This window comes from Scaptodrosophila lebanonensis, unplaced genomic scaffold (assembly GCF_003285725.1).
Source record: "Scaptodrosophila lebanonensis strain 11010-0011.00,11010-0021.00 unplaced genomic scaffold, SlebRS2 tig00000072-arrow-pilon, whole genome shotgun sequence".
NCBI lineage: Eukaryota > Metazoa > Arthropoda > Insecta > Diptera > Drosophilidae > Scaptodrosophila > Scaptodrosophila lebanonensis.
In genome coordinates, this window is record NW_022060558.1 from 3,110,766 (window position 1) to 3,182,854 (window position 72,089).

A 72,089-nucleotide genomic window follows, 5' to 3' on the forward strand; every position below is an offset into this window, starting at 1 on the left:
CAATCAAAACGGAACAGATAGGCAAATTATAGTAGTTAAGCCCGTAATTTGTTCATAGACTAAGTCCATTGTAATCAAATAAGTAGTAAATAGTAGTAGTAGTAAATAAATTATTTTTATATTAAAAAAAAAGAAAAAAAGTTAGTGCTTAAATATTTAAGCGAATTCAATAAAATGCAAATATTTTTCCCAAATTTCAAGTGAATTAAGATGAATACAAATTCGTTTCAGAAAGAATGAATCATCTAAAGGAACATAATATTTATATATTGCTCGTTTTAAATAAGAACTCATGGCTTACTATCGAAAACTATCAATGGTGCAGACTACCAATAACCCAATAAGCCAATAAGATGGTTGATGATGCTCTAAGTCTTTAAAGTAAAGCAAGGACCAGCAGCTGCTACACACATTAACAATTTTACAATAAATTTATTCTATAAGGCTGACGCTAAATTTTCAACTTAAATTGCATTTATAGCCCTCTTTTTGTCAAGTATTTAAATGATTCATATCCCCAATTTAATCAACGAAATAAATGTCACAATCTCACTTCAAAGATCCAATGTTGACGAGCTGGGCTGCAAATTATTCACTCATGATTAATGCCCTCCTTATACTGTCCATCCCCCTAAACTGCGAAATATATTTAATTAAATCTTGTTGATTTTGATGTAATTTCACCAAAAGAAAACAACGGCCCGAAAAAAAAATACAAAATAACAAAAATTTTAAAGAAGATGATTTTAATAAACTTGTCTCTCGTTTAAAATGATTTAATCATATAATTGATGTCCCTCCTATGGCTGAGGAGTGAGCGTTGAGCGTCGGCCCTTAATGGTGGATGATGAAAACGCTTGCGATTTAGATTGACGCAGCTTTATAATTTGATTACATAAACAAGCACACATCCACAGTCAATTTTAAGGAGCATTTGAATATGTAAATTTACTGTTGTGCATTGAAAGTTTATATTATTGCTATTTTATAAACCACAACTGATCTGAATAAGCTATTTCAACATTTAAGTAAAATATTACGAATACGCAACGTATGCCACACACAGCTGTTAACAACAAAATATGTATGTTACTATCCACTTCACTTCGCTCGAAGCGACTGAATATTCATGAATTCTAAGGTCTTGACGGCTGGCGATAAAACCATGGAAATAGTGATGTTCGAGAGATTACAAAAATTTACGACATCACAACAACAACAATAAACCCTGACAAATGTATAAATTTGACAAAATACAATGAAAGTACACAGGACTTTTTAGAAATAAGAAATCAAACAAACATGCGATAATTTTGGCAAAATCAATTTATTTTATTCAAAATAGCCTCTTTTGGACTCCACACAGAGATTTGCAAGGATTTGAAAAGCAGCAGTTACATGTGTTTACCAGATAGAACAACTTTCGGTTGTGAACTTGGAACTCGGAACAAAGCAAGAAACAGATCCAATTGTTCGCTTCATAATTAATTCTACTTAGGCTGGACATTTATATTTCATATAAGTATTATGCAGTAAAATTCTAACTCTTAGCATCATTCAAAACGACAATTACAGTAGCAGAACCAAACTGTATATTTTTTTTATTAAAAAAAAATATACAATCACCTTATTCACTTTAAAACTGTTCTTAAACAATATAATTTGAATATTTAAGCTGAGCATCACGGCGCGCCACCATGTGTGCAACCCAAAGCTCAATGCTATAAAGAACCGGTTCCGCAGCGTTGCCATGCACAACCAAAATCGAAACAGCTGTTGGCATATTAGAGCAGTACAGCTATAGGAAGCAATGCGGCGCGCGCATAATAATTTAAAAAGAAACGGTTGCTGCTTAAAAACAGAATTTTAAGAAAACCACAAAACAAAATACTAAACTGTACCAACCAACACAGTTATTTATTATTATTATTTTATTATACACGTAGATTACCCTCCGCAATGTGTTATTTAGACTTGCTTATTATTTACTTAATATAGCAATATTTATTGTTCGTAAGTAAATAGGGCAACACATTTGAAACGAAATTTATTGCATGAAAATGTACATCGAAGAAAAGATATATTTCATTGAAACTAAAGCTAAATCGAACTATGAGAGCTAATTATTAAAATTATTGAAATTGAATGGGCAATCCATTCATTTTATAACCATAACCATTGTCAGAGAATTGATGAAGATTTTAAAAACTAGGAGTATTCAATATTGGGTAGAGTAATGGCTTTTCCAAGAACTAGTCCATGAAAATTCCTGATTAAAATTAAGAAATGAAATACTAAATTGCTTTGGCTTGACAAGTGTTTCGCTATTATTTTGCATAAAACATTGCATAACATTATACAAATTATCACAAGGGGAGCATATACGCCCTTAAAACTAATGACTACTAGACAATAACAAATAAATAACAACTACATGACTACCCGAAACCCAATTTCTAAGCAGACTTTACGCCATCGCCGGCGAGGTCTTCATGCGCCACGCATTCTTAATCATATCGGCCGCCTTCTCAGCTATCATGATGACGATGGCATTGGTGTGTCCGGCGGGAACATTTGGCATGATCGAAGCATCGGCAACGCGTAAGTGCCTGATGCCATGTACTCTCAGGTTGTCATCCACCACGGCCGTGGGATCCGTTACTGGACCCATTTTACAGGTGCCCGACTGATGCTGCAGACTGGAGCCATAACGTCGCAAACAGCACTTCCAATAGTCCTGACTGGCAAATTTTAGATGTTCGCAGCCGGGGAAGGGGCGAGCGTGAAAGTGAGTTCCCATTTTTAGCATAGACTTGGAGTGCGCCAGTTTCAAGATCTATAAATAATGAAACAGACAATAAGTTAAATGAAGTATTTGCATTCCAATTGCTTACGAACGAATGACCTGAATACTAAACTAAAACACAGCAACGTTTGCTCATTTCAAAATAAAATTTCTCCCATTTTATGTGTTGATACATTTTGATAGTAAAGCTCCAAAAATAAACATATACTTATTGGCTCGCTTATTAATTCGGTTTTAGGTAAGGAAAGTTTGCTTTTGTGTTTGGCCCACGCATTCTTTCTTATCATAAAAATGTACCACAAACCATTGATGAGACCCATTAAACTGGAAATTTGACTAAATTATAAAATGCAATAAATACCCTTCAAACGATTGAGTTAAAACGAAAATAGGAACTCAGCTTCTGAGCAACAGGAATTTGAACATAAATTTTAGACTTTAAAATCTACATTTTATGGAAATCGGACAACCTCATTCTCTCATTCTCATTCGGGTTGACCAGAAGAGGCACAAACATATAAATAAATCTAATAATTCAAAATATTCTTCAGTATAATTTATATTTAGATACTCAAGAATATATTTTCTAACATAAGGTATAGGAGCAGAAAGTTACCCTAATACTTATTTCAACTTAAACAATCATTTGATTTCAATAAGACGTTAGAGTTAAATCATTGCTTGAGAACATTCCTTAATTGGGACTAAATCCCTTAATTGGGACTAAATCCCTAAGGTATATTATTATTTTTGGTAGAAAAATTGATACCACATTTACATTAAATTGAAAACTGCACATGCTAGAATAAATTGTGGGATACAAGAAGGGAGAGATTAGGACGATAATATAAAATACTAAAATTTTCAACGTCACTTTTCCATGTTACATACTATAATTTTTAGGGCAAAGAGTGCCCGATAATTCAAGATTTATGTCGGAATGTGTTAGCTGCAAAGTGCCTTACCATTTCGATGCCCTCAATCATGGCACGTACATCATCTGGATGTTGCATAAAGTTCGGTTCCATGCGGGGCCAATGGAAAGGATTGCGGCTGCGCAGCGAGATGCGACCCCGACTCTTGGGTCGGAGCAGTACAGGCACCAGACCAAAGGTTTCCTTATTGTGCAGATCCCCGAACATGGTGTCGTAGAACTCATCAGTAATGCCGAGCAGATCGCGCATGGTTCCGAAACGGTCGCCACTAAGCGAACCAGCACCCAGGACCAACTCCATGTCCGCATAGTCATCCTCTGCGGGGTAAGAGGGACACAGGTGTCTTATTTCAGGTATTAACAATCAAAGGTCGTTCGTCAGTTCATGAGCTTGGTCACACTCACCATGAGTCGAGCTAGGTGTGCGCACAAAGGCGAAGGCTTCCGCCCCTCCTGGTATCGTGTAAGGTCCTTGACCGGCAAAAATGTAACGAAAGATGTCGCTGGGGTTGAGCAGACGTGCGTCGTTCACCGTCGAGTCATTGACCACAAAGACCAGTCCGTTAAGCGTAATATGATCCTGCAAGTTGTAGCCGACTGGCAAATCCTGCAGCACAGTTATGTTGTGCTCAGCCAGATGGGCCCGGGGACCCACACCCGATAGTAACAGCAGCTGGGGACTGGCAATGGCCCCGGCTGACACGATTACCTCCTTACGAGCACGGACCACAAAGCGCTGACGCTGCTTCATAAACTCCACACCCACAGCGGTCTTCGTAGCTGGATCTATGAGGAGTTTGGTTACCCAGCTCTTCATCGAAATATGCAGATTCTTGCGCTGCAGGATGGGACGGATGAAGGCCTTGCTGGTGCTGCAGCGTCTGCCATTTCTTATGGTAGCCTGTGAACGCGAGAAGCCCAACAACTGCTCCCCATTGGGGTCAGTGATGTCATAGCCCAGCTCTCGTCCCGATTTGAGGAAGGCCTTCAGCAGCTGCGACTTATAGTCCGTATACTGCACATCCATGGGACCGTTGCGTCCATGGTAGGGTGATTTGTAGAGCTCGGGAATGCCGATGCGCTCCGACTTCTTGAAATAGGGCAGCACATCTGCATAGGACCAGCCGGTATTGTTCGCCGCCGCCCAGCTATCATAGTCCCTTCGATGCCCTCTAGTGTAGAGCATGAAGTTAATGAGACTTGTGCCGCCCACGCCACGACCCTTCGGCCAATTACACACGCCCTGTCGCAGACCCTGGCAAGCATTCGGGGTCGGCTCCGCCTTATAGCCCCAATTATAGCGGGTCATCTGAGTCAGAGCCGCCGTCAGCGGCACATCGCTGATGAAAGTCTCCTGATCCCCCGCCTCCAGCAACAGCACGCTGGCACTCGGTATTTCGCTCAATCGATTGGCCAGCACACAGCCCGCAGTGCCAGCGCCCACCACGATGAAGTCATACTCCGGCAGGAAGCGGGTGGTGTCCGGAATGCGGGTATTCAGCAGCGAGGTTTCGAAATCGCGCGCCAATTCCACCAGCAACTGCGACTGCACAGTCGTCGAGAGCAGCAGCAGAGCCAACAGCCAAGTCGCCCCTCGGTCGCTCATCTTCAGGGTCCAGCTGCAAAGTTGCGATTTCATAAGCAATTAGTGAAAAGTTCTACTCCATGCGATTCGATTTCTAGCACATTAGCAGGCAACTGTCAAGTGGAGCAGCCTTCATCGCAAAAGTGAAACCTGTTTGCATAACTCCGCCAAGGCACATCATGGTTCACTGGCCAATGTTCTTGGCCATGCACAGAATTTGCCAAATATCAGTAATACTCATAATATACGAGCTGCCATACCTGCCAGTATTTTGTTACATTCTTGGAGTATTTTTAGCTTGTGAGACCCACAACACATAAAACTCTGAATAAACAATACACCACCTTTCCCTAGTCTAGCCAGGCACAGTAGTTGAATTGTGGTTGTTGTTAATTACGGCAATTAGTTATTAAAATGGGTATATTTAAAAAAGACATCCTTCAAAAGCTTAAGCTTTGCAAGGAGGCTCTTTTTTTGCCAAGCCCGACCATTTCAGGTATCTATAAATAGGTGATATACAAGTAACTGCCATTTAAGAACCCTAATTCTTAGGGTGAGAACAAACGATGGGGAAGACCGACCAACATTGATGAACGGTGTAAGCGGAAAATTAGGCATATTGCTATTCAAAAAGACATGTCATCTAATAAGATAAGGGATCATTTGGATCTCAACAAAGACGGGTTCTCAATTTTACTTTGTTCCTGTATTATGTAGATTGAAATTCTTGGAACTCGATAAACCATGCTTTTAAAATCCTGTACCAAATACCAAATACTATAAGCAATTACATAAAAACACCAACCAAGACTTAAAAAAAAAATAAAGAGTCTACTTTAACAAAAAAGGACTAATTGAGGACTAAGCTAGCCAATCATAGCGAAGTTGTCTGCCATAGGGATATTAGTAAAGATCGGTCATGAGACCTCTACCTGCAACACGCTATATTATATTATTATTAGATAAATATAAAATAAATAAATGTGTTGAAGAACAATAGGTATAACAGAATTCGACCCACATTAAACAACGGTCTGAAAAACAATGTCCGAATACAATATTTCAATGTGTTATGCCAAAAAACTTGGGAAAATACACATGACCCGAGACAATCTAAAGAAGTCTATTATATTTAAAAGCATTTAAGAATAAAGAACAGTTAGGTAACAATGCAAAACTATAGGCATTTATTCTTTGGAACTATCTATTCTTTAAATTTTGAATTTGTATCTTAAAAGGAATACCCTGTGCTAAGGGTGTAGAATAAAATTAAATACTTAATACTATATATTTTCACTCTTCCTATTCAACTTTTATTTAAATTTGCACTCATATTAATTAATTAAAACTTTTTAACTTTTTTTATAAACATTGTTTTCTATTATTGTAAAAATAAACAAACAACAGCATTTTTTTAAAGTAATAGTAATTTAAATTTGACTGTGAGCAACAAAAAGTTAAAAAAAAACCTTTATTAAAGACAGAACAATTCTCAAAAGTTGTCTGCTTTTACTTACTTTTCTCTTTTGTTTAGTTAAGTGATTTATACAAACTTGCTCTTGCTAATAGAAGTATATTACCAGATGTTGCTAACAATGTGTCTGACTCGAGGTTGTGTTAAAAATTAAGTAGACAGTATAACAGAAAAAACCTAAATTCATAAACAAAGTGTTTAAAGCGCTAATATGTACTTATTAAAAATGTGTGGGATTCTGATTATTATAATGGTGTAATAATTAAAGCTTTAATGCCTATTTAATTTGATAATAGGTATAAAATATGGATAATAAAGGGCAAAGATGATTCAAAGGCAAAGTTCATTTCGCAAATAAATTAGCAAATACAGCAACTATTGTTGTAAGACTTATGCAAATGTGGGAAACCAAACTTTCCCAAAAATATCCGCCGATTATAATTTATTGACTCAATGGAATATTCAATGATTACTTTCGAAATGTTTTGCGGCGTTTCAATGCCGCCGATTATCAGTTTCTTCTTCAAGGTCATCCCCTGTAATATTCTTACTCTGCAATAAACATAGCTTCTTATTATCACACACATACACATACACACATGCATACATACATACATGTGTATGGAGATAATAATAAATGCAACTGCCTACCGAACATGTTTCGAGCTCAAGTTCAACAGGTTTCGACGGCTCGGCGCTTACATCGGCCGACCGTTGATTGCTCCAAAAACAGAGAAAAATGCGAACAAAATAATGAACTTGCAAAAAAAGAGAAGAAACAATAAGCACATGGATATAAAGACCGGTTCGCAATCAAAACAGAGACAAAGAGAGAGAGAGAGAGAGAGAGAGAGAGCGCAAAGAAAAAGAGGCAGCTCCACAGGCCCAACGAAAAATGAAGAAGACCCCCAAGCCATTCCAAGCCACAATGATCGCAAGTTTGTTCACCAAAATACATTTTTGCGCGTTGACCCATAAAGCGAATGTATGTGCGGATGTCAATAAACAAGCACACATAACAACAACAACAACAACAACAATAAGAAATAAATTAAATTACTTAAAATCGTGGGCGCAACGCCTTCGTCCCTCCGCCCTCAGTCAGGCTGTCAGCTTGAAAATGTTTTTATATGCAAATGAGGCGTTCAACTTTGTTTTGGGTTTTTTGTTAACACTTCGCTGTTTTGTAGCTTTTAAGTAGAAATTGCACAAAAATAACAAATAACTTCAAGTAACCCCAATATGCCACGTTAGCCCCCTGAAGATACACTTAAAGCCGGCAGCAGCATTGTGATTCAATATCAAGAAAGAAACAGGTTTCCAGTTCCATCTACTTTGTCTTGACCTTGCCCAACTGCAATTTGTTCTACTCGTACTACATACAATGCCGCTCATCTGAATAGGTTCAAAGAACGCTGCTCAAATTTCGTCCAATATTTCAGCTTGTACTGCACATACATTTTGTTTAAATTATATGTTGCGACCTTTATTTGTTTACATTTAACATAGCACAGTACGCTTTAGTTTTTAAATTACAGAACCTATTCAAATGAGCCAATATAAATAGGCAATTTATGATATGTATTTTGAAAAAATTAAAAAAAATAAATAAATTGAAAAGAATATTATCCACCCCCAAACTTTGATGTTTTATTATCAATAAACTATTCTTTCTATCAAATTTTATATGATCCCAATTGACAATTTCTTTTAAAAGCTCTAATTATTTTAGCTTTTGGGAATCGTTGAACCTATTCAGTTGAGCGGCAGTGTACATACGCGCCCGGCCTCGATCACCTGAAACCAGAAACCATCAATTCTTTTGTCCGTTAAAATCAATCATGAATGCCGTTTTAAGAACTGACCTACGCCCAAGCTGCTGCCCAAGGTTTCTTCAGCACTTAAAATATCATTTTAGGCGAAGGGCCGCCTCTTGTTAGCAAAGATTCCGACAATCTCCAGTACATTGTTTTATAACCCATTAAACCTAACTTAATGGACATATCTGATATGATTTGAATGCCTGCATTGCAGGTGGAGTAAGACAAGAAACTTTTTACACCACTGACTCGTTGAAACCAGACTAAACGTACTTTTCAGATGATATCGGGTTTTATGCCCATGCCCATATACGAATATCTGATAAGTGTGTATGTGTGTGTTGGCTCTGACTAATTAGCAAAGTTCGACGAGCGGAACCTTGCAAAACGAATAATGTTGTGGCATTAATGTTGATAATCCAACAATCCAATTATTACTTAAGCAGATATTCATGCAGATAGGAAGTGTAAAAAATCCTACTAATAGGCAGTTAACGCAGCTATGTGTTCACAAAATGCTTGCAAGAACTAAGCTAATTAATTGTTCAACTCTTCAACAATTAACAAGTAATCGGACACGGACTACTGAGCAGCAGCTCGAGCAGAAGAATACAAATACATACAAGTAGTTACATAAATAATAAACAGACTACATTTCAACTTTAAATTCTAAATATAATACTGCATCCAAGACACGTTTTAGTAAGCAGTTGGTAATATTTATTTGTATTGCAATCATCTAATTTCCGGCCACTTGAAAATTGAAAAATGAAAACCATTTCATCTGTTTTCATGGCTCAGCAATTTTCCAAGTAAACGATGTTAGAAAATTATCTTGAGGCAAGAAGTACAATGATATGCTGCCTGCTAACTTTTAATCTCTTTCAAATTATCCCAACATCTGTATGGTTACAAAGGCTTACTTTATTCGATATTTAATTGGGTGTTTAGTTTTTAGGAATAGTGACTAATTGCACACTTCACTTCACTAATGCTGTTTAAATTTACTTATCAGTCAGCAAAACTATAGCTTATTTACAAAAAAAAAAAAGAAAGAAGAGTAATGTCTTGAATGTTAGTCAGTTAATTTTTTTTTCTTGAATAAAAGCACTGCTGACATTGGTAGAATAAGAAATTAAATTATAAAATCACACTTTTAAAATTTTTCAACTGCATCACTTTCATCACAATTCCAGGCAACAAGGTGCCAGCCGACGAATTACAAGACGCGGGGAAAACCATTTGCTGTAATCGAGTCCAAAATCTTCATGCCATGAAGGTGGATGAATAACACACCCTTGATATATCTGCTTTCTGTCTCCTTACAAGTATTAAATCAAGGGATTTTGTTATAATTTAAGAATCTGTTTCGGAACATACCTAAGTCTTTAGTAATTGTCGATTTATCAGAAACTAAGTATTTGACTCTTCTACTAAACAGATCTGAACAGAAAATAAAATTACTTTGTTCCTTCCTGCTGAACTAAATCTCATCCTTTCAGCCATCGTAATGGAAATTTCTGAACAGGCTTGGCCTTAAGTAGATTAATCAATAAATCGGCTAATTAAGTTTTTCCCATAGGATTGAAAGATTTATATTTTCACTCAGTTTATTCATTCTTTTATGTAATATCGTTCATTTGATTGAATTCTTCGTAGTCCTTTTTAGTATTTAAGTTTTTCGCTCACTCACTTATTTGCACCTAATTTAATTTTAGTGTAATTAACGTAATAGTTTGAAGCGATGTATATGGAAATCAATTTCTTGCTTAACAGACAAGCAACACATTATGAATTGAATTATGAACAATACGTTTCACACTTAAGCATTTGTAACCAGGAGGCTCTTCATCATAAATGAAATAAATTATTTTCAAGTTTATTTAACCAATTTAATTGCCCACGATGGAAAGTTTCAAATAAAAACACTCTGCTAATAACAATTTTGTAACTTTTACAAAATAAAATTTCGTGCCAACTAAACCAAAAGTAGATTTTCAAAAATTTCATAAGTATTACCAAAGTCATTTTAAATATTGAAATATAAATAAAAGGTTTTTAAACACGAAAGCAAAAATAAAAACAATTTTGTTAAAGTTTCAATTATTTTTAAGGATACATCAAGTGGCATGCGTCTACTTTCAGTTTTTGTTTACGCCTTGTTAGGCGACTTTGCTACCAAAATGAAACTCGATCTGGTTACTGTTTGCAAGAATTTCACAAGCTGGCGGAGTTGGGCAATTTCTGATTTTGCGTTTGCATTTATAAGTATAGCACATGTCCAGCAGTTGACCAAATTGCTGGACCTGCTGGCCATTGGCATGCACTGCGCATGCGTCTGGCTTTACGACAGCATCGTGCTAAATAGAGATCCGGCTCTTGCCAACGAACCAAAAAGCCAAAAACGATCAGAAACAGAAACAGAAACACAAACACTCGCACGCCCAAGTTTGTGATATCACTTCTCGTGATTTACTCGGACTTGTGAAATTCTAAACACGTTTCCACTGCGCCGCCACAGCAATTTTCTTAATTTGTCGTTTCTTCTCAGAATGAATGCACTTACGAAATGGGCGTCGTGCAAAAGCTGTGTATTGCAAATAGTTGTTGTGTGGCTGTAAAAATGCTAAGCAGCCAGTATTTAACACGCGCGCGCCTTAACTTTTGATTGATCGGGCGATCTTTCGATCGATCGATCGATCTTTCGTTCGGTTGTCGTTGGCTCGATTGAATATCACTTTGGCAGTTCGTTGCGGGTCGCGCATGCGCGCGCGCTGCTGTACGTTTGTTAAATGAATCGCCGCTGCCGGCGCTTGCAACGACGAAGCCTAGCAGTCCAAAACTAGCAAACACAGGTAGCTGTCAGTCCACACTGGCCAGATGCGATGATTTGCTACGTTTAGGCGATCACGCCAGCAATCAATGGCGAACGCTCTCTGGCCAGTAGCCGAAATGTTTTTCGAGCTAAATGGCACACAAATACCCTCAGCAACTGGCCCTTACCCACTCTATGGGCTTGTAAGTGTGTATTTGCATAGCTATTTTGTATATTTGTGGTTCAAGTGGTCTCCGGCTGTCTATTTCAAGTTCAACGGGTGAATTGCAAATTTCGAATGCCCCTCTATGCCTGTATCTACTTGTATTTGCATTTTATGGTTTATTTTTGATCACATTTTGCAGCTCTTCACCGTCCGCCAGTCAACAGTGCAAACAAATATCACTTTATTAGTCACTATCAGGTTTTCCGCACGCACGCTAGACTTATATGCTCTATCCGAAAGGGATACTGTAAATGTATATTTTATATGACGCTTTCATTTCGATTGCCGGAAATCAATCTTATATGCTTAGCTGCATAACTACCTAGAATACTATTAATTGCTAAGTATTTCAAGAAAACAAGAAAAGAGAGAGAGAGAGAGAGCTACAATCGAACAGCCCGACTGTAAAATACCCTGTAGCCTGTACCTTAAAATGAAATTTTCTCATTGCATTATTTAATCAAAATTAAGCTGCGTATGCCCTTGGTTGGATCGATCACACCTTTTATGAACATATTTTCACAGTTCTTCTACATTCATGAAAGTTAACGTTCCCTGATACAAAATATTAACGAGAAAAATGGTCAAATCTATTACAACTCGCGTCCCCAAACAGTGTATATTATCTCTGAAGTAATCCCAAATCGATTTAAGTCACTACCAAGACCAATTTATCTGCCTAGGTTTTCATAGCCCAAGCGGTACACCAACTGACCACTAATTTGGAGAATATATATTTATATACCAAGTCGGTAAACATCGTATGAGTTAGTTATTAAAACTGTTTTTATTATACGAACGATCTTCTCAAACATTTTTTACAACAAGTCTAAACAATTTTACAACAGTTTAACATCGCGAGACTCATTAATTAACTTCAAATGAGACCTCCATGAGAATTGTGAATGATTTTGCTTTAAAGTATCAGATCTATGTTATTAATCTTAGTCATACCTAAGCATATTGCTATATATATTTGACTTTTTAAATTGGTTATCGGTCCTAATACTCAATTACTCAAAATCATTGTTTCTCTTTGTTATGAAACACTTACAAAAACATTACAAGCTAATTTTATGCGCAGCAGCAACAATTTGCTAAATAAAATAAATAAAATAGGTATATACAAGTAAATGAAACCAACTCTCCATTCGTTTAATGTAAACTGTATACTGTCGTTATTCCTTGAAACCTTCAATTGGTATTGGCTAGACCCCTGCTGGGTCTCTTCCTGAGTGTATATAACTAAGTGGCATTTCTTGGATGCAAGCAGTCGTACAGTGTTTTGAATGTTAAGTGATATACATTTTATTCCCAGTGAGGGGTCTTGAAGTGCTTCACACTAGTCATTGGTTAGAAATCATGTTCTCATTTAAATATATCTTATAGTTTGCTTCGAATATAGTGAATAAATATACGTTTTAACATGCAAAGTGAGTTATTGTATGCGAAGCCAACTAAAATATTCTTGAAACAAATTTTATTAAGAGCTACATTTTATTTGAACTTGTTAAAAAATGCATAAAATGTTAAGCATTGAGGAATGTTTATGGACGAGCCATTAAATTAGGCTTAGGTGAGATAATCAGGGCCTCTCTGTAACGCATAAGCGCTATTTTATGATTTGATATAAATATTTAAACCTGCAACTTGTTATACTACGAGTATTAAGCCCTAAGAGCGCCTAATAAACAACAAAGAATACAAATAGATAAAAAGCTGATGACAACACTGTAGGCAAAAGGCTCGTGTTTAATGTGTGGAAAGGATAATCCATGGAAAAAGATTTCCCAACAGATTTATATAAATTACAAGTGTTAAATTGTAATTAAGACTGAACACCTAGTTTAAGTTATATTTGTATTTAAGTATAAGTTTAATTTAAGTTATAGATATAACCGTATAATTAAAAAAAAATACAGATTATTTGCTGAATCGTAAAACAATTATGCAATTATTCGGGTACTAGCAACGGTTCTCTCCATTGCTTGCTGACAGAACATAATGGAAGTGCAACAAAAATACATAATCGGATTTATTTCTCAAAAGTTTGCTTTGCAAAGGTATATCGGCGTCGGTGCTTGGAAGATACCTTCTAGTGTCCCCAGTTGTTTATCTTTCATTATCGCCGTGGGTACGAGTTACTCATAATAATGCTAGATAGCAAATTTTGCGCCAATCAGATGAGATGACTAGAAAAAAGTTTATATATTTATGGCTGTGACTGATTAGCAAACGGTTGTGAACAAATAAAAACTACTTGCGCCCCACTGCGAAATGCTTCCGGTGCTACTTACTACTCGTGGACTATTCCGTCTATAGTACATGGTTAATTGTGTGGACCGTGTCCAATGAACTGTGCTGCTCAAATGCTATTTACAGGCCAAGTCGTTGCTTGAAGTTCAATGTCAACTGCGGCCTCTGCTGCCTCTGCGGCCTCTGCTGCCTCTGCTGCTGATGCTGCTGCAACGCTTTTCCGGTCCGGTTTTTAAACGAGCACGTGCCCATTTGCATTTACATTTACGGGGCAGGCCAAGCCTATTTAAATGTGGTGTGCGATGATGCCTCAGAAATCTCAGGGCTCGCAATATGGCTTACAAATGTGGCGCTCGGTCGTAAACTGATTTGCATACGCGCAGCATTGAAGGCATCTCGTTTTTTATTAAAAAATCTTCGCTTCTGCTTCAGTTCGCTCGATTTTATTTTTCTGTTTTTTCGGCGACTTTCACAATCGATTTGTTTCTTCCTTTTTGGCACATTTCTGACTTCAATCCGACCTTGAGTGCATAGTTTATTTTTAGAGCTAACAAGCCCAACAAAGCACTTTTGATGCATTGCAGCCAAAGCTTACTGCCCGCACGCCTTCATTTAAGCATCGGGGTCTCGCAAATACTTTTTCTATTTATATTTGCACATTCATTTTGCATGACTGGGCAGCTGTAAAATTTGCAATAGTTTCAAAATTTCTCGAATCGTTCATTAATCGTAGTACGTCTTAAAATTGATTTAAAAATAACAGCAACGAGACGAGACAAGGCAGTCTGTTATTAATTAAATAATTTAAGTGATAAATGAAATACGGGTTTGGAAAGGGCATTAAATTGTAGGCACACAAATATTTTATATACAACAACAATTTATATTACTTGTATATATTTAGCATGATAATGTGAAGCCGCGAAGTTGTTGATTTGTGATTTCTTCTGGGAACTAATCATTTTCGCTTGACTAGCACCCCTTGCCTTGAGAACTTTGCCGGGAAATGTAAACAAATTTGTGATTTATTTAACTTCCTTAACTTATGTGATGCTCTAATTTTTAAATTATCATTTCCTTCCGAAATAGGAAATAGTGACAAAAGATGATATGTGTTAATTTATTTGAAGTCCCATAAATTGCCAGAACATCGTTTAAGCGAAGGCAAGTTTGTTTCTGTTGAAGAATACATCTTTTTCTTTAGTCATCAGATTGGACAGATCCCATCGTTCCACACACAGCCCCAATTATAAATATAGCAAATTTTCTTGTACTGACTTGCCTTTAACCTTTATAGATCCTTTTATATATCTGAGAAATCTATTCCAATTCACTGTAATCGGACAGTACACTGCAGGCCTTCACGTTCCCAAACGAAATCATTTTTAGGCTCACTTTCAATCGATTTTACATTATTTTTAAATACTTCAAATACTACCAATAGATCTGGAAAGATATTTTTAAAATAGATTTACAAAATATTTTATAACTTTCTTCAGAATATTCCATTTTATTCACTAGCTTGTAATCTTGCCAAGCCGGTTATGATCTTTACATTGTGATTACAAGTTTCAAAATGAATTTCAAGCTACAATTGTCATAAGTTATAGCTGAAAATAAACTGTACTCAGTACTTCTTAGAACCCTGAACTGAAGTTCCTATTCACTCTAATGACTTTAGTTTACCAAAATATCTTAATAGCACTTTCTTCAAACCATATCGCGTGCTTTCTAGGAAAATAACTACCTTGAAGCTCATTTCTTTCTGTTCAATTCAAATACAAGTTACTTTAATTTAAAAATGGAAAATGTTTCAGAAAATCAAACTTCTAAACAATAGACTCGCCATACTAATCACAATACTACTATATAATACGACTTTTTCAACTTTTTTTCTATCCACTTCTCCTGAGTGGTCTCATGAGAGCAGGTCCTGCAGGTTTTGTAAGGCTTTACAGTATTTGACATTCATTAACACCTTCATTTTTCGCCTGCAATAGCACAGCTGTCGGCATAGAACAAGCAAATAACATTCATAAAACGTATGTTTAATCGAAAATATACAACGCGGCCGGTTCTCAACAGTAGAACAAAATAAATATTGGTTTGCGTAATTGTCAAATGCGAGGGTGTTCAGCAACAAAGCGCAATAAAGCATCTCTAAAAAAAGCAAACGCTTGAATGATGCAATTCTGTGATGTTTTTAGTTGCGATATGAACGAAGTCGACTCTTTAAAAACAACTAGTCTGAACAATTAGCACCGAAACAGTTTGGTAATGCTTTTGCGTCAGTTGCGGTCAACAAGTGGCTTTTAATTCAAGTTCTTTAAACTCTTATGAGGTTGACCAGGTTGACGGCAGACAAACGTCCAAAAATAGCTCGAAGCTCGACATGCCATAATTGAAGCCTCAAATAACGCTAATGACCCTCCTCAAGGTCACTGCTACAAAGCAGTAGCGTAAATAAACATTAACAAGAAAGGAATGCTAAAGTCGAGCAGGCTCAACTCTTAAATACCCTGTACCACCCCACAAAAAAGTAATTAAATTAATTAATTAATTAAATTTAATTAATTAACTAAATTAATTTAATTAATTAACTAAATTAAATATAAAATATTCCATGCATGCATACATACATTTACAATTACATCAGAATCGTGTCTATGCGTGTTTGTGTACTTGTACATATGTATGTATGTGTGCATTGGGCCTGGTTATATGGCTATAACTTTCTTTCCGATCATTCTATCATAATGAGACTTGGTATACGGTTATATAATAACTAACCTAATGTGACTACCAAATTTTAGTTCAAAATTCCAAGAATTACGGAAGTTATAGAAAATCGTTAATAGGGGGGGAGTGGGGGGGTGGATCAGAAAAAATGAACAAACTCGTCCTTTCTCGGTCTCAGGAGAATCTGTATACCAAGTTTGGTTATTCTAGCTCTTATACTTTCGGAGATCCTTGCGTTCATACAGACAGACAGACGGACAGACGGACAGACAGACGGACAGACAGACGGACAGACGGACAGACGGACAGACGGACATGGCTATATCGACTCGGCTTGTCATGCTGATCAAGAATATATATACTTTGTGGGGTCTACCAAGCCTCCTTCTGTGTGTTCCATGTGCACTCGCACAAAACTAATATACCCTTGTACCCTTTTGGGTACAGGGTATAAAAAGCCTCACACTACAAACAAAACAACACTGCACTACATGATTCACAGGCTGCCGTGTATGAAATAAAAGTACAATGCTCAACATACGAGTACACACATACATACATACATAATAAGTATGTACAAATGAACACATAAACACAAATCAAGTTCATCTTTAGGTGCCATAATCACAACCTACCTACCGTTCCGGCCTAACTTTCCACACCCTCTCCACAATGTCGAGTGTATGGCTCTGCAATTTGTTTTATGCCCATAAATCTCTAAATGTCTGAAACAGCAACTCTCATAAAACATCGAAGACGTGAGCAGCCGCACATAAAAAACTGGGCAATAAAATATCTCTTCAAAACTCTCAAAATAACAACTGCCTTTAAACTAAATAACAATAACAATGCTGCGGCAAAAACAAAAGGTAAAACATTTTGGGAAATTACACACATTGCGAGCGTATTTACGAGTGTGATTACAAATCTGGCAAAAGCTGTAACCGAGAGCCCCAGTCGAGTGCCAAGCCATCCGTTACGCACTCTTGTTCACGCACACACCTTATAGGTACCATACAAGTATATTCATGTTTAGGTCGGAGTAGCAGCGTATTGTATGTGTGTGTGTATGTGTGTGTGTATGTGTGTGTGTATGTGTGTGGAGCAGCAAGCCATAATCAAAGAGCCAAAAATCACTGAATGGCACTTCAAAGCATTATTATATTGAGTTTGAAGACGGCATGAGGCGGCAGCAGTGCTCGAGCCAGAGGTTGGGGTTAATTGAATGATCTTCAAGTAATTGAGGTACAATTTAATGGATATTGAATAGAAATAAGCCGACAGACGGAGTGCGTTGTGGGTAATGTCCAAAATGTCAAAAAAAAAATAAAAACGCTAAGCACTCGACTAATTTGACGGCGCAAAAGGGTGAAAATGCACATAGATTTTGAAAAATTCGAATACGAAGAGTGGTTCTAGCCTCAATTTGTCTTTGCATTCTAACAGATAAATGGCAGATAAATATATATATATAAGAAGAACTTATATAATCAAATTACTTTTATAAAAGAAATATACCATACATTATAAAAATCAAGTTCAAGAAAATTATTGTCTACTATCACACCTAGGCTTCAAATTATTTCTATGTACTAATTTTAATTCCAAGGTTTTCAACCCTCTATTAATTTATTTATGCTTTTTAGACACTTACATAGGTAATGGATTTTAATTTTGTAAAACAAAAATCTTGTTTTTCTAGGTGGATCGTACACAGATTCTTTCATTCTTTTTATTACCAATTCAATGGCCAATTTACTTATTTAGATTTCTTAAATATATTTACTAATAAACAAAAATGCTCATTTGGAATTCTAGTGAGGTCTAGAAGTTTTCAAAATTTTATGATGTTGTTGAAATCGGTTTCACTTTAAATCGCAAACGCCTGGGAGTTGTTCTGCAGAAATTCATATTCTTTGTAATCAATAATCCAAACAGTATTTTGGGGAGAAATTTAAAAGAGTCTATCAGGTAATTATTTTACTACATCTGTTTCTATTTTCTGTTCAACTCTAAATTATCTTTTTAGTCCATATAGTGGCTTTTGGATGCCTCGGCTAGCTTTGCAATTACTCTGCCTGTTAACCCAGTTTTCCAAAACTTCCATCTCCTGCTGTAATCAATGAACGTCCAAGCCCACTACCAATATCAAAATTACATATGATGTAGGCTATATGGACCACCCTATATCTCAAAAACAGTCGAAATATATGATGCATGTGCTGTTCTTCAACTTCTATACCAAATGCTTCGTTTTAAGTTAGTATTCCACAATGTAGTAGTACGATTTCCGTCCTATTATCTCCTTCTCTTTTTCTCAAAGATATAGGATAGCATATTTTTTTCAAAGCTATGGAGAGAGAGAGATTTAAATGCCTTTCAAATAATTATTTCATATCCTAGTACAATTTATTTCTGGTTCCCTTTCTATCGCTCTTATCTATTTTTATTTCGGAACCTCCTTCATTGCCTCTTCTGTTTTACTCCAAGATGTGCATTGCATATTTTGAACAAATTAACAAAATAACTGATTCGTATGCTCTTCTTCAGATATTCAAGTTTACTTCAACATCCATATAATGATCAATTTTGAATGAGTGGCCGCACGCTAGCCACGATGTTGGCGACGGTCTTTAAACCATTTGATTGGGGGTGCTGACACGATTCAATGACGAGCTTTAGTCGAGACTTAGACTTAAATGCCTGTTTTTGTTATTGTGATTGAGAGAATTACAAGTATAAGAAAAATTCCATTTTATTATTTTCATAAATCTAGTTTTTATTTAAATATTGTAGATGTAATGATAATTATTGGTTTTGTTTGCGCTTTTTGTTTACTAACATTAAAAATACTTTACACAATATTAATATATGTAGCATTTAAATAGATAGAAAAATTAAATGAAATGTATATAGTGTTTCGAATTTCGATTTATCCTACATATTTATTTGTAGCTATCGATTTAGTTAGAATTGGAACAAGTGGCTTAGACAATTTATATGTTTTGGTTTAGCTTTGATTCGTTACAGAAGCTTATATGCTTATATGATTTTTATTTATCTAAATGTTTATAATATGTTTGTATACCAATAGTAAGATATAAAATTTCAATTATTTTTGGAATTAATATAATTACGTATAGCGGCTTGCCAAGCTATTTCCCAAATTGCTTTGCATTTCCATGAATTATTAAAGTTCTGATAAAAATGTTTGCTTTTTCCCCTCATTGGTTTAAATATTTTTATTGTATAAGCCGAAAGCGTCGTAGTTTAATATGATTTCGCCTGATTGTTGATTCAGTAGATAAGCATTGTTTGATGTAAAATGTTAAACATAAACATTAAATACATAGCTAAATTCTTACTACTTGTACATATCTGTCTAGCGTTTTTCTCAACAGAAAACAAGCAGTATCCTTTTCAATCGTAAAGAGTTGAAAAACGTTGCTAAATCTGTTTTTCATTTATATAAGTATTTTAAAAATGTTAATATGTATGCAATGTATAATAAAAATATGTTAAACTTTTAATTTAATAGAAAATCAGTACAATTTTTTGCTCAAAACATAGACGACCGCTTACACTATGCAGACATTTAATCAAAACTTTTTTCTGAATATGCTTTGGAACGCGTGTAAAAACGGCAAGTGAAACAAATTAGTGCTGTTTAGTTCGATCGGTGGGACCCAGTGGTAGTAACGTGTAAATAATGGACAATTTCATACAACAAATAGAAAACATTTTCAAAATGCATCAAATAAATATTAATGTTAAGCTAAAAATCTGTGGTTTGTTACGTGCCTGGGGACCAAACTCGCTACCGAAATAAATACTGCGAGTAATGTCTCAGCGTATGAAATGAGTTGCATAGTGTAAGTGCCATTTTGTTGCATAATTTTGGCCGCATTAAATAAGAGTTTGGTAGCACTAGAGGGCATCAGCCTAAAAGTATGCAAAAGCTTCCTTGTCGTTTTGTGCTTTTGGCAGCAACAGCAGCCAGCAACATGTTGCCGTTGAATGCTCAATGGCGCAGCAACATGTTGCTCACCTTGCTGGCCGTCTCCGTTTTGGCTGTGATTTTCTCGCGGAAATGACGATTCTCGGGATTGGCTAGCACCGATGCTATAAACACCGATGTCTCCAGCTGCAGTTGCGCCAAACGCTTCTGCAACAATTTGTTACGCTGCACCAGTTTAATGGTCTTGATTGCAATTGAGAGCAGACCCTGGTTGTGCGACTGATAATGCTCAACAGATTTGCCAGCATAATCATAGCCACTATCATCATCGTCTCCGCCATTCACATCACAGTTCTTGGCTGTTTGTTTGTTATTAAATATGTTGCTGTTGTTGCTGTAGTTGCTGTTGTTGCTGTTGTTGCTGTTGTTGCTGTTGTTATTGTTGTTGGTGTAGTTGTTGGCCATTGTCGGCTGTAATACTGTTTTTGTAAGCAAACGATTTTCGCTGCTGGAATGTATGGGCACCAAAGCGAGCGAGCTAGAGCTCCTGCCGACTTCTTCAACACTATCCGTTTGCTCTCGTTCTCGCTCCCGCTCCCGGTCCTGCTCCTGCTCCTGCTCATCATCGATTTCCATACGCGGATATTTAGCCTCTTTGTTATGTATTAGCCCTGTGGCCGCCGCCGACGTTGTCGTCGCTGATGCCTGCAATTCTTCTCGCTCTTCCTCCTCCACATGCGACGACGAGGACATGGCATTGTCTGAGATTTGTGGCAGTCTGCGTTGCAGTCTTTCACTGCGCCTCTGGTCATGCAAACGTTGTTTCGCTCTAGTCGAGTTCATTGAACCTTTCGCAACTGCAAAATAGAAAGAAAAGCTACTGTTAGTCAAGTGCTTTGTGGCAAAGCTGTGTATGAATATAAGTACATATGTATGTACACACACCTATTCACACACCTGAACAAAGGTGTGTAATGACTGATTGTAGCTCCGCTAAATAAAAATGTCAAGCGTTTCCCATTGCTAATCAGCAACAACTACGACCAAAGCTAAATCGCCCCTACCTACACACATAATGTGCTCTATACACAGCTATATAGTATGTAGATGTGTGAGTATCGCGTGTGTGGAGAAAACGTGACCACACCGGGGCTAGCAACCACCATAACAACAATTTCTACTACACAACCATTTCAAGCGCCATCGCCATCGTCGCATTCGATGACGACGTTGATGCGTTTCGCATCAATTTCGCGGCCGTGGTTCACACTGCCTCACAATCATAACGCTCCCTTCTGCTCTGTACCTGTACTTACGTAAATTGTTGCTATACTAGGTGTATGTTTATGTTTCGTATTTATTTACAGCAGCTGCTCAGCTGAATGCGCTCCAATCAAGGCAACAAACACAAGTGCTGGTTGAAAGAGACGACTTGACTTGCTTACTTACTTATAAGTATGGCGAACACCCCCCTCTGAAATCATTTTCCAATTGGCACTTCCGTGACTGTGTCTATGGTCAGGGTCATGCGAACCGATTGGCAACGCCGCCAACGCGACGTCGTCACCACTGCCTAACGCCCCACCATTGGGGCTGACTATCAAAACTACACCTTGAAGCACATGATTTGCCCCGTTTTCTCATTCGTATTGTGTTTGTGATGTAGAGGAAGCGATTCATTTTTTGATACGCTGCACAATGCAAAAAACGTGCGGCCACATTTCCCTCACACATTTATAATTACGTGCGAGTAAGTGTACGAGTACATAGTATTTATACATTTGTGCGCCTATAATCGTATCAATTTACATAATGCACACAAGCTTATATTGAAAAGAGTGTCAGCAACTGCATTGACCCTTTGAAATCTTACTACACATACCTATATGTATGTAATTAGACTCAACAGAAACAAAGCCTTTACTTCAACACATAGTTGTGGGGCAAGAACAAATTTATGTCTATAAATAAGGAGGAACCTAGTATAATCGCCATTACAACTACTATTACTCGTTGCTATAAAGAATATTGAATGTTAAACATAATATTTCAAGTTGAATTTTATATACATACATACATTATACATTATATATGATGCCTCTCTCAAAACCAACAAAAGATACACTTAATCAAGAAATAATCATGTTTACATATTAATATTAGATTTTAACTATAAATAATCATGGAGCTGTACAAATATATTTTCCAAACATATATATTTTTACTGTATTTGTATATGTATGTGAGCACCCATATTTTATAAGCATCGGTGGTTCAGTGGTAGAATGCTCGCCTGCCACGCGGGCGGCCCGGGTTCGATTCCCGGCCGATGCAAAACAACTTTTTTTTTCTCAAACTTATAACAAGAAATTACAATAATAAATTATTAACATTTATGTTAAAGTTGTTGTGGAAGAAGCAGAACGATACCAAGGCGAACGAGACATACCCAACTCGCTAAGAGCGTTCTACAGCTGGGAGCGCAGAACTTGGAGCCCATTCCAAGATCCATGTGAACTATGTCTAATGTTAGAAATAAAAAACTTACTTAATTCTACCTAAAACTGCAAAAAAAAATGAATCTAAACAACCGGTCTACTCACAGGGCATTGCTTGAAAGCCGATAAGCAAACGTGACTTGCATAAGTTCATAATAACACACTTAATAACCGTAATTATTAGGGGCTATTAGAGAATCTTTTAATATTTGACTAAAGAGAAAACCCCAAACTTTGCACAGTTACTGAAGTTAATCGGATGAAAAATTTAGTTTTTCCATAAAAACATTGAACCTCGTTTTCCCCCTTTGGACGTAGAATTTTCCGTAACTCTTGCCGTTTCAGCTGATCGTTGATCGCTAATCAGCCGGGCCAACTGTTTAATATATAGTACATGGGGATACGTAAGAATTCAATAGATCACTTATTGTATTGATTTGATCTAGAAATAGATTGGTTGACAGATTTATATACAGTTTATATTTTTCTTGGTTCATTGAAAAGCTCAAATGATCAAAATAGATAAGAACTGAATTACTCCTTGTATCGCTTTTCTTAATAAACAGATTGGTCCGGCTTCGAATTGTCTTGGTTTAACGAGACATGTTGACTATATGCGGAATATAGCAGACCCAGCAGCTTATCGTTAAATGTCGTATCTGTGTTGCTATTTTGCTGAGGGTTCTAAAGGTCAACTGTAACTCCAAATCCAACCTCTCGTTGTACTCTACTTGTATAATTTGGGTCGATTGCAAATCGACTTATTATTGCGACAATGCCCCAATTCGCTGAACGGTGTTACATTTCCGCTCCCATGCTAACAGACCCAAACACGTTCACACAAACATGCACAGATCCATACACATACATACATAAGCACTCGTATATGTACATATGTATAAATACAAGTAGATGGGTAGGTAAGCTCAAGAACCATTTACTTCCTACATTGGCGAATGCCCGTGCTTTTTATTTACGGCTCACTCTTTGCTTATGCAAGTTGCAGGCACATGCACTTGACTGCAAAACGAGAACATGCAACGTTGGCATTGTATTTTGTTTTTTTTTCTTTTGTTGTTGTTGTTATTGGTGTTGCTGCTGCTGCTGTTGTTTATTCTTTTGTTGTTTATGTTGTTATGCTTATTTCGCGCACATTGCCTTGCCGGTTGGCCTCGTCAACGTCAACGTCACCGTCACCGCTACGTGAGCCCACGTGCCCCTCAACACTCGCATCAAATAAGTCTCTAGTTATGCTTAATTAAAGCAAACGACGACAGCGACAACTGCGACACAGTGGCGCAATTTGCTTTTTACGCTTTTACAAAAAAAAAACCGTTCCAAAGCCCTACTTTAATGTAAATATTTTACGATTTTTGAGAACAATAAGTAAACTGTTGAATTCGTACTCTTTATCTGAACATAAGCCATTACGATTCAGCCGATGAAAGGAAAATAACAATCAGTTCATTTATTATCTAAAAACAACAAGAAAGGAATGCTAAAGTCGAGCAGGCTCAACTCTTAAATACCCTGTAACACCCCACAAAAAAGTAAATTAATTAACTAAATTAATTTAATTAATTAACTAAATTAAATATAAAATATTCCATGCATGCATACATACATTTACATTTACATCAGAATCGTGTTATTGCGTGTTTGTGTACTTGTACATATGTATGTAGTATGTGTGCATTGGGCCTGGTTATATGGCTATAACTTTCTTTCTGATCAACCTATCATAATGAAACTTGGTATACGGATATATAATTACTAACTGGATGTGTTTACCAAATTTTAGTTTAAAATTCCAAGAATTACGGGAGTTATAGAAAATCGTTAATAGGGGGGGAGTGGGGGGGGGGGGGTGGATCAGAAAAAATGAACAAACTCGTCCTTTCTCGATCTCAGGAGAATCTGTATACCAAGTTTGGTTATTCTAGCTCTTATACTTTCGGAGATCCTTGCGTTCATACATACAGACAGACGGACAGACAGACGGACATGGCTATATCGACTCGGCTTGTCATGCTGATCAAGAATATATATACTTTGTGGGGTCTACCAAACCTCCTTCTGTGTGTTCCATGTGCACTCGCACAAAACTAATATACCCTTGTACCCTTTGGGTACAGGGTATAAAAACTCGCATACACTATAATACTTTACGGCACGTTTTTAGTAATTTTTGTTTGTTTACAAAAGGTAATTGTTTACAAAAGGACAACTGAAATTGGTTTTATCTAGACGACAAAAATAAAAGTAATATCCCTCCCGACATGAAGGGTTCTCTGGGCTGTCATGCGCAACCAAGTACGAGCAAGCGCTGGCAATGTAAATATCTGTATCTTCAAATTAGCCCGACCTGACATTAACTGAACATAAAGAGAACTAAAAATAATCGAAATATCCACCTCTGTCGACAGACTTCGCATTCCAAAAAATGTTTTCTGAAGGAGCTGTGGAAATGAGGATGGCATTTTCTAATACTTAGCAGCCTCAGGCTCGGCTCAGGCTCTGCTCTAAATTGTTTCACAGATATATGGAAAGATTGTGGAAAGATCATCTAAGGTATTATAGGACATCACTCCAACCATCTTAGCCTAACCCAAGCGAATCATCCGACAGGCACAAACAAAAACAAAATAAATCAATAATACAACAATAATATACACACGTACAACAATATGGTTCACAAGGCAATTATTTTTGTGGTAAAATGTATTCCCCCTTTTAAAAAAACGGCCACTGGCAACGAAAATATTTATCGAATTATGAAAAAATAAACAAGTGGATAAGCTTAAGTCGTGTGCCCCGACTAAAAAGTACTCTGCACTTACATATGTGTAAAATAATTTTATAAATTTAAAAAAATAAATAAATAATATTCTTTCTTTGGGTATTCAACACGGTATTGTGTATACTACACATATGTCTGCGTGTCTTAATTAGTTTATATAAAACAATAAATTTGACTTTTAAACCTACCTAAACAAAAATGATCAATACGCAATGAAAACTGGATTTAAATCAATTAATAATGTCAAAAAATACCTTTCATGCATAACATCTGGAAGTTCATGAATGACAAAAAAATTAATCGGAAAATTATAATTAAAATAAATCAGACAAATTTGTTAAATCGGAGATGGATTTCATCGGTACGGATCCAATTTTAAGAAAGACAAGACTTCCACCTTTTGGAGAATCTACTTAAAATCAGCAGCTCTTAAGCGTACAAAATTGGAAAGTACTCGTAAATTTCCTAATACTTGCACTATGATATAAGGATCTTCTAATGTTATTTTCTTTTATCAACTATTAAGATAATGATTCATCTGTTTTAAAAATTAATTTATCTATGAAATTCTTATGTATATAAATTCCTACATCTTGATTATAACTACAACTTTAATTAAAGGCTTTACTCATTTACTTGAAGCTTATATTTATTGTCATCCGTTTCTCAACTACCGTCGACACTATTTGATCAACTATTACATTATATGATTAAGCTGTTTTTAAAATTTAATTTAATTGATTAGTCAGATTATTGCACACACATCTTTATTTCAACTACGTACTACTACTTTAATTAAAGCCTTATATTTATTGTCATCTTCTTCTCAACTTCTCTCTGTACTTCTATAAGTGTTTTTCTTACTTTCTTTCTCTAGCTTTCTTTAAGTTCCTTCCAGTTTCAAACCTTTATCGAAGTAATCTTAAAATGAAGAGGCATAATTCTTTACTGGCCATCCAAAGAAACTCAGCTCTGCCCCTACTGAATGATTCGATTAGTTGTTGACGTACTTTGATATTTTTGCGAAAATGGACCGACGATGAAATTAAACAAATTTCAACACAACGCTGGGGCATTGCGTTAGACTTTTATTCGGATTTGGCACGTGGAACCTTTTGCTTGGCCTTTTATTCGTTTTGGCCGCAATGCTTGGCCAAATGCATACAATATGTGAGTGATTTATTTATTGCCATAACAAGCATCTATAAATACAAAAACAAAAGCCAACTCTCATATCAACGACCCGGCTGTTACGACACCCTGACAATGACGATGGCGATGGCGATGGCGATGACGATGATGGAACCGCCCACCCAAGTGCGGGCGCACAGGCTGCACGTGGCAGGCACATATTCGCACATGCCTTCAATATACACACATACATGTACGTACTATATATTTGTATAGTATATGTTTATGAGTGCACGTCCCTTGGTTCGTTCGCTCGTCACACCCATTTTTGCCTCTCACAGCACATACGTATATACACTCGTACATACATACTATATATACGAGTATGTAAGAGTATGTGTATGTATAGTATGTACAAGTATGTACGTGTTGGCTAGAATTAGCTGGCAACCCAATTCGCCTTGAATGAAATGCGTTGAATATGGCTAAAGCTACAATAATTAAATGTGCAAAGCGACAACAATCGCAACAATAACAACAACAACGCCAGCAACAATATCAACAACAGCAACAACAACAACAATAGCAACAACAAAAGACGCAGCGTCAACAGTGGAACGATAAATATGGCAAACAGTCAAGTTGGCAAAAGCTAAACGCTGTTGCCAGCAAATGTAGAAAAATTGTAAATAAGCCATAAAAAGTGGCACAGTCACAGCAACGTGCGGCAAGCAACAGCAGCAACAACAAAGGTTATGACACACATACACACACACATATAATGCTCAGGTGTGTGGCCGTTGGTGTGCCTTTGTCACCGTTGTGCGAAATATTTCTTGTGAAAACAAACCAACCGTATGAGACATACAATATTTAAGCAACCTCTTGAAAATGTTCAGTCGAGCGACCGACCTCTACAGCTACTTGCGAGTATACATATACATATAGTATTATTGTTCAGCACATGTCGGAAAGGTTGCGCACTTGGATAACACTTAGCTGCTATTAATGATATGCGTACTTGAATGGCAAAAGGATGCTACTTATTTGCCACCATTCTCCATTCCGGTTCCTATTATCTTTTTTCAGTCAATAAGAATGTGCTTTTAAAGTGAAATCAAATAAAATTGAAAAATAGGGCTTTAGTGACCCTTTGCTCCGCAGAAAACACATAACTACGTATACTAGTACCTAAATGTTCACTCGTAAATTTTTTTTTTTGCAATTCACTTCAGTGCTCCCCCGAAATTCGAAGCTCACGCCCCTAAAAAATTGCAATGACTGTTTGTATTTGTTTGTAAAATATAACATTAGTAAGTATAATATCAACATGTTTTAGCTATTAAGCGATAGTTATCGACACTTTGCGAAAAGAAAACGAACTTCAATTGCTTTTAAAGTCATATATTTTTATACCCTGTATCCGAAAGAGTGTTTTAGGTTCTAGCAAAAAAAATGTAACAGACAGGGAGGAGGAAGTATCAACGACCCCATAAATATATATTCTTAATCAGCTTGATCTAGACATGTCCCTCCATCCGTCTGTCCGCCTGTCTGGATGGTCGACTGCATTTCGGAAACGGTTGAGCCCACATTGACCAAACTTGGTTGTAGACTCTCCTTATGCCCAGGCAACCCGATCTAATTATATTTTTTGACTTTTCCTCCCATCTCTCCGCTACAGAATTTCGTCAATACTGTTCAAATTACTAAAGCTATATAAATCAAACTTTTCACAATAAATAATTATAAATTATTATCTACTTTTGGACAATTCTAAGACAAATTATACGGTAAATCAGTTCACTCCAACACTACTCTACTGTAGCACTCTTATATTCAAAGTGAACTAAAATTAAATCTCTGTTAAAAAGCAATCGAAAGTATTCTCGAAAAAACCGAACTTCAGCGAACGGGATTTGGGTTTTCCATTACTTAGTCTGTGGAATAAATTAAATTTTGTCGTTTTCCAATCTTTTTATATTTATAATAACATGAATTTATAGTTTTTAGCTTACTTGGGTTAACAAGCCGCAAAGCTAACAATACGATATGGTTAGCTCATCTGTTTCAACAAGCCATTTATCAATTGACCGCTGTGCCTATTCTTAGTGCTGTTAGTCCTATTTATTTACTAAGTGCTAATTCTTTTCCAACACGAAAAATAAAAATATCACACGGGCATGATGATGTTAATTTCGTTTAACTTGTGCTTTACTCCCCTCCTTATATAAATACTCTTAGTTCTTGCGCTGATCCAAAAGGGAAATTATGATGATTGTAACTTCCGTTATTTATAACAAATTGAAAGGTATAGCATTTACATGTTTTTGTCCAATTCAAGACCGATTAGTGACTATTATTACTCTTCCTTACACCTTCCCAATCAATATACTAATATTACAATTGTTATTGAATTGGTGGCATACGAATTTTCTAAAATGAAAATGTATTTTAAAACCCTCCGCTGATCTCATATTTATTTAAATTTTAAGAATTCTGTCAAGATTTCTTAACAATATTATACCATTTTCTTTAATGTTTGAATATGTTTAAAATCTGTTTTTAATATTAAATACAAATATTTTAATATGAAAATATCTCAATTATTTATTAACATGATATTCTTTCAAATTTTACCTTAACTTTTTTTTGCATTAAAATATTAAAGGTACTGTAAGAGGAGCTGTAGGAGTATTCTTTTTATACCCTGTACCCAAAGGGTACAAGGGTATATTAGTTTAGTGCGAGTGCACATGGAACACACAGAAGGAGGCTTGGTAGACCCCACAAAGTATATATATTCTTGATCAGCATGACAAGCCGAGTCGATATAGCCATGTCCGTCTGTCCGTCTGTCCGTCTGTCCGTCTGTCTGTCCGTCTGTCTGTCTGTATGAACGCAAGGATCTCCGAAAGTATAAGAGCTAGAATAACCAAACTTGGTATACAGATTCTCCTGAGACCGAGAAAGGACGAGTTTGTTCATTTTTTCTGATCCACCCCCCCACTCCCCCCCTATTAACGATTTTCTATAACTCCCGTAATTCTTGGAATTTTGAACTAAAATTTGGTAGTCACATTAGGTTAGTAATTATATAACCGTATACCAAGTCTCATTATGATAGAATGATCGGAAAGAAAGTTATAGCCATATAACCAGGCTCAATGCACACATACATACATATGTACAAGTACACAAACACGCATAGACACGATTCTGATGTAATTGTAAATGTATGTATGCATGCATGGAATATTTTATATTTAATTAGTTAATATTTAGTTAATTAATTAAATTAATTTAGTTAATTAATTTAATTAAATTAATTAATTAATTTAATTACTTTTTTGTGGGGTGGTACAGGGTATTTAAGAGTTGAGCCTGCTCGACTTTAGCATTCCTTTCTTGTTTTTTTTTTTTTTTTTGTTACTCGACTAACATAAACTTAATAATCAAGCAAAGCTTGTGGACATTTAATGTTTGATAGTCACTTGACTATTCATAGATTGTGGTTTTCCTCATTAGTCTATTACTACTTAGCTCGACAAGCATTAAGCTCTAATTTAACCTGATAGTTTGTCAGCTTTTTCTATAATGCAGCCACACTTTTTAAGCGCCATCAACTAATCAGCAGTCACTGCCACATGGACGAGTGGATTGCCAAAAGCAAAAACTCACGCTCAATTAATCAAAAGCCTAAACTAATTAGCTAATTCCAAGTTCAGCTTCAACTGCGGCAAGGGCGCGTGCTCACATCATCATTCAATTGAGAGTCATGCCTGCTTCTAATGGTTATATAAACTTGCAACAACAACCACATAACTGCAGCAGCAATTTGTTGCTATGTTTGGACGTAAGTACATTGATCTTACCTAACAGTGAACAGCAGCAGTAGCAGTAGCAGCCACGATAGCCAGCGAGCTCTGACGCAAATTGTTGCCATAACAAAGTCGCGTGTGGCACGACCAACAACAACAGCACGTGAATTGGATGCATCGCGACACGTGGGATGTACATTAGTATTGAGCTAAGCAATACTGGCTAACAAGAACATGAGACCGATAAGTACGTAGGAAACTGCAGCGAACGAAATGCGCAAATAACTAATAGAAAAAGTGTGTATATATAGAGGATAGGTACTTGTATGTATGCAAATAGTACATCTACGCATATCCACTTGATACAGAAAGCTAGGAGCAAGGCAGGGCAAGTTTACATAAATTAATTAAACATGAACAAGTAACGTGAGCGATTCAGCAACAACAGCAACAAAAATACGACCACTTGCGAAATAAAACAAAAAAATTTCGATGTTACGTATTCGCCGCATGTGCCGGCAACGATTCACACACAATACATGTAAATACTATATATACATATATCTGTGCTTACGATACTCGGCTTTAGGCAGTCTGTTTGAAAAATGTGCCGTTTTGGAAAGACAAGACTATCTATATGGGACTATCTTCTTGGAATTTTTATTTTGTATAATGGATAATATATATTTTGTTTGGAATGTGTGAAATAAAGAGCTTAGTGATTTACTATTTTTATTCCAATTAGTAGTACTATTTCAAATGTTGTATTCAAAACAAATTACTGAATACTCAATCTTTATTTACTGCAATTAATTTTGACCTAAACTTTGCTCTTGTTTTTTAACTATTAAATAATGAACCTTAGTTTAAAAGATTAAGGATATATTGTGATCAAGAAAAAACCTCCAATTCTAATCTCTCAATGATTTAATTCCATATACATTAATTATATGCATCTATTATAAAAGTTTTGAAATAATAATGTAAAAAATTATTAATATTGTGGGTTTCTTCTTGAAGTGCGACTGCAAACACAAATAGTTCAATATATATTATGCGTCATCATTTTTTCTAGTCTTTATTTTGTCAATTTCAATTTCGTTTCAATTTTTGTCAGACTAGCTAAACAGTTTCGCGTCATCGTTTTAGAGATTATCACAAGTCTTTGTTTATTATAAACCGATTTTTTCTTCAATTTCGAATTTTCTTTCTTGATTATTTAATTTTTTCTATTTAGGATAAGTATTTTAGTTTCATTATTTCACTTTAATCTCTTCCTTTACATACTTTGATGTTGATAAATAAATAGATGAATAAATATTAATAATTTAACGAATATAAGTGAATTAAGTATTATTCAATTGTTCATATTAAATATTTTCGCTTTTCATATAATCTTTTATATTTTAAAATCCACCTCTAACTACTATATTACTATTCAACACTGAAGGGTTCACAATATCGGTTTCATTTCACCTTTCTTCCATGTTATTAGATGCTTATATACACCTTTCATTATAAATAATGTTTTGGATACTCTTTAAAAAACTTTTACGAATTGGATAAGCACTATGTAAGGGGCCTAGTTTAAAACTAAGTATTTGGTGATGTTTTCAGTCCTACGATATTAGTCCTACTCATCAAACAGCCCTCGCATTGGGCTTACTCACCATAGCTCAGCACGATGCTCGATTGTGTGACTGCATTGTTGGCTGCTGCGGCGGCTGCCGATCCCGTTACCGCGGTGGCAACGCCGTGAAGTCGTCTTGTGTCTTTCATGCTCGAGGCTCGCAACTGTTTTTTCTCCGAGCATATAGTGGGCGTCATTGCAACTGCAATAAAGAGCAAAGGCACAAGGTTAATTAAAAGAGAAAAGGGAAAAATTACAATTAAGGCGAAGCAAATGCGGAGCCAATTAGCTGCACATTTGGAAAACGACTGTGAATGGCAGAACACGTGCGAAGCTCATGAGCCGTGCCTTCTCTCTAGGCCACGGCGTACAAAGCGCCTTGCGTCAGCATGGAAACATATACATATGTATGTACTTAGTATACATACATACATACATATGTATGAATGCATATAAAATAGCAGCAGCAACAGAAACGCAACAACATTTGCAATCAAAAATACAAACACAATTTCGACGGGTTCAATAAACTCGCATAATTGCGGTATTGTTGACGCTTTCCTGCTTAATTTTTGGTCTCAGTTTTGCTGCGATTTGCGGCTCAAAGAAATTCGCATTTTATTTTCAGTGATTTCGTCATTGTCTGGGGCCGCAAAGATTTCGTTAATGATTTATTTTTGCACGCGCAAAAATCTTTGCTTACTGTCTTCATATCTCTGGGCCAGGGGCCCCGACAACGGCAACGGCAGAAGCGGCGCCAACGCAAGTTTCAACAAAACCGGATGCACACAGCTCTCCCAAATGAAGCTCCATCTGAAGCTGAGCAGGCCGAGCTATGTGAATGTCTTACTGGAGATTGATGATGCTTTTTGGATGGCCAATTGCTTTAAAAAGTTTTCGGAGTAGCAGAAAGATTTATAAATTTAAGGATGATGTTAAATAACAACATTTTGCTATCATAGACGAGACATTGCACTCACTTCTTGGGGATAGTAAGTAAGCACTTCAAATACTTATCCTACCCTTGTAGTATTAAACTATTATGTTTGAATTTTCGTTTTCTTAACCCTTTTTATAAGCCTGCTTATAAATAATATCATCCAATATGAAGAACATTTTTTTGTCTGCATAAGTTAGTTTTTCAGTAATTTCTTATTTATGTGTACTTTCGAAATCATTAAATTCTTTAGAGCGATATTTCTGGTCTTTTTAGCTATTATTACCTGTTTAATACCGCGTTTTTAATTTATTTGACATGAAATCGATTCGTAAATACGATTTGTAAAGGGCAGCAAACCTGTATGTCAGAAAAATAAAGAAACCAGAGGTAAATTAAACCTTACTTGGACAACTTGTGTTTAGTTACAACCAGTCTATACAGCACTAACTGTGATGGTTAAGTTTCGCGTGGCCATAATGTGGGGGCACAAGCCCTTAACGGCGTACGCAGCTGCCTTCTTTACGGCCTAATTGGTCAGGCCTCCAACAAAAAGACGCATTACCCTTGTACCCATCTAGTCTGCCATGCGCTCAAAGTCACTCAAAGCGGACTAAGTCACTTGGCTGTCATTAGAGCAACACGTTGGCATCTTAAGATGCTTGGGTTTGGCTTCGGTTGTACTATATATAACTACACGTGTATATATTTACACACGCATGAATGTCGGGGGAGAAGGAGTGGGCGTTGCGGTTGGCGAGGGCTGGCCACCCACAAAAAATGTATCTTTATTAACGCAATGCACAAGGAACTGATGTTAAACCTTCATTGGGAATGGCCTTTTTATCTCTCTCCCTTTCTGTCTCTCTCTCTCTCCTTTCTATCTGACTCTTTTCTTGTGGCCAATTTTGGAAAAGGTAAACAATGTTGTGTAGGCCCAGGTGCAGAGGCTTTAGACGCACGCAGTCAATCAAAAAGGCTGCTAAGCATCGAAACAAATTCCAAATATTTGAAAGTATACGCCGAATTTGATGTCGATGGGCGTAAATAAGGGTGGGCGGGATGGAATCAATGTCTGTCTTCTTGCTCTTCTAGATTATGTTGTTCTTGTTATTGCTGTTGTTGTTGCTGGTGGGCTGTCAGGCAGATGAGTCCGCCGGCAAGGCATTGAAGCAGACAGGCATTCAAATTCGACTTGTAAACCCCCCGAGCAGAGTGTAGAGCCGAAAACAACAGCAATGAAGTTGTCGACGGCACGTGTATCTTTCGGGTGTAATTACATTTCAGAAAGTACGCACTCTCTCTCACTCACACAGGCACTTCCACACAGACAGAAAGACAGAAAGGCAGAATAACAGACGACAGACATGCAATTTTAAGCAGCAGATGAGGAAAATATTCAGGCCGCAGAGAAATTTCCATGCTGACTTGCCTTTTAAATATCGTGGGTGGAATTGTTCAGTCATCGTTGCGGGGCGACTAAGCGGATCTCTCCAATACCCAGCCACAATTGTCAATATGTTTGTAAGTGCGTTGAAATTACTTTTTATTTCATTTATGCGTTTGTTCCTCTATCTGACAGAAAATAGAAAATTCAGATTTCTAGCTGCTGGCCATGAGGAAATGTAACAGAAACCGAAATGCGTAACAGAAATGCGTAACTTAACTGAAGCCCCAACGGCATATTGGATGTGCACGCGCCTCGTTTTCTTCTTTCGTTTTTTATCCTCGTTTTTTGCCTTCCATTTTTTTATTTTTTATTTTAGGCGACCCAAATTGTACGTCATACCTTACTTTACGAACGAGACGGCAGTCAACGCATGACTATGAATTTTTTTTTGTCGTAAACAAAAACCAATAAGGCCAGTACAGTAGGCGGTAAAAGTCTTTCACGAACGATTACTTTAACAAAAATTTAACTATCAACAAATAAAGCAAAGATTTCAGTAGAGAAACCATTTTTAGTTTGGTAAATTGTACATCGTAATGAAATATTTATTTTTAAATTGCGAAACAATATGTAATATTCAAGTTGAAATGGGATACAAATGAAATAGTCTTTGGGTTCGTGTTTTCCAAATTCCAAATTACATGTTGACAAACAAAAATAAAATCATTTGCTGTCATCTCAAATGAAACACCTTGATATGTTTTTTAGTTTAATTTTGGTTCCAATTTCGAGTCGTTTTGAACAAACTTCACTATGAAATGATATTCTATTAGGAAATTGAAATTTTCTATTCACATAATTCTAACTATGTTCTAAGATTCTCCCTTCACTCGTAAACTGTAAAAACACACTTTATATATAATTAAGTGGATAAGGTTTTATTGCCTGTACTCTTCATTATTAACTAATTATAGATACACACCAATTTATGAAAAAGGTTGTGAATAAATTAAATGAAATGATATTTTCTAAGATTCTATTCTCTGTTTCTTTTCTGAAGAAACGGGTCCTCAAAACGCATAATCCATGTTAGTTTTTTGGTAGAATTCATTTTAAAATTTATTTCTGGACTAAAATCGTTTTACACGCAAAAGTTTTGTTTGTTCTTTGGGAATTGTTTAACGAGTATTTGTATGTTGCTTTTGGTATTCTATGTTACATTTTTCTTTATGTTCGCAATGACAACATTCCTTACTTTTGCCAACCAGTATACATATCTAGTATAACTACATAGGACTAGCACATCCTTGTACATACGTGTATATGTATATCTATGTAAATTCTCTCAATCAATATCGTATGCGCAACTCATCGCCTTCAGGCTTTTAGAAACAGAAAACAGAAAAGCAAAATGCACGATGACTGTGTCCCAAAACGTAGAGCCAGGCCTACACGTGCCGACAACAAAAAAACGAGACGGCCGTAAAAAAAACCAAAAAACAAAAAGGGTTTACTCATCCGCATTATATGAAAACTGTGAATGCGTGCGGCATGAGTCAAGTGTTGTTACACAATTTGAAACACGTTTCGGCCGGCACCTGTAGCTATAGTTAAAGTCCCTCTCTCTAGACATGGCTTTTGCTAATGGGATTTTGGCGACGCTGCGTGCGCATAAATAATGCCAAATAATTGTTCGACACGACACGCAAGCAGCCCGACAAGCGACAACGAGACAGAGTCCCAGACATTGACAACTGTAGAAAAAGATAAGACAGGGCAACCAGAGACAAGTCAAAAGAAAACATAACCGAAACTTCCACACTCTAGCTATAAGAAGTTACTCCAGCATCTCCCTAAATAGGCTGATATGTTAAAGAAAATATAGCACCAACCAGGAATAAACTGAACTGGATCTGTGCAGAATCGATTGCTCGCTGTTTTCAGTAATAGATTTAGAGATAAGTAGTTTCCACTATAGCTTACTAAAAAAAAATGAAGTCATTATACTTATACTCCTCTTGGTTTTTCTTTTCAGATGTCTTGCGTTATTACACTGAGAGACCTTGCTATATAATAAATATATCAAAAAGCGTTGTTAGACGTTGATTTGACGAGTATTCTTATCGTACAAGTCTGAAATATTTATTGGGTAACGGCTAATTTATGTGGACACCCAAATCGGGATCACTACCCGTCTGCCCATTTGAACGTCACAAGCTTGAGACGAAGTTTATAGTGTCCATAAACTCGAAAGTGTAGAAAGGCAACGTGCAGATCGCTACTGGCCCAGTCGTTGACTTTTGACACAAACGGAAATTGTGTGTTGCTTGAATTGTTGGGGCGTTACGGAAAAAACAGTTCCGTCGGCAACAGCAACAGCAAGAGCGACGAGAACGACAAACAAAAGAGCGTCAGCGATATGTGAAATTGTTATTGTCATCGCACAACACGCGCTTGTTGCAAGCTATACTCGTACGGGAATGAGGGAAAGTTCAAGGAACCCCGGACCAAAGCGAGGCGTTGCTGTTTCAAGTTTATTTGGCGTGTGTGATACGTTAACGTAAACGTCAAATGCCTCCGGGCACTGGCGAATCAGTCGTGGCAGCCGGCACTACCCTGCACCCTTCCCCTTATCGTAAAGCACACACAACAACAAGAATAACAACAACAACAGCAATATTGTGATGTTGATGCAAACACCGCTCGTGTGCTTATGTTATGACAACACGCAAGGCATGGAAAAGCGTTTTATATTGCACTTGGGTTTCATTTTCTAAAACGTCGCTTACCCACACACACACACATATGTAAATATACAAGCACACCCATACACATGCAAGTATTCTCATTAGCTGGCATCATTTAGTTTGTGTTTTTAAATGGAAACACGTGTCGCAGTTTGACAATCAGTTCTGGTGCCACAGTGCGTATAAGTAATGCAACGATAAATACTGCAGCAAATGTGTTTTAAAAAAGTATATATAGTATACACTTTATTCAGCTTTTAGGGGATTTAAATTACTAGACCGGAGCTGAATGCCAAATAAATATACAGCTTGTTTTTATAAGTATATTTTGACAAAAAGTCCCTTTAGTCTTGTTTAGAAAAATGAACCCCAATTGTATGCCGATCCTCATTTGCATTGAGTTCCATTTCCACTCAACAAACAAATGACATCACCGGCTGTAGCTTTAAAAATACAATATAATTGTAACTGTAACTATAATTGTGTCGATATATGTAAAAGATATCGATGTGAGCTCTATTGAGTAACACACGGAAATTCAGAGAAGACAGTTCGTTGAATTCACTACAAATGTCTTGTTATTGTTACTTAAAATAGTCAACCCATGGGCATGAAATATTATTTTATTTTATCAATTTTACTTGTCCAGAAGATGAAAAAAAAAAAAAAACCTAGCTCACAAAAATATCGCATTTGTCTAGTATCTGTCTAGATATTCTTCTTGGCAATTTCAAATTATTTTCAATATTCGAATACGTAAAGACACTCATGCTTGAATCTCAATAATGATCGATTTCTACATCTATTGTTGACCTGTCCAGTTTTATATTTTCTTAAAATATATGAAATGTTTTGTGTGTGTCAGACTGTGTGGAAAACACTATGAACGATCGAAGCATCGATTTATTGCTCAACATTTACTCAATATTTATAATGTTTTAGACTTTTGCAATGGTTTTTTTAAGGCATTTCTAAAAATAAGGATTCATAAAACTAATCTGATGTATTTATGTTTGCTTATTAGCTGGCTTTAGGACAACTCTTTCACATCTTTGCGAATGAACCAAGTCTTTTCCTTTTACATCTAGAGACGTTCAAGCTAACTCTTTAAAAAACACACACGCAATCGACATGTGGAAAAGCTATCGGATTACACAATTTACATTCCAATATCGTATGCCTTCCTAATAGAATCATCAAATGCATGCATGCATATTAAGTCTCTTCAAGCAGACATGTCATTCTCATGTCGCTACACACCAACCTGGCGTATACACAATGAACCAATTGGAGGCATCGTTTAACTTATCTAAATGACACAGCAAGAAGCTTGTTTTCTCACAGCGTGCTTGAATTGCAGAGTAAACAGAAAACCATTATATAATTCAGCACATCAACGTTTACTGTGCAACAGCGCGTATGAGTAATTTGGCTTCTAATTGAGTGCAGAGACTCCAACTAATTGTGATTGCACAATTTTTGCGCAATGCATTAAGCAGAGAACTCGTTTCAATATTTTGATGCGATGCTGACGCAATTTATTTACATATATGAACATTTTATTTTTCATAACCGACATCTATCGAGTAGGAAAAGTGAATTTTCCTTCAAACGTACATATGTATGTATGTGAGATTGCCAAGGACAGTAAAGGAATTTTGTGCGCATGGAGAAAACCAAAAGTTGGGCCGAAATGACAGCGAAATGTTTTGGCCACGTGTCTGACAAAAGTCCAGCTAAGTACTTACATACACGATTATATTCTTACAATAGATATACTGTCAGAAACTAGAAAAAGGAATAGTTTAAATGAAATATAAATTATAATGCAGGCACACGTGTTGGGAAACCGAAATGTAAGCCGATTGATTCAAATAATACACTGAATATCCCTAGGATTAATAAAGACTGTTCAGCAGCTGTACGTATTTCAATAGTAAAAATATTGCAAAAATATACAATTTAACACCATTATATACATACCATTGCGAATTGGATTAAGTTTTGGTTAATCTAAAAGAAGTATTAAGGAGTAGGAAAAGAATTTAAAGGAAAGTGTAATTAAATCAGAATAAACTGAATATAGAAAGCGGAAAGAGCACGTCTTTTAAGAACCAGGCCACACAAAATGTATACATTTGAGGTTCATTTCCGACTTACAACACTAGTTTTAGCAAATACCTGGTATTATTGTTAAAGTAATCAAAAATTATTGCTTTTGTTAGCATTACATTGCAAATGATAGTGCTAGGCCAACATTTGTGCTTTTTATTGCGTATACGCACTGTTTACTCTTCATATCAGGTTGTGTTCACAGCTGAGGCACGCGTTTCGCACCAAATAATACAAATAATACAAAATCCCCCAAAACTTTCCATACCGTAAACGAGTAGTATTTTGTCTTCCTTACTTGCGTTTGCATTTGCCATGTTTGCTTATTCAGTTCTACTCGTATGTGTGGTGTGATTTCTTTTTCGCCATTTCGCTTGTTTGTTGTCAGTTGGGATTGGGTTTTGACCACCGTACTGCTGCTATTATAGTTGCTATTGTTGCTGTAATTTAAGTCAGCAATGAAAGCAACAACTACAACTACAATAGGCAAAGTGCTAATTTTCTTGTTATCTGAGCACATGCGCATGAAATGGAAAAAAATAAATGAGAGAGGGGGCGCGACAACAAAAGCAACAACAACAACAACAACACCAGTAGCGAAAAAACATTCACACACGAGCTAAGGCAATCAACATGCGTCATAATTGTATTTAGATACGGATGAAGTTCCAAAACGAGCCGTAACGACCGGCACGTTTACAGATAGATGCGAGTGGACACACAGATAGAGAGACAGACAGACGGTAGGCGGTTGAGTGTGTAAAATGTTAAAGAGTTAGTGTGTCAATGAACAATGAATAATTAAAGTATGTGACAGACAGAAGGAAGCATCTCCGACCCCATAAGTCTGTTGGTCTGTCTGTTCATATGTCTGTTCATATGTCTGTCAGGATGTACACCTGCAATTCGGAAACGGCTGAGCCGACATTGAGCAAACTTTGTATTTAGATTCTTCTAATCCTCAGGCAACACGAGTTTATTTTAGTTTTGTGATTTTTCCCCCTTCTTCTTCTATCGTCCATTTAAACCGAACTGTTCTGCTCTGTTTCTGGCACTCTAGAATAGTGAGCATGATATTCTTTTCTTAGACCGCAGGATGGCATTCAAATTTGTTGAATTTACTTAAAAAGTGTCTGAAAAGCTGAAAGAACAAAATCAAGTTGTAACACTACTGAAGCATTCTAACTTTGTTTGCATATTTTATATGAGTACTATATGCCTGGCAATCACCTAGTTGTTTCTATTTGCTTATGTAGGTAGATTGCATTGAACTTTGCTAACACGCTTGGGTTGTGTAGTAAGAAGCTGGATGAGGATGGAGCTAAGGGCACATGCATGCCAGCAATATGCGCCATCGTGTAATGCTTCGGAGAGGCGATAAAAATTTATGACGGCGACAAGAAGGCAAATAAAAATCATTAAACGAGACACACGTGTACCAAATGACCCAATTGCTTTTGGACTCAGCTCCAGCTATACAAGAGCGCAGAACAACAAAAAAAACCCAATAGCAAACAAAAAGTAAACCACGCGCGAAATAAAAGCAATGTTGTCTTTTTTTGTTGGTTTGAAGACGGACGGATGTTGAGCAAACAGCAGCTCGTTAAGAGACTGACAGCCAGACGACGGGCAGCTCAGATAGACAGGCAAACAGGCAAACAGGCAATCAGACATACATACATATATTTGGAGTGGTAAGTAGGCCCCTCAGTAGGCCAGGAGGCTTGAATTGAAGTTACGCGTTGGCATCGCCATTCCAAAGCGTTAGTCAACAAGCCAGCATCGATTTAATTACGCAGCAATTTTATTTACTTGCCACGAATTTTTATGGTCCAAACATTTGGCAACGTCACATCATACAAACATTTTTATAATATAGTACATACTATAATTCTTTGCAGCTGGCGCATTGCAAATAAACATATAGTTGAATAAAATCCTTTAAAACTTTTTCAAAAACAAGAAACAACAATAATCTTCATCTAATCTACAGCTAATCGCCAAAATTTAAATCATAAATCCATGGAGTTGGCTGCCTTCTAAAATCTAGCTGCAAAATTCTATTTGTTGGCTTTTTATGACGCATGTGGCGTACTCGTAAAAACGGAATAGAGATGAACGATGGACATTATGCTGTGGGCGGAAGCGTGGGCGTGGGAGCATTTCTTGCCCACTGCGCTTCACATTTTGTCATTAGCACAGCAAATTCTTGAAGCTTCGTCCTCACTGTATAGTTTGTGGGCACAAATTTTATTACGCATAAATATTCGGTGGGCTGCAGCGCATTCCACTATCTCAATACACATATTTTTTATAACATCATATGGAATAGATACTCGCTAGCCATAAATGATGCAACAACGTCAAGGGAACTATTGATAAGCCTGCTGATTTACTTGTAAGTGAGTCACACAAGATAGCAAGATATGGCCGCAGAATCCCACGAAAATGCTACATAGATAAGCCCTTATGTCGCTGAAAATTTGATGCATATCATGACATTGAAATAGGAATAACGCGAAAACATAACATGACGAATATTAGTGCCGCTTCAAACAAAATAAATGGACTGTAAGTGTACTCGTATATAATTAAAATTTTTAAGCTCGAATGAAATGAAGAAATTTGAAATCGAAAACAATCCAAAACACAAATAAAAACTCCCTCTGATCAAGGCTTAAGGGGCTTCGATCGATGGGACTGGTTCCTTGACACTGCGGCTTAACTGCGGTTTTACTTTGATTGTACTCTTTTATTTTCTTCTTTTAGACTAACGGATTATTTTTGGATTTTTGATTATTATTCCAACACTTTTCATCATATTTGGAAGACTCCAATAACTCAATTAATTATACGTACTTCCGCGTACTTTGATTTATTTAACTAACGAATGATTTTAAATACAAGCAAACCACTTTCAAACAAACCCTCAACTTCCGTATTGTTTCTAACCTTACAGATAGCTTGTTAAACAGCCAATATGTTACAGCTTCATCTGAATTTTTACACTTTCAACACAAAGAAGCGGCGCCAATTCATTGAGAGGCAAATTTCGGTTAGCACGACCTTCAGCTTAGCATGTGGCAGACAAAGCGCCACTCCATTAGCACTATATACGAGTCAAAACATTAGCAAATTAGCTAAACGTTTCGATCGATATCTCCGCCATTAAATGTTTAGCTAATAAATGTTAAAAGCAAAACAAGTTTTCGAATTCACGAAAACTATAAAGCAATTTTCGAACGCAGCTGTCATAAAGTGGAGCGCTAAGTGGCTCTATTGCAGAAGACCTATTGGAATGGTTTCGATTATTGCTTACAATACATACTATATACACTGATAAAAAAGTTGCATTGTACAGATGAATATTTTGATATTAAATTTAATGTTCTACCATTTCATATTCAAATCAAATATAAACATGGTAAATTTTACTAAAAACATATTCAATTACTGATTCTAATATGAATATTATTCAAAACAAATTGTAGAACTTCGTTATTAAAGTGTTCCATATTCAATTTAATGTTGAACCATATTAAATATACATATGCACACACTTCAAAAAACAAATAGGTAAATTTACTATATTCCGTAGTAAATTATAATATTTTTCTCAACTTTAAGTTCGAGTTTCTTGTAGTCGATTTAAATATACTAGAAATATATTAAATTTCAATTGCTAGAATTCTCAAGTCGGTTTTCAGTGTAAGCGATTGACATACAGATGTGGTCGTTAGGTATGTATGTTCCAAGTAAGTGTTATTCAATCAGATGGTCCTCACTTTAAATGTTAATATTGATCCAAACTATATATCCCCTTACTAGGCATAAAAAACATCCAGATAATTAATTCATAATAACAAAAGACATTTAAAATTACTCTCCGCTAATAAATGGTTCTATAGAAAAAGAAATTATATATATAGAAATAAAATATGCATCATGGAAATGTTAATATTGAAGAGAGTTAAAAAAAACCAGTAGAGTAGACAAAAAAGTGGAAAAAATATTTTATAATTGTAAAAAATAAACCTTCGGCGCGAATCAAACCCAAGTCTCCACATCATCACTTGTGATTTAATATCGTCACACTTTAAATTTAATATTTTAATATTAAATTTTTAAATTTAAGTGTGCACACTTTATATTTACTAAAACACACGATGGTGCAAAATCGATGGTAAAAATAGTTAAACCTACGTGTAAATATTGAAATTACCGTGGTTTTTTTTATCAGTGTATAGCTGAGTATATTAAAGCCACATGGGGTGGTTCCCTTGTCTGACAAGTAATCTCTTATGTACACGAAAACTTTCTGCACTTTATTGTTTAGTGTTTTCTTGACGTTGTTTCGATTTCGACAGACAATGGTACTGTTGATCGTTTTATACGAATTCGCCATGCGCCAGTGAATGAATGAATTTAACGGCTCATGTATTCACTTTAATCGCTGTGTCTGTTTTTATTTGTTCCCCTTGAATTCCGTTTGGTATTAAAATTTAGCGACAAATTTGTTGCTTATTTATTTTCTTTGCTTCTTTCTACCACACTCTCCCGCCGTGTGGCTGTCGTTGCCGTTTTGGTCATTTAATTGACATATCATAATATTCGACGCGCATTTAACGTAATTAATTAGTTGGAATATCTGTATGTATGTGCATAGTATGTGTAAAAAACTTGGCCAGCAACAAGGCGTCGTCAGTGGCACGTGTAGCCGCGACAAGAACGCCAGCTGTGAACTGTTGATGTATGGGGCGTATACTTAATATGGCTGTGTGCATGTGGGTGGGTGTGTGTGCTTAGACAGCCACTTGATGCATGAGCTGGCTTTTTTTGGGGGTGGCGGCCCACATTTCCGGTCACCCGTGCCTCTCCACACCCACAATCATGCAATTAGCAACACTTAATACAACTAAATAAATACAAATCGCTTTTTAAAATACAATTACGATACCGAAGCCCCAATAATTAAAGTCCAACAAAATTGAAAGCACTGCTGCCAAATATCACTTGAGTAATGACCGCTGATAGCAACACAACAGCAACAATAATGGCAGGAGCCATATAAAAATTGTCTATAATTAAAAGGTCTGAAATCATATGCGAAATCTACAAAATGCGCGTGTTGGACATTTCACGCTTGGAAATCGAAAAACGTTTGGCGCGTGCAACAAACAACAACCGTTTATTCTCCCTAGAGATGGACGTTCGTCGTGACTCGTGATATCCATGATTGAGAACAATATTTTAAATTGATTAAAAAAAGGAAAACTGGGATGAAATCAAAAGACATTCATTTGTCCATTTTTTCCATTTATCATTTATTGAATTGATGTCCACGTTGATAGAAAATGATCAGAAGATTGGCTCGAAAACATACGAAACCGATAAGTTATTCATGTAGGTGCACCACTATTTTTTTGCGTTCCAATTTTTCTATTTATTCTTTTTTAATATTCAGCACAATATTATGAATCGATTTCCTCATTTCACATTTATTTCAATTTATTGCAGTTAAATAGTTTTTTAGAAGAAACACCTCAGACATAATCAAACAGTTATTAAAATAAACGATATTGTATATATATTTTTGAACCAAGAAAAAATGTAAGGAAACAACATTGTTTATATTGTTTTCATATAAACAAATCTGACAAATATCGTATATTGATTTAATGTTTGGTATATTTCAATGCATCAATCGCAAAAGTCACGTAGGTAAAGCAAATCTAAAAATCTTCCCTTCTCCTCGCAATTCTAGAAATCTCTCCTCCCCTGAGCAACAACAACACCAAAACAACAAAACGCTGACATTGCTCAATATTTCACGCTGTCATTGTTGTTGTTGTTGCTATCTTAGGCACTAAAGCTGTCTCGTGTCGAGCAACAACGCTTGCCAAGTTTGTCGCGCCTTTGTGTTTTGAATTTCCGTTTGAACAAAATGCAAACAGCATTAACAAGAATACAAAAATAATAATAATAATAAAGCGTGTTGCCAAAAAAATATGGCCAGCAAAAATAATTCAAATTATTAATATTCTCTTTTTTGTTTGGCGCATGTTTGAAGCGTGCAAAGAATTTATTTTTATATCGTCTTTCTTCGTGATTAATGTTCCTATGAAATATAAATAAATGACATGAATGGCTTAAATAATTATGTGTGAAATGTTCAAACAAAACAAACACGTGCGTCTAAATTGAATTCTCAAACAAATTTAAAATAGAGCCCGATAAAAATATTCGCAAATTAAAAAAATGAAGCTATAACTATCTTTATTAATTAATTAATGAAGTTTGACTGAAATTACAATTTTAAAGTTAACAAAAATATGATCGATTAAGATGTTTTCCATTATATATAAGATAGATAATAAATGAATTCAATCAATTTTATAAGTCAAGCTTGTTTTCACTTTATACATATACAAAAGTTATGATTATTTTATTCAGCAAACATTTAAAGTGATCTTAAACTTAAAATTAAAATCCATGATTTGAAAGCAATTTTGCATTTGGTTGTAAGCTTTGTATTTCACAAAATTGGCTTTTCTAATTCTCTTAATAAACTTATTCAACATCAATCAATTTCGCTGAATAGTTTTATTCCATATACTTATTAAAGCCCATTTTAAGCATCCGGCAAAGTATTGCAAAAATTGCTAGGGGTGAGCATTGTCTAAGTTGGTTAGATTCACTGGAAAGACCAATTAACTGGTTGGCAAGACTTCAAAGTTCGACATCATATACACACATACTCGTATGATAATATGTAAGTCTCTTATCGCACACATGCCACACACACACACACTCACAAATGGGTGTGTCACTATTTTCGGAGAACGTATGCAAAATTAATCAAAAGTATTAAGCGCGTGCACGTCATAAGTAAAAAATAAGTGTGAACATTTAAAATAGCACCGAAAGGTTGGCACAACACAGCAACAACAAAATAAAAGGTAAAGTTGCCGCTGTCGACAGTATTCCCTCCGTCTCCAGCCGCGATCTCCCTTTGCCCATGCTGCTGTCGTTGTCGCTGACGCTGACATAGAAAATATATTCCGCGCGTGGCTTGATAAGTCAGTCATTCATCTGATGGGGCGGCGCGCTCGTATGAGTGCGCCAAACACCAGCGCCCGTTTGCCACCGATGTTGCCACAGTTCAGGTTACACGACAAGCTTGCCACAGGACCAGCTAAGTAGCTAAAGTATGTGCGTTGGCATAAGTGGAAGTGGAAGTTTGTTGGTTGAATGGCGTCGCTTTCAAAGTCCGCAGCGATGGCGAGAAGGGGGCAGAAAAAACAAAGGCAAGTGAGTGTAGGAGGCGCTCGTCAATGGCGGCGCGTGTGTTTGCTTTCATTGTTTTTCGAGGCGCTCTTGTTGTTGTTTACCCATAATTATCATTATTGCCAACATATGCACTCACTTACTACTTATATACCGCTACTGTCAAGCCTCCATAAAATAAATTTATGGTTAGTATACTTCTAAATTAATGGCCAGCTTTAGCTCGCGTTGCAGTCATACATTATTTAATTGAATTCATGATAGAAGTCTCGCTCGGCTATCATCGTTTTATCAGCATTTTATTTATTTAAGTAATAAATAATACATTTTTTATTTGCTTCCCTATTTGATATTTATTTATTTAAATAATTTTTTTATGTCTAAATAGAATTTCAAAACGAGTCGCTCTAGACATTGCCATCTGTCTGTCCGTCTGTCTGTATGACCGCAAGTATCTCCAAACTTGGTATGCATGTTCTTCTAAGTTCAATACATGATTAACCACTTTTTTGAAGAGCAAAAACTTTTGGTAAAGGGTTCATTTATATCGATACATGTGAAAGCAAAAATTTCCACTCCGCCGCTAAAGACGTGTTCTAATAACTTCAGTAATTATTTGATTCAATCACATAAGGAAGCTTTACCCATAAATTCAATTTCTGCCAATGCTAATTTGTTTAATTTGACTTTATTTTAATTAATTTTATGTAAACGATCGGAACAATTTAATGCATATCACAGGCACATATAGAAGCTGAAAAGCTACATACTTCTATAACGTACGAGCACCGTACTTGTAGATATGTACATGTGTATGTACACGTACCTAAATATATGTACATACATGTCCACGCGCGTGTGCGTTTAATTTATGTTAGACTAGACACTTGGCCACCAAAGAAAGAAAGCGCAAAAATAATTCACTAATGTGAACATAAAATGAGGAAAACCCAGAATAGAATAAATAAAAGTATAATAATAATAACGCTTGGCCGAAAATCAACCGGTCGTTCCTTCTCAGTCGCCATGGAAAAGTTCCCACACGTGCAGCGTTTTATGGCCACAAAGAAACTCGCAAAGAATGCCGATGATGACGATAGCGATGGCAGTGGCGATGGCAATGTCAATGATGATAATAATGATGGTGACGCCAACATCGACAGCGAAGCCACAAAACTCGCAGGCAGTTTGTCAGGTGTCCAAGAAAATGAAAAGTCAGGCAATTGACTGTTCCTCCCCCGACTCGTATCATTTTTAATGTCTGTATGGCTGTGTGCGCGCACATTAAACTTGTTGCCAGCTGCCGCACCAACACCGCTGTAGGTCCACAATGGCGCTCACACCAATGGGCACCCCTTACACACACATCGAAGCACACGCGCGTGCAATATTTTATACCTACAGGGGAACACTGTAAGCGTAACTAAGCGGCGTGTGCCTCGCGTTATTGGGTCAGCAATTAGGTGCTGTGCTCGGGGTAGGGGGTGTTTGCGGTTATTCCTCTTCTACTTCCAGTTGTTGATTTACTGTGCAACTAAATAGCCCCCTCAAAATGGGAGCACAAATGGACTGGGGAGTTCACGGCGCTATTTTTAGATTTCCGCTGGTAACTTCCAAAATGTCTAATTAAACGTAACATTTCGCTCGCATACAACCACAATTTACGGCCATTTTAATATTCAAATAAGCTAGGTTGTCAATGAGTTTTCCCATTTGGGGAAATGCAAAAGAGTAACCATAATGGTTTTTACTCCTGTAATAAAGATGAACCTTTGCTGTCCAACTATTTGCAAAATCAAATTTATTGCTCTGGCAAAAAGGATGTCTCTAAAGACCCCATAAGTTCGCATTTTTTAGGTTACTATTTTAAAATGCATTTTTGTTGTCACTTCCTATTTTCTTGGCGACATTATACAAGATAATGTAATACTTATTTTATTTATATGTTAGTATGGGATGTAAGAGAGAGATTTGTACAACTATTTTATTACTATGCTTCCTTTACAATGCATTATTTTTATTATTTTACTTGTATATAAAAATTCAAATATCTAGAGTAAAAGATATATAGGATAAAAAGAAGGTAGAGAAATGTATAGAATTGTAATTGTTACTAGTATATTGCAAAGGGTAGTCATTTGGCTATAATGTTTTGGTGCGAGAGGCTCTCACTTCCTATAGTTGAGTTAAACTATTTTGTGAACACACATGGCATTTAATCAACAAATATTACATTTACATATCATTAAATAAAATACATTCCCACAAACAAATAAACCACAAATATTACATAAGTATACACATATCTAGTTGCTTACTGGTATACAAACAACTTAATAATGAAAGTTAACCAAATGCTTACAAAATTTGCACTTGATGCAATTTTTCAACTTGTTTTTATTAATTTCATAAAAAATTCCTCCCAAACTTTTCAATATATAATAGCTTTTAATTGAGTGACTAAGGCAACAACTGTATTGTGGTTTTAACCGCTTAAAGCTAGACTCAGCAGCGCAAGTTTGCAAACATTTTGCGAACAAAAAAAAGGAAAAAATAAAAAATTTGAATAAAGCCCATATAATGTCTAAAAAATTAGCCAATTTTTACTGTTATTATACTTGGTTGTGTTTTTTGTGGCCCCTCGTGTGTTTGTCATGTTTCTAATTTAACTTTTATGGCATTACGGTAGCCGTTTGTTACAATTTAAGACGGGCACAAACACACACAGACATAGACTCAAATGCAAACACGTGTGGCTCAGACAAAAAACAACAGATGAAGCAATGGGGGAGAAGCAAATGGAAAAAGCAGCGTAAACGAAGAGGAAAACAAAAATTAATTTGTAGTTGCCTGCATAAATTAAAAAGACTTTGTCATTCAATCGCCGTCAGACGTCGGACGCTTGTTGGGTTGGCGGCCACTTGGCGATAATTTCATAGCCACGAGCTGCGATTTTTTTTTTTTTTTTTTTTTTTTTGAAGCAAATGGGTCACAGACGCAGTCGGAGAAAGACCAGCAGAAAGGGACGGGGTTAGCGAAGCAAACTTATAACAGCGGCCCCCCCTTAATCTAAAACACAAGCAGGCCGAGGCACACAAGCGAAAAGTAAAGCTTCCCCAACACAGACACACACGCATAAAGAGCGAGCGAGAGAGAGAGAGAGAGAGAGAGAGGGAGTGATAGGCAGAGTAAGGCGGGAGAGACGGAAAGGCAAACACACGGGCAGCAGAGAATCACATGCTGTTAATGAATTTTTTATGCCGGCAAGCAGAACGGCGTCGACAGCGCAACGAAGCTTTTCCTACAACGACGCTGTCTGAATGTGCGTGTGAGTCTGTTTCTGTGTGCGTGCATGCTGCTCGCTCTTGTTGTTTTTATTGAATTAACGGCGCACGTGTTGCTTGGCCAAGCTGCGCGCGCTCCCCTTTTGTCCACAATTTGGGCCAAAGCTAGAAGCTGACGGCGTCGTTGTTGTTGGTGCTGCCGCTGCCGCTGCCCTGATCAACGACCGGCGCATGTACACACATACATTCATACATGCACACTCATTCGAAAATTCTCAATCCACATACATACATACATACATGCGGTAGATTGTGAGACGCGTCGCTTCAGCTTGAAGTTTTAATGCGCTACGCGTTCAAGGAAAAATGATAAATTTCCTAGGCGTTTTGTGTTCGCTGCGAATGGACGAGTTTTGTGGCCTAATAAATTAATGTTCTGTCATAAACTTGCATTAAATACAGTTTATACACACATTTATTTATGTATATATGTACATATGTATACATATGCCTGTAAAATATTGTGGTACGGCCTCCTGTGCCTTCGTTTATTTTTAATAGAAATTAAAGCTTGTTTTTATTTGCAATTCCATGTCATGTTATTGACGTTCATGAAAACCATAAATAGTAGGGTTTATTTCGTTGAGCAGGTGCCAACAAATTTGGTCCACGAGTATTGGAAGCATTCAATATGGAAAGACTGAAAACCAACACACATTTAAATACGTGTGTGGCTGGTATAACAATGTCAGCACTGTTGTTGGAAATAGTTGATGTTTTTAAAGTTCACTTAAACACGCTTTGATCCCATAAACCTCAGAAGCCCTTAACAGAAAATGATTATTTACACAACACATACATATATGTATATACGTACACACAAATGTATGTATGTACACACATAGTTTATCTAAATTTTAAATTTGTATGGACAATGTTTCATTCTCTGCGGAAATGTCTAAAAATAGACTTATTTTGTTTTAATCCGCTATGTTGAGTACTAATGATTTTGAATGCCGCCGATAAGGATAGCTTATTTTGGAAATTTAGAATTTCTTGGGAACACCGACATAATTTTGTTGAAACAATTATACAACAGCTGATTAGACGGAAGCTTTAAGTAAAATATTACAAAACTAACATGATTTATGGTACCAGCAGTTCAGCATGAATGCTAACCTACCTCAATCGGAATTTATAGGAGGAGATATATAAATCTTTTTTTGTTGGAATCGATTATGGCATAACAACTGTATAAAGCCCTGCAACAGTATACTTCCTCTTCAATAGTAAACATAAATTGTTATATTTGTTTCATCATTTGTGAAATCTCCCACAAAATAAATTTAACAACCCAACAAAATTATGAAATGAACACGTGTTGTTTTATGTTGAGCTTACATTGCGTTTTACTACATTCATAAAATATGAAACTTTTATGACCAATGCTCTATAAGGGTGACCAAGCTAAATTTTGTTTATTACTAAGACGATCTTCCTAACGGTTTTACAAGAATAACCGATTTATGAATTCAATTATGTATGTGCATATAATTATATCTCATTGCCTCCGTAGCGTATATCAAAGTTTTGAGCCAAACAAACGGATTGATTCATGGAAATAAACAAACAGCTGCTGTCTTTGCAACAATAGTCAAAGCCAGAGTCCCACACGCGCACTCGAATGCTACAGCAGCCGCCAAAACCATCGTCATCATCACAGAGCCATCAAAAAGCCACGAAGTCTTACGCACTCTCAGCCAGTGGGACAGAGTCTGTCTGCAGACAGACGCCATCGCCGATGTCGCTGAAGTGGGGACTGATTGATATGACGGCGCACATTTCGACGACTTGATAAGTCAGATTCAGAGTCTGCTTTTATTTGGATTCTCGAGAACCGGAATCGCTATTCACACGCTTAACACATGAACGTTTTTGCCGTTCGGCACAGTTAAATACATAGAATGCCGCACATGCTCTACACATGCATACATACACATACTATATGAATGTAGGATGTACATACACACATATCTCGAGCGTTGGGTGTAACATTTTGTAAACAAATGTTTGTCTTATACAATATAAAGTCGTTGGCACTGCTGGCTCACTTTGTATACATTAACACATTTTAAAGTTATGGCATTTTATGTTGAACAAATAAGCGCGAGCAACAAAAGCAAAAAAAAAAAAAGAAACAACAACGACAGCCGCCTTTGGGGTCGCAACCGAAATTGCTTGTCTGACTGACTAACTGTCGGCACGTTTTTTGCAAGGCGCAAAAAATTAGGCAGCCAGTCAACATGTTCCCCTACATCCAAGCCCCGCGCCAACCAACCGTCCGACGAGCATTGCCCAACCTTTTTCGCATGTGTTTTGTCTCACATTTATTTGCACTCGCACGTTTCCAGTGCCATCTGTGTCGTCATCTCTATCACATACCCTTGCCAAAGCCATAACGAATTAGAAATTATCTTTGCAACGGCTGAGGTATAACAGCCCATACACTAAAGAGCCGTAGCACGCTAAAATGCATACAAATTGAACATTCTTGTATAGAGAATATTCTCTATTCTTTTCCCTCTTTATTAGGTATTTTCCAAATAATATTTATTTAATAATTGAAGTTTCATTTTGCAAATCTGGAGTTTAATCCAATCTTCCGCATGCTACAATTTTATGATATGAATGAAATCGAGATGCTCGTTTCACGCACTGATTTTTAATACTTTTAAAATTGTTAGTAGCAACAGGATTACTATAAAACGCAATTCAGTTTTGTATTTACAAATTTTCAAGTTCTTTAGAACCGCTCGGGTAGCAAAAAGATAGTTTCCACTAATAGTTCCTGTTGTTTTTCTGTCAAATTTTATTAATAGGGAGGGTTCTAGATTCATAGAAATGTCAATGGGAGTATACAAAATCAAAGGGTATTTAATCGACGGTATGTCAATATATGTTGATTTCCACATTTTTTCTTCTACTTTTTAACATGCGTGTGTTGAGCTTTAACCAACAACAAAAAAGACAAGCCACAAGTTTTTTGGGATTTACTGTTTTGTTGTTTTTTTTTTCGCAAAAACTCCATGGTAGCTGCTTGGCATTGTTTTGGTTTTTGTCGTGCATTGCAGCATAATTAGTCGAGCGATTCATTTTCAGTGGCATTGCAGCGTGGGAGAAATCAATATTACACATACGTCATGTGATCCAGAGAGTGCAGAGTGCAGTAAGCCCTAAAGGGCATATTCTCCTACATGTGTGTATATAGCATGCGTCATCAACAGATGACGCTGCTAGTGAGACCGTTAAGCAGCATTTGGATATATAGAAGCATATGCTCTCGAAGGGGGCCAACACTCCTACACTGACCTAAATTCGTCCTTGGAGAAGGTGAGACGCACAATTTCAAAATAAATAAATGCTGCACAGCATCAAAATGAACAGATGGCGGGAGGGACATTTTTTATGCTAGAGAGTGGGCGAGAATGAAGGCAGACCAAGTAAGAGAGAGAGAGAGAGAGAGAGTGAGAGAGAGAATAAACGGCAAGAGAACGTCAAGTTAAAAGCTCACAACCGGATATGGAATGCAATTTTTTACACAAACACTGGCACGCGCGCATAACTGTGGGCTGCGGAAGCTGCGAGGCACGGGCGTTACACCCACACCAACCAACACATATGTGTAGACATATGTATGTATGTATGTATATAGCCGAAGGCTTAGCTAATGTACTGCCTCAAGATTTATGAACATTTACCGTGGCGTTGCAGACGGCACGTTTGCATAATTTATGCGCATTATGGGGGCAGCATTTCATTATTTCTTCATTGTATGAATTGTTATTGTTCTCATTTTTTGTTTTTCTTATTCTGGCAGGGGCCACTCACCCGTTTGTTTGCTGGTTTGATTTGCTTCCAGGAAGTGCCGCAGGAATGTTATTTCAAAATTAGCTTAGGTATGTATGTGACTAACAGCTGTTTGGCTTTAAACATACGATTGTATGTGAGTATTTAATTCCAGGAACTGCCTGTTTTTTTTCACTTCAAGTTTGGACACACTAACACACTCACATGTGCACAATTGGGGCAACAATACCACTACCACTACCAGCACCAGCGATAATGGCAACAGAAACACGTTTACTTAATTTATTGCACGCTCATTGAAACTAATGAGCATTTTTGTTGTTTTCACACGCTTTTAATCTCTTCTAGTAGGTAGTAGGTTGTAGACAGGCGCTGGCGTACCTCCGTGAGTGTTTATTTTGTCTGTTTTTGTATGTATGCGTGTTTACAATCAGCGGGCAGCAATCATAGACAAGGATTGTCTATGACGACGACGGTCACGGCGACTGAGACTCTGACTGCGACTGCGAGGCTGTTACCAACACGCGCGCAAACAAAAACTTTCGCTTTCGTTTAACTACAACAACAACAACAGTCCGCACGAGCTATACACGTACACACACACACACTAACCCGCACGAGCTCTCCAAATCAACGTGCAAAACCGATGTACGAAAATACGAAATTAAATTGTTGCTCCGGCCTCTTACACGTACATATAGTAGTACTTGTATGTATGTATCTGAACCTTGACTCGCTAGCCTAACAATGAGATCCGCACCAAACGAAAGCGCAACGCTGAATGAACGTGCGCGACGATTGCGCTTCGCTTTAAATGGCTCATGCAGCGACAGCGGACGCACACCCGACACGAAGTTCCACTTCGTTTTGCAAAGCGATGCGAGTGTTGGCGAATTCTGAAGGTATTTAGAAAACCTAATGAGAGGAGCTGTGTTGCTATGATTAATTAATTTTAAAAAGTTTAGCAGATGGTGTTAAGTTTCAATGTATATTTATTGCAGGTTTTTGAAAATTCAGTGTTGAAATTTGGCGTCTCCTCATTGATAAGGCATAAACATTTTTTCACAAAAATAAAATAATAAAATTGTTATTAGATATTTTTGTTATTTCTATATAGGCCTTGATTTCCTAAGTTTTATGTAGTATGAGTTCTGCATTGTTTGATATTTTTTTCACATTGATAGCTCTGTTTGTCGATAATATAAATAAAGAAACAAAAAAAAATAATTAAATAAAATTCAATTTATAAATATATAGTATAGAGAAATATTAGGAAAAATACGAGTTAGAAATAGAATCTTAAGACAAATAATTTCTTCCTTTCTAGTCATCAAGCTTTTTTCACATAATTATTTTTCATCACCAAATCAAATCGTTTTTATCCACAACAATATTTTACATTTATTTATTTAAAATTAAATTAGAGCGTGATAATTAAATTCAATCTATCTTTTTAAAGCTAGATACTGATTCCCGGTAACAGTATTTAAAAAATTCTCGTAATGGATTTTCTTTTCAAAATATTTGTGACAAAATTACTGTAAATATGTGTGTAATACACACTGTGTATAATAAAATGCACGTATGCACATGACCACAACCAATGTTATTGATTATTGCCTCACTTTCTTGAGTTCAAATGTTATCAGTCACTTCTTGTGACAATTTCCAAAAAATTTCATCAGCAGTTCCTTACCACTCGAACATGGGGCAATTCTTTGCGTATCCATTTACCAATACCTATAAATATACTTTGCAAGTCCAATTTGTGCATTCCAATACTTGTATTGTGGCTACGTGATGACATTTGTATTTAGACGCCCACGCGTTTCTATGCCGGCTCATCGCTGACGCCTGACCTGCGCACCATGTGGTGGCGGACAATGTTTGAGTGTTTGGTTAATGTTGCGGCAACATTGTTGCCAATGTACAAGTTTGGCTAAGCAACCTAAGCAAGTTCGCTCGCAACATTTGTCGTTAACACTTACACTAGCAGCACCAGAGCAGTCGGTTTTTCGGAATGCTTAAGCTTTTATTTTGTGTGTTGCTATTGCTATTGCTGCTCTACTCTTTTTTTTATATTATTGTTGAATGCTGGCGTCGCTGCTGCCGCTTTGCCGCTCTGCCGCTACCGCATCGTTCTTCTTCGCGATGCTGCCGCTGCCCCCACAGACCCCCTGTTCTAAACAAGTTGTCGCACGTGTCGGAAATTTTGTTACGGCCGATTGCTTTTTTTTCCTTTAGTGGTGTCTGTGCGGCTGTTGTAGACTGTTGGGTGTGTGAGTGAATGGGTCGGTTGGAGTGTGTATGTGTGCGAATTTATGTGTGTGTGTGTGCGGGTTCGTGGCTGTGGCTTTTGCCTTTGCCTTTGCTGTTTATATTGTGGGGTTGAATGTCGTTGGCGGGTGTGAAAGTTTTGCCAAGGCGTGCAACTCTGTGCAGATTTACGTTGCGTACGGGTGTGTGGGTGTGTGTGAATGTGAATGTGTATATGTATGCTTGGGAGCGTGTGTATGTGTGTATTAGGGGTGTGGGTGGCCGTTCAGACGGCGCGTGTGCTAATGAAAAGGTAATTCAATGCCCTTTGGCGTCTTGCAGGTGGCGACGCCAAGGTTGAGGAGTTTTTGTAGAATTTGTTGCTGCATTCAAAAAGCAAACGGTAAATGACAAAGGCAGGGCGTATATTATGAAACTTTAGCAGCAACGACAGCAGCAGCGCCAGCAACAAAAACAACAACAACAACTACTACTACAGCAATGCCAAAGCGTCTAATTTCCTGTTTCATTTAAATCAAGCGTCGGGCCAGTTGTTGTTGTCTGGGCGGCTTGCTGGTTGGGTTTGCAAATGGGGAGGGGGAAGGGGCTGGTCCCCGACTGCCTGAAGGTTAAGTCTCAACGCTGTGACTAAAGCAGAAAGAAAGCAAGCAATAAAAACAATGCAAGAGCGTAGCAAAAACAATAAAAGAGAAATTAGCATAACACATGAGTCTGCACTGCCGCCCTCGTCATCGTCATCGCCATCGTCGTCTCAATTGCAAGCAAGCTGATGTTCTTGTCGTTGCTGTTGTTGCTGTGTATATACTTGTATGATTTTAATGGCTTCGTGGGTGTTATAACGCCTTGTGTATGTGTGTGTGTGCAGACACTTTTCAATTTCAATTGCCAACACGTGTAAGCGACTGAAACAAAAGAAACGAGCTAATAAAAAGTACGAAAGCGACCACAGCCGTTCGTCCGCCCATCACGGTCAGCTGAGCACCAACAGCGGAAATGGTTCGCGAAAAATGAAGCGAGCGGTGCGGAGAGGAGAGGAGCCAGTTGGCTACATTGAATGGGACTACTGGACTACTAACTCACCACAGTGGTCCCTCTCCACAGTCTAAACGGGGAATAAGTTAAGTGGAAAATTCCTTTAAAGAGACAGCAATTCCGATTTGATGCCAGCTTCATCCTCGACAAGATTTCGCTGCATTTAGTTTGATTGAATTATATTTAATGTGTGATACTTGTTAAACGACTATTGTATTCGTTATATATACTTGATTATTAAAGAAGTTCTTCGAGACCTTAATGAAAATTCACAGGCATTTACCCATTATCTTATCCAGATTTTATTGCTTTTTTAAACCCAAGTACCATTAGGCTGTACAGTTGTATTTAAAGTCTTTTAATTCATACAAAATCTATACAATTTACTGAAAGGTGCAAATAGGCATTCATTTTTTTTTTAAACGCAAGAATTGCAATAATTCGAGTTGAAAATTTCAAACTATGTATATTGTACATATTTTGAAGAAAGGATTTCAATTTACACCCCGCAATTCCGCAATGGACATATATAAAGAGCCATGGGAGATGAAGTAAAATTAGTTAGAAATTTTAAAACTTTGTTCCTGTAAGGTAAAAACTGTATATTAGTTATGTAACACGCAGAAGAAAGCATTTTCGATCCCATACATTAATCAGCGTGCGGAGAGATATCGATCTGGACATCCATCTGTCTGTCTGGATGATCGCTTGGATTTCGGAAACGCTTTCGCCCATATTCACAAAACTTGGGGCAACACCTAGGCAACTCAAGTTTATTTCGCTCCCTTCCACCGCCCTTTCACAACTTTTATGTGAAATTGTATCTAAATTGGTAGATTTTAAGAAAAGTGATTTGCGAAAAGTTCTACTCCACGCGCTGATAACATGGCGTCGGAAGTTTGTTTGGGTGTAGGGTATTTCATTGTCGAGCTTGCCCAACTGTAGCATTCTCTCTTGTTCATTATTCCATTTCAATGAAATTACTTTGCATTTTCAGCCACTGTGCGCCCGTGGGGCCTGCAGTAAACGGTTCTCGGACACGAGGCTGACAAAATGAGTTTTAGTTGTTGCGCCCATTAATGGGCACACAAAATCAAATGAGCGCGCGTGTGGACGCCAGCGTCGGCGTCGGCGTCGCAGTCGACGTTGCCATAATGGCGTGCGCAAAATGTTTTAAGCGCCCGCTTTGTTCTCTTCCCTTTGTACATACTATACATACATACATATGTATGTACATATCTTTTATTTAATGTGGGAGCAGGGAATTAAGTGCAGCCATAAAGAGGAGAAAGTGGAGTCCGCATAATTCTAGTTTTAATTGAAATGAACACATGGGCTGGCTCAACCATTTGCGTCAATGCAGAAAAATATCATAAAACATGGTACTAATAGACCTATTTGTGTGCGTATGTACATACGAAATAAAACAAAAACAATACAGAAATGACAGAAGTGCGTATGGGGCGCCTACAAGAATGTAATCAGAACAAAAGCCAACTATATTTTCGGCTCACAAATTAAACACACGCGTTCGAGCAGTCAACACCATCACAAAGAACAAAGAACAAAAACAAAAAATGAAAACAAACTGGGCCTTCAGACTGGGTAAACAAAAACAAGCGCCAAAATATCTGTACATGTATGTATGTATGTACATAAGTATATTAAAAAACAGGGTTACCATTTATATATCAGTACATACTTGTGTCTGTACGATTGTACAAGTATCTGTGTTATTATGTCTGTGGCTGTTACTCCTCTGGCGTTTGTCAACAAGGCCTTTACTCTAAAAATAAATAAAACACACATTCAGGCCCCAACATGAGAGCAATGCGCTAAGTAACATGACTAGGCAGCATTGGGTTATCAATTCCCATTCACTGCTCTATTTTTGGGCCTATCGGCAACATCTGTCCAACATAGTACTTCGCCAGAAATACAGAAATATCTGCAATAATAAAAACATGTACTATTTGTACGTGCGGCTCCGGTTTTTCCCCCACATGAGCCCACAAATTCTCGGTAACAGCCATATGTACACGTATGTATGTATGTTTATCGTTTAATGTGCCTGTGGTTGTTCCTCTTTTTGTTTTTGCTTTTGTGGTAGTCAGACAATAGCCCCTAGACGCAGACAATGTCAAGGCCTCCAGATAGAATAACAAGAATAGAAAAAGTCCGAAATGCGAGCACTAAAAAATTAAAATGATGTACACAGCTATGTGGGAATTTATGTTTGCAAGCACTTGCGATACAGGAAATAACAAGACTGGAATGCTAAAATAGTGCGGTCCCGACTATTTACATGAAGCTATAGATGTTACTTATACATGGCTTACATTTTGTCAATTAAAAAAAAAAAAACATTAATATTTCTCGGATGTTAAAGAACCTGAAAACAATGGTTGCCTTTGTACAGATGCACTGGCTCGACTATATCGAATATGTGTACATACTCGTATATACAATAAAAACTTTCTAAAATGACACTTTTTTTAACCGAACACCTTTCTTAGGCGGACACTTTTTCCAGAACATTCGGCTTGGTGCACTTTTTAATGCAATTTCGCCCGTCTACTACTACAGAGGAAACAGACACGATTTTCTAATTAAATAAATTTAGTTGCACATTGCCTTACTGCCTTGAATACATTAATTAATTCGCGTTTTAGGAACTGAATCTGATTTGGGGAGTAGCGGATACATGTTTGAAAAAGGCGGCTATTAATAAAGATGAGTTGTCATTAGCCTCTTTTCGCTGCATTTCTTTTAATTGTCGAAGATATTTGAACAATTTCTTGCAAAAAAACAACAATGTTGCAACGAAAAATCTAACCACAGACGTTGAAAAATAATTAGAATCTAATAATATTGGAAATCGCCTTTAAAAAATAAAATAATAAGACCAAGAACGAAATAAATGCTAAGAGCCATAAAAATTAATTGCGCTTGTTTTCTGTGTGATCGAGTCAAAAAACCACTGCGAGAAACGCGTTTTAAAAGGAATGGAGGTAATGGAAAAGAGTTCCAGAAATATTTCGCCAGCAGTTGCAGTTGAATGGGAGTACTTAGAAGGCAAAAATATTGCATTTGATGAATTATGATTATGACTAACTTTTCTTAATTTATTTTTTTTTAGTATTCTTTATCGAACCTTCTGTCTCGGAGACTTACGATAAGTAATTGAATCGTAATCTAATATAGTTATTTAATTAATTAAAATTATTTAAATTACGGCCCTAACTGTGGGTGGCGAGGTCTCTTTGCCGGAGTCGTGTATGGCTGGTCTGCCAAGTTATATGAATTGACTGATATATTTAATATTCTGAATATATTTCAGGGTCTTCTTGATCAAGGTAGAAGTAATATTACCTCCTGCTCTATGCCTCTTAAGCCGTAAAAAGCGCTAGCATAGTTATTTCATGTGATTCGTTATTTTCTAATTCGGAGGCATTTTTATCATTGAAGACTATGTCTGCAATAAAATTAAAGCCAAAAATGTGTGCGACTGTTGTGATGAAAAGGCTGAAGATTAGTTTGCCATATTTAAGGGCTATGGGTCTCTGGATCTGGAAATGTCGGAAATGGTGTGCCCCAATAGCAAGACATTCGAGGCAGAGGCAGTTCACGGACTATGGGGCGTCACTTCCGTTTTTACGTATATCAGGAGGACAAGGACCACTCAGCCGACCCCATTCGATAACATCGCGCCTCTGAGGCAGTAATACAAGGCATTGGAGAACCATCGAGAATTCTTTAATGACCAAGACTTAATAATGCTGTTAAGTGCAGCGATTAAAAGTATACCTTTATGGTAATGGATATACATATGCACAGAATGAACAACTGCGTATGTAGATCGGTGATAATTTAGTAGTTAGGTAAAGAACGTAGTGATCAAATATAATTTTATATTTAGTTTAAATGTTATTAAAAATTCTTTTTAATAATTAATACCAATCTTAACAACAAATCTGGGTAAAGCTGATGCTGTAATGGGGTCCTGCTCTTAGCTCTGAGTTGGCCTTAACATGTCGCTTGCAACTGCAACTTTATATTTGACTTAGCAGGCACTTCTTTTTGCACTTTTACAAAATTTTATATGTACATACTATATATGAATGAATATAGTATATATATGTATATATGTATGTGCGTATCACACGACATGCCTCCACCAGTCGACCACGTAGTTCTTGACATCGCTGATAAGCAGAAAAAAAAAAACGCGCTGCGGCACGAAACGTCTGCCAAAAATACATAGCAGGGCGTCATTTTTATACCCTGTACCCGTAGGGTAAAAAGGGTATATTAGGTTTGTGCAAAGTATGTAACATGCAGAAGGAAGCATCTCCGACCCCATAAAGTATATATATTCTGAATCAGCATGATGAAAGAAATCGATCTAGACATGTCCGTCCGTCTGTCCGTCTGTATGAACGCAAGGATCTCAGAAACTATAAAAGCTAGAATAACCAAAGTTGGCATTCAGATTCTCCTAGGTCCGAGAAAGGACGAGTTTATTTTTTCTTTAATTTTCCCCCCTTCCCTCGTTACAGAATTTCGTCGATAGCGTCCACATTTCAAAAGCTACCTAAACCGAACCCATAATTTATACATATTTATCTACTGTTGTTTAAATTTAATTAAATAAATAAAATTAATTCGGTCAATTCTAAGAAAAGTTATTAGCGAAACAAATTCTGGCCAGTACAACCCACAAACTGCAGAAACAAGTTCGCTCTTCTTCTTCCTCTTTTTGCTGCTGCTATGGGCGCATATACCTCAGTGACGGAAGTTTACCTGGGTACAGGGTATTACACTGTCGGGCTTGCTCGACTGTAGCGTTCTCTCTTGTTTATTTATAAAATTGTTCAATTCATTTTTAAAATTAGAAATATGCCCTTGAGCTATAAATAGCTTTAATATTTCTAAAAAAAAACCGAGTCCTAAACAAATACGAGCCGGACTTTTTCACACCCTGGCACAACATTTATGGAAATATTATGAAATGTATTTGATTTTATTTCCTTTCGTTTTATTGCTGTTTTTTGTAAGTATGTATTCCAGTGTATTTTATGTGTATTACAAATATGAGGGCTCTTTCGGATTATGTTGTTATTTCTAAATATTTATCCGATAGCAACCCCATGATTTTCCTTGTTATATTGAAATGATAATTTCTAAAAAACAGCTTGTTCAATGGTAACTTTAATTCTATTTAAATTGATTTTTTTAAGAATATTATAATTAATTCCCTTTTATGTGAATTATATCTGTGATTTAAGAGGGATGGGTAGTACGTGGGAATGTGGCTTATGTAATATATTGTTTATGGGAGAAAGTCAAGTTTGAAGTGTTTCAGATTTCCTATTTGTTTCGAGTATTGTGTGACGGGATTTGCTTATTGGATAATTTCCCTGTACCAGATTAATGCGTATTGGAGCGGGTTGAAGTGATTTTGTTTGCTCTTGTAGTTATGTCCGCTTTTTAATTTGCTTTATAATGTCATTGCAGTTGAAATTGTGTGTAAACATTCGTGGCAGCTTAGTTAAGAATTTTGGCAATTGAGGCAGCAATTTCGTTGCCTCTAATACCAGTGTGTCTGTGCGCTTATGTTTGGAAATTTGTAGATTAGCTTTCTTCTGATTGTTAAGCCAAATGTTGTTTATTCATGACTTTATTGCGTTGGGATTCGCAATTGAACTAACAAAGGTTAGGGAATACACAATTTGAATATAACTTGAAACGTTATGCTCTTAGTATGTAATACTAAAGTCCAGCGGACCCAACTCTTAAATAACATACATCTACTCACACACATTTGGATCAATCATATTTCAATTTCAACTTTTTATAGCCTGTACCCAAAGGGTGAAAGGCTATACTAGTTTTGTGCGAATGTATGTAACACACAGAAGGAGGCGTGGCAGACCCCACAAAGTATATATATTCTTGATCAGGGTGACAAGCCGAGTCGATGTCGAGTCGAGCCATATCCGTCTGTCCGTCCGTCCGTCTGTATGAGCGCAAGGATCTCAGAAGGTACAAGAGCTAGAATTACCAAACTTGGTATCCAGGTTCCCCTAAGCCCTAGGCAGGTCAAGTTTATTTTTTTATTCTGATACACCCCCCCCCCCCCACTCCACCGCAATTCGTGTTTTTTTTATAACTTCCGTAATTCTTGGAATTTTGAAATCAGTTTTAGTAGTTACGTCCAGTTAGTGCTTATGTGTCTTTATGCTGAATTTCATCATGATAGGTCAATTCTGAAGAAAGTTATAGCCATAAATAAAATCGCTGCTCATGCTCTGCTTGCAGCGCTGCCCGCATCTGTTGTTGTTGTTGCTGCTTTGGTTCAACCTCGTGCTGCGAACATACACGCATATAAATACAAATAGACACGTAATGTAAAAGTAAAACTGTACATAAACATGTCTTCTATGTATGTATTAAATAAATTACCTTAATTAATTTAATAAATTAATATAATTTTTTTAAATAATTTTTTTTTTAATATTTCTTTTTTTAATTTTTCTTTTTTTGTGGAGAGTACAGGCTGTAGCGTTCTATCTTGTTTCACTTAATTGTCTTTTCTCAGACCTACATAGAAGAATCAAAATACAATGTTTGGTTGTTGAAGGAACAATGCATGAGTGAATTCTTTTGGGGTCTGCCACGCATGCCTTTATAAGGTGCTAACTTTCTCACTAAAGTAGTATAACCTTTTCTCTTTCAAATACACAAATAATTGTTAATAAACTGCCAAAAAAAAATGATTGTATTATATTGTGCATTACTTAATCAAAATTTAAATTTTTTTGGCCCCTCCTTTTGTAAAATCTACGTACGCCCTTGACTAGCACTATTATGAAACATTGATCAATTAAATCTGAATTTATTTCACTAATATGCCAAAATAGTTATAAATAATCAATATTCTTGTGAAATATTTTAACATTCTTATTTATTTTTAATGAATAAATATGCAATTTTTATACTCTGTAGCTGAAAGCTACAAGCTGACAAAGAAGTGATTGTTCCATTTCCATAATTTTGTCTGTCTGTATATGTATATAGAATTCTAATCCTTTTCTTGTGGCTGCGTTGACTGCGTTCATACATTGTATTGATTTATTTTTAGAAAAGCTTGTCTTAAATCGAAAACTTAACTTTACTTTTCATAGGGATAGTATTATTTCAAATAACAACATATAAATATATATCGGCCAGTCCATTTTGGAATACAACGGTTACCTACGTTTATACATAGCTTTTTGAATCCAACGGTTTCTTAAAGCTCCCAAAATAATTTGTGGCAGCTTTAAAACAAAGCTTGCAGAAAGCTCGTACATGCTGGCAGAAGCTGACTGCTTTGAACTTTGAATTGAGCATAAGCAGTTTAACAAGCAGTTTTGTTTGATTATTTATTTATTTGTTTATTATTACAGATTATTTTCTTACGAAAAAAATGACCAATTATATTTTACAAATATTTTAAATTATTGTTTTCTTCTTCTTTTACTGTAGATTTACTTTTGAGCTGCATCTTCAAGCTGGAAATCAAAACCAAATACTTGGATTAACGCTTTTTTCATTGATACAAATTTTAAGCGAATTATAAACAATATTACAGTCGATAATTGTCATTATGATTATAAAGGTTGAAAATAAACCCCTGTTTAACAAAGGATATTATTATTATTTCATGCATTAAGCAATTTTATTTCTAAAGGGGCTTTTTAGTGCAGATTCATCATTTTTTTAGAATATCATCGTTCAGCAGCTTTCAAATGGCTTTCTTCGTACACTTAACAATTTCTCCTTCTAATTAAACAATTCAATAAACAACACTTAGATTATGGAGCCAGCCCACCGATCAGACAGAAAACAAGCATTTGCTTTGCCATTGCCCAACACCTCAAGAGCGAGGCAAAAAACATTTTAGCCGACAGCTAAATATTGCCGTAGACAACAATATGAAAAACTAATCAAAGCAGAACTCATTAACCATAGTAAAAAATTATGCTATTGTAATAAAATAGTTAAGACGAAAGAAATCGCACAGACAATGATGATGGCCATGCAATCGAATTAAACAGCCATAGCCAAAGGCGCAAAAAAAAAAGCAAAGAAAATGAAAATAACAACAAAAGCCGGCTACAAAGCCGCTCAAAACAAATTGCCGGGAAATCCCTGCAGACAGACACACAGACAGAAAGGCTGCCTGGCAGGCTGGCTGGCTGCTGGATCCACTTTGCCAGCTCGGAGTTAGTTTTCATCGATAGCGAATTTATTATGCAAAGCAGAAGCGGTAAAAGATCAAAGCGAAGCGATAGCAGATAACGCGCCTGAGCAGCTGAAGCGGCTAAAGCGGCTAAAGCGGCGCGCGCCTGCGCCAAAGCTACCGCCACCGCCTTCCTTGCCCCAAGTTCAGTCTCGGGCCCAGGTCCAGGCCCCGGCCCAGGCGACCCTTGCCGCACAAATAGATTAGTTTCACATGGCATGGAGCTGAGGTTTTAGGGCGCCATATTGCACGGAGGGCCTGGCAGTTGCCGATGCCGCCAGCCGCGCAGAAGTTATGAAAAATTAATAATAATGTCGAATCGATTGATTTCAGCGAGTGCAGCGCTGAAGAGCCACCTAGCCACCTAGATGACTGTCTACACTCCAAAATATAATAATCTAGTTGATGCTAGCTTTATTGATATTGTCCGTAAGCAAATATTATTCTTTAAAACCTTCGATTTTATGCTGCGATTTCTGTTTAAATAATTATTTGCTAATTCAAGTATGCGTTTGACTTCGCACGATTAGTCGATTCTTCAAAACAAATCGATTTTAGCAAACATTTTTAAGCATTTATTAGGACGATTTTGTATCGATTCAGCGCTGAAGAGCCACCTAGATGACTATCTTCATCGATATTTATTGATATTGTCCGTAAGCAAATATTATTCTTTAAAAGCTTTAATTCTCATTCCAGCTACAAAATAATCGATGTTGGGTGCAATCTTCGGTCATCTTAAATAATTTGTTGTCATTTCTTTTAATATCTGAACAAATTAAATTGTTATTGTCATTTTCGTTAAGATTCTACATCATCAGAGTACATCTACATCTACATCAAATAACTATGTGCTATTTCAAGTATGCTTTTAACTTTGTACGATTAATCGATTCCCCAAAACAAGTCGATTTTTAGGAAATATTTTAAAAACCAGCAAGTTGATTTTGTATTAATTCCTTTTGAAGCTCCAGATTTTATAACTATTTGTTAACTATTTGTTGTTTCTGACCCTTGAGACAAGAGATTTTAAATAAACCTTATTTAAATATTATAGTTCTGGTAAGTTACCATTATGGTAGATTAATTCATTTTGTTTTGGATTCTACAAAACTTCTACAATATACAAATTTGTTTGTATAATAAGCTATAGATAACAAAATAACAATTCTTGTAATTCTTCAGAAATCCCTCACTTATTTATATTCTTAATCTTGCTTTATCTGGGAAGCAGCACAATCATCTTTACATCAACCGGGACCTTAAAGGCATCAGTGTCAAGCTTAGCTTAACTTACTTGTAGGTTTTAAAAAGTCAAACTAAATCGAACTAAACTAGTTTTCAACTAGGGTTTGGGAAGGTAAAGCCCAAAGATGTTTGTTGAAATGAAAAAATTATATTTTATAAGTAAATTATTATTACAGTAACATTATCTTTATGATAAACTTAAGAAATTCAACAAGCTTTTATGCAAATTATTTGACAGTCTGACCATAATTTTGTTAATCGAAAATGCAGTTCGTAAGTCATTGCTCTGAAGCCGCTTGTTCAACATTTTGATATTCTTTTCTCTATTAAGAATTATGATAATAATTTTAAGAAAGCGCTGACGATACATAAATGGAACTTTAGTAGTTTTGCAATAGAACAGGTTATTAGAAACCTATCTAAAAGTGTTGGGTAACGTTTTCGAGGAATTTGACTTCAATTCAATCCATTTCACAAGTTAACAACGAAAAGATAATCTCAAAGAGTTTTTTAACAGAGATTATTTATGCAATGATAAATTATTGCTTCGATATGCAATCAAATCACAAAATATTTGGTTAGTCAGAAAAACTTGTGCTCAAATTATTTGCTTATCTTGCCATAATAGAAAACTGCATTTGTGCAAGGCCTTTTTGATGAGGAATTACAATATGTCTGAATTAGGTCTGCAAAAAACATTTAGTCGATATTATTAAATACGGCAACTTACCAGAAACTTGATTAAAGATTTTCTCATCATAGGTAAAGGAAAAAATAGGTACTTTAGATTTTTGTTTGATGATTGCCGATTGATGATTACAGGGAAAACTCCCATATCCGGGCACGTTTTCTAAAAACATTCGATCGGTGTATAAAGTATTTAAGTATCCCCTTAAGCGGACACTCCCCTTGGGCGGACAAAAATTGGCCGACCGTGAGTGTCCGGCCAAGAGAGTTTTCACTGTAGTCTCTGGTAAATGGCTATGATTATGATTGTAACAAATATTGTTTTTAAGTACTTTGTGTTTTGATAAAAAAAAAAATTACATTTGCCGGAAAAAACATCAACAATAGAAAAGGGGAATCATCAGTTGCAATCGAGTTAAGATTGCAATATTTAGAATCGCATTATTGTCGACTAACCTTTAGAATCATATGCTTAAAGACTCTATGCGTTGAATGAATTAAAATGCAAACTATATTTAATCTGCGGCAATCTTTCATAGTTTTCTTTTATTTATTGAACTCGCATGCCATAAATATTTTCCGAATTTATCCGCGTCGACTTTTATTTGGCACGCCTTCCACATTCTCCAATTTTCAGTGTTTCCAACTATAACTTTCTTATCAAATACCTTATATCATTAAAATAAAAATAAAATATTCCCCAAATACTTTACCATACCAATATCGATATTTTATATACACAAAAAAGGCTTACACCACAATTAATCAAACAAACTTGTTGTTGAATTAATTTAATTTAGCTTTAAATTTGAAAATGTTCTATTAATATTGTCTGCCCCGAAAATCGGCTAACAAACAAATACTTATAAGCCACCATGCATGGCACTTCCTATTATTTTTCATGGAATGCAAAAATTTCGAAGACTTCTGTTGGTGTTGACAAACCCTCTCGAAGTATGCCGTTGCTATCGTTCAGTGTATCTCCTCATCCTGTCTCGCTCAAGTTTGGGCGCCCAAGGCGTTATGGCTAGTATTTAGGTTTAGAGTAAGTATGTGTCTGTGTGTGTGTGCGAGTAAGTGTGGAACTGTAACTAAAAAACTAAAAAATTTTGTGTGCTCAGTTAGGGCCTGAAGCGAAAGTCGTACATTTTCATCACTTCGGAGCAGGCCGAGACCAGCAGAGAACAGAGAACAGAGACCAGTGTGCGGCGTCTTCCACTTCCTAGCCATCGTCATCTTCATCGTCAGCATCGTCGTCATCAGCCGCGTCTACCTGAACTTTTATTTTGGCCCGGTGATGCATTTTTCATGACCAGTTTGTACGATTTCCGCAACGCAACGCGCATTTTCATGTAATTCAATTCGTTGTTTGTTGTTGCTGTTGTTGGTGTTGTTGTGGGAACATCGCACCATTTTGGATGGCATGAGGACGAACGGCTTCAAAGTGTTTACAATTCTATTGGCAATGGGCAGGGAAGGCGACTTCGTCGACTTCACCCACCGCTGCGAAAACATGAGTCCGTTTTAATGAAATACGACATTTGACTCGACCGCCTTCTCTTCCCCGACTGTGCACACATGTATGTATGCTATATAGGTATACAGTCTAAATCGTTTATAACGACATTCAGGGAAACGTAAAAATTCAAAATTCATTTGCTGAATTCAATTTCTGAACTGAGTTCATTTCTTAAAATACTGCTCTTATATTTTGATATAAATTAATTTCATTTATCAATCAACAAAGATTGGACATATAAATATAATTACAGCTGAACAGTCAGTGATTTTCCACTTTTTACCTTCTAATTATATTTTATCTTTTATTATGTAAGTATTTTAATTTAATTTTATTATTATTTTAATTTAATTTCTTCATCTTCATATTTAAGATCTAATACCGACTCTGACTACTTCGTGCTGTGAGTCTAGTCATAGCTGGCCGTTTGCCAACAAAAAATGTTATTTAGCTTAACATCTCTATTATACATGTAAAAATTTCTTTTTATAAGTGCTGGGTACTGCAGGGTATCAAATCATCTACTAAAGTTTATTTACTGGTTCTTATCAACCACTTATGCTTTTGCTTAAACATTCAAAAAGGGGCCAGTAAAGGATTCAACCTGCAGATTTTCCTTATGCTTAGACAGTCGTTACAACTGATAGTCGTTGTAAGCGATAATCACACCTTTTTTTAATAAAACCTCAAAACAAAATTACTCCAGATATGTATTTTATAAAACATTACAAAAGTTATAAGATATATTTATAAGAGACTGTATAAAGCTGTACTAAGTTAAAATCGAAGTTCCTAAATAGTATACTAAAATAGAAATGACTTCAAATAGTGTACTAAGTATATAATACATAATAATATATAAAATATATAATAATACAATAATAATATAAAAATTTTGCAATACAGCAACAGCAAGACAGATATCGGGAAAAAGTTTCTGATTGTGTAAACTGTTGTTCATCTTGATCAGATTTAACTAAATTTAACATTTAGCATTATCATCTTCAATAAGTAGCTCTAAATGAATAAATTTCTATCAATGTACACAAGCTCCTCCACTATTTTCTCCGGCAGTATGTTCAGGATTAATAGAAAATTGTTTGCGCTTGCTGTTCCTTTCTACACAAAACCCCCATAGGCGTTGTCTACTGTATTTTTACACACACTCGTATGTATTTATGTGTGTGCATTGCTGTTATAGGCGTGGGATTGCTGCTGGCCAAAAATGTGTAAAATAGAGCAGAGAATGTGCGGAAATGCGAATTCATGGGCGGTTCTGTATTTCCCTCTGAGTTCGGGTGATGTCTGTGTGTTTTACGATGTACTGGCAATTGGATATGCGCATTGAGTTGTCTTTATTGACCCCATGGAGCAAGCCTTTTACGACAATACGCCTCCAGAATTTGCAAGTCTCAATATGGTCCCAGTTTTTAGCTTATGCGGCAGCTTATGTATCCAGTTTTCAGCCGAAAATCAAATAAAATAGCGTTGCTCTTGATTTAAAAAAGATAAATATAAGTATGTGTATCGTACATATTATTAATGTACTTGTTCACACGTGGAAACAAAGTCAAGTACGACAACAAGCAGAAACACATTTTCAACGACCTAAAAATGATGACCTAACATAGAAATATAACATTTCCACAGAGGGATAAAAACAAACTGTTGTGGACTTGGTTCACAAGACGTCACATTTCAGTTAACTTTTTCATATTATCCTTGTTTGTTTTACATGTTCTTATAATGTGATAGGTGATCGCAGCATTTTAGCGGGCACTGAGAAATTAGTGGACATTTCACATTTAAATTAAATTTTTTTCCTGTGGACGAATTATAATATTTCCTGCCTTTATAGCCCCTTTATAGTCGAATGAGCGGAGCCGATTTAACCTCGGTCTTCAGAAGATTCGAACGAAAAAATAAGTATTTTATCAGCCTTTTCAGAATCATAATTGAATACTTCTTATTACCGGCAAACACACACACATTCGTTCAACACTTTAAGAACTAACTAACACTAACTTGATGCTCTATTTCAGTCCGAATTTTTTTCCAGTCTTGCTTTTGAAAACATATTGATGAAATAATACAAACAAATTTCAGAAAAATACTAAATTCGATATTAAATAGTTTAAATAAAAACTATCCTACCTTTAAAGTTCCACAAAATTGTAGATAAATGTGAAATTTATTAAAATCGGTTCAGTAGTTTCGGAGTCTATTGAGGGCGAATATTGTGGGACGAGTTTTTCTATATATAGTATAGAAGATATCAACGATGTGCTTGTAGTAATTAAAAGAAATTAATCCTTATATTACTTACATTTGTTCCTCTAATTCTAAGACTCGGAAGCTGTAGCAGGACTCCTCAGAGTGGCTCCGAATGGTCTTAGTTTTCTGATTTTCTAGGTACTTAGGAATCTTCAATTCCGTTCATCTGTCAATCTATAGAGTTATTAAGATAACTTGTCTGATTTGCGTTCTTGAATAGTTCTTTAATTTTTATTGGGTTGTAACTGGGCACATTCACCAGGGACAACTGATCGCTGATCATTGATCAGTGATAAGTCCCTGGTGAGTGGACTAATCACCGATCATGATCACTTTAAATGTTTCATAAAAATAGAGGGATACATTTGTGATCACTTTTAAGCTGCTGCTCACACATGTGTATGTACGAAGTGATAGTTAAAAGCTATTGAAAACTTTCATCATTGATATCTTTAGCTGAAACATTTAAAACAATTAGAAAGTTATTTTGCTATAACTAATCAAATCATCTTGTCTTTCGAATTCATTTTTTCGTCAACGCCAGCTGTTTTTGTACAAAGGTTCTACGCCGCAAGTAATAATTTATAATTTATATATAATATATATATATAATTTTAACGAAGCCGTAGCTTGCACAAAAGTATCAGT

At 36.4% G+C, this 72,089-nt stretch overlaps 2 protein-coding genes and 1 non-coding gene across 3 annotated transcripts; 1 reads left to right on the top strand and 2 right to left on the bottom strand.

Moving 5' to 3' along the window:
• Nucleotides 1–2,265: 2,265 nt before the first annotated feature.
• On the bottom strand, nt 2,266–5,506 carry LOC115625437 (glucose dehydrogenase [FAD, quinone]). The gene is made up of 4 exons (XM_030520483.1): nt 5,427–5,506; nt 4,146–5,359; nt 3,772–4,058; nt 2,266–2,836 (listed from the first exon to the last, which is right to left on the bottom strand). The coding sequence occupies exons 1-4, from the start codon at nt 5,504–5,506 to the stop codon at nt 2,468–2,470; spliced, it is 1,950 nt and encodes a 649-aa protein (XP_030376343.1). The 3' UTR covers nt 2,266–2,467.
• Nucleotides 5,507–19,480: 13,974 nt separating this feature from the next.
• On the bottom strand, nt 19,481–54,838 carry LOC115625227 (homeobox protein 2). Its single transcript, XM_030520210.1, has 3 exons — nt 54,139–54,838; nt 32,534–32,695; nt 19,481–21,470 (listed from the first exon to the last, which is right to left on the bottom strand). The coding sequence occupies exons 2-3, from the start codon at nt 32,688–32,690 to the stop codon at nt 20,677–20,679; spliced, it is 951 nt and encodes a 316-aa protein (XP_030376070.1). The 5' UTR covers nt 32,691–32,695; nt 54,139–54,838; the 3' UTR covers nt 19,481–20,676.
• Nucleotides 22,877–22,947, top strand: Trnag-gcc. The gene has a single exon. It is a non-coding gene; the product is annotated as a tRNA-Gly (tRNA).
• Nucleotides 54,839–72,089: the final 17,251 nt, after the last annotated feature.

Excerpts from the sequence above, each read along its gene's own strand:
- LOC115625437 (XM_030520483.1), bottom strand. The coding sequence starts at position 5,506 with ATGATGTGCCTTGGCGGAGTTATGCAAACAGGTTTCACTTTTGCGATG. Across the intron at positions 5,360-5,426 it reads CTTGACAGTTGCCTGCTAAT|CTGGACCCTGAAGATGAGCG; the intron begins GTGCTAGAAATC and ends GCAACTTTGCAG. Across the intron at positions 2,837-3,771 it reads TGATTGAGGGCATCGAAATG|ATCTTGAAACTGGCGCACTC; the intron begins GTAAGGCACTTT and ends CATTATTTATAG.
- LOC115625227 (XM_030520210.1), bottom strand. The coding sequence starts at position 32,690 with ATGACGCCCACTATATGCTCGGAGAAAAAACAGTTGCGAGCCTCGAGC. Across the intron at positions 21,471-32,533 it reads GAGCATCGTGCTGAGCTATG|TTGCGAAAGGTTCAATGAAC; the intron begins GTGAGTAAGCCC and ends TCTATTTTGCAG.